At 44.4% G+C, this 71052-nt stretch overlaps 3 protein-coding genes across 3 annotated transcripts; 1 reads left to right on the forward strand and 2 right to left on the reverse strand.

The window, feature by feature from the left end:
- Positions 1-16242: 16242 nt before the first annotated feature.
- Positions 16243-18313, reverse strand: LOC128806693 (uncharacterized). Its single transcript, XM_053976457.1, has 2 exons — positions 18145-18313; positions 16243-17224 (listed from the first exon to the last, which is right to left on the reverse strand). The coding sequence occupies exons 1-2, from the start codon at positions 18214-18216 to the stop codon at positions 16469-16471; spliced, it is 828 nt and encodes a 275-aa protein (XP_053832432.1). The 5' UTR covers positions 18217-18313; the 3' UTR covers positions 16243-16468.
- Positions 18314-20770: 2457 nt separating this feature from the next.
- On the reverse strand, positions 20771-41919 carry CDS1 (CDP-diacylglycerol synthase 1). Its single transcript, XM_053976458.1, has 12 exons — positions 41804-41919; positions 38768-38864; positions 35523-35620; positions 35081-35220; positions 33480-33538; positions 31064-31146; positions 29516-29603; positions 28395-28463; positions 27308-27460; positions 26599-26718; positions 24693-24796; positions 20771-23533 (listed from the first exon to the last, which is right to left on the reverse strand). Exons 2-12 carry the CDS (start codon positions 38822-38824, stop codon positions 23404-23406), a joined length of 1101 nt encoding a protein of 366 aa, XP_053832433.1. The 5' UTR covers positions 38825-38864; positions 41804-41919; the 3' UTR covers positions 20771-23403.
- Positions 41920-65874: 23955 nt separating this feature from the next.
- Positions 65875-69061, forward strand: NKX6-1 (NK6 homeobox 1). The gene is made up of 3 exons (XM_053975913.1): positions 65875-66484; positions 67131-67303; positions 68277-69061. Exons 1-3 carry the CDS (start codon positions 65875-65877, stop codon positions 68526-68528), a joined length of 1035 nt encoding a protein of 344 aa, XP_053831888.1. The 3' UTR covers positions 68529-69061.
- Positions 69062-71052: the final 1991 nt, after the last annotated feature.

The raw sequence follows: 71052 nt of genomic DNA on the forward strand, positions 1-71052 counted from the left end.
TTTTCCCTCAGTAAGTCCTTTAACACTTACAGAAAATAACTTCCAGTCGACTATAAGTAATTCTATAATTAAACTGACAAACAGAAAGGCAACTTGTTTGGAAATTGAATGTTTGGACACAGTGGAGTGTAGTAATTTTTTTTTTTTTTTAATATATCCTCTAAATTTTTCCATTGATGGAAAGGACACTATGCAATAAATCTGGTCTACTGACAATAAACTCTTGTTCTGTATTCACTGGTGCGCCGCAGGTGGAACAAAATCTCATTTTTGCCTAGCAGGTTCCAGAATAATTTACAATTAACCTGAGGAGCACCCTGGACCTCCAGTGCTTGACAGGAATTTCACCATTGCCTGCAGTTTCATGGAGAGTCAGATGGTTTCTTCTGGGGGCAAATCATTCAGTAGGAGTGAAGGAAAGTTAAGTTTGAATAATATGTGTTTTGAGTCCGATCCAAAGCACACTGATTGTCAGAGGGAGCATTTGCCCACATATTCCTCTGCTAGCAAAGATAACTTTTATAAGAAGCAATCATTTTAATGACTCAGAGTATAAATGGATAGCATGAGGTCATAAAGGTATTTCCTTTCTCTCCCCTGCAGATCTATGGCTCTTGCATGGCACAGCAGTTCATATTGAGAGCCAGACAGACTGCTCACAGAGGTGCACTGCCATCCTCCATAACCTGCAGCGTCAGGATTCAGTTTTATGTGAGAAAAGGTCTATTTAAAATTAGTAGACGTGTAGTGAATCCAGCAGTAATCCTGAGGCCAGGAAACATCTCAGCAGTGACACAACTTCACAGGAGAGGTGATGGGTTTTCTGTCTTGTAGTGACATCACACCCAGGCTGGATTTCCCTCTGCACCCAGAGCGATGTAAATGTGCACTTAAATTACAGGCAAAGAAGTGTGGTATATGTAAAAAAACAACTTCTGATTTAAAGATATGATTTAGAATTTAGAAACATCTTGCTGAAAATAAACCCAGAGTTTCTGCTTTCTGTAAAATGATGTGTTCCAACACTGGTGGGATTAATTTTTTAAATTAAATTAAAGAACAAGTGGAATGTACTGAAAAAAAAAATTCTTCCTGACTCTGTTAGTGCCTGTGCTAGTAGAGGATAATAGAAGGAAAAGTTATGTAATTCCTTAGCACACGTAACGGAGCCTTTCCCAGCTCAGGGATACCTGGATGCTGTGGATCTCAGTTTCCTCAGGGCATGTCAGTGTCCCAACCAAATTCCATCGCCATGCAGTAATGAATGGACAGGTTTTCAGCCTGTAGTATGAGATCACAGGTTTCTTCTAACTTAAAAATTGCTATAAATTACCCATGAGCACCATGACTATTTTTTCAGCCGACATCTTCATCCCTCACTGAAGACCAAAGTATAACTCCAAACAAAGAAAGCCTACTTCTCCCAACTGAAAAACAAAATAAGCAAGGAAAAGTGCGTAACATCCTTGCCTACACAATACAGTGCCATCTTTACTTGTTAAAGACATCTTCAGGCATTCAAAATTCACTGTGGCCAGAAGCAACATCTAGCCCAGCTCAGGAGAACAGTCCAGGCTATAGTTTGGTTTGAAATGGAGCCAACTGTCCCTTTGCAATACCCGTATTTTTTTCTGTGCAGGACAATCAGTGGAGAACAGACACCAAGAGAGAAATCACGCACAGTATATCAGCCGTAGTCCTGTCACAGCAACTGTAATATGATCAGTGGCAGAAGCTCTTAAGACAGTTGGTATTCCTGTGTCTCTCAAAAAAAACTTAAATTTTATTCCATGTGTATCTTGTTTTGCCCCCCCTAATGAAATACTTACTTTTGCCTACTTTTTAGACATAGAGCATTGTAACAACTTCTTCCCAACCACTCTTTGCAGCCTCCCAGTCCCACATCACCTGCTAACACCTGAAATTGTCACTGTCTGCTACAGAAAAAAAGTATATTTGTCTATGGCTAAGGCCATATAGGAAATGTTACAAGGATTCAAAACATGAAACTATACATTTTCTTTCAGGGGATGCCTTTCTGAGGGCACTCACCATGTTTTGTATGGATCATATAGCAACGTATACACAGAAAGAAAAGTATGTGTGTTGGGTTGCTTGCTATCACATACCAGGCTGACATGATTTACCTACCCCTTGAGTGAAGGCTAAGCTCAGGAGTCAGTGGAAAATATATTTCTGCTACAAAACTGCCAAGGTCTCTATCTCAGTCCATTCAAAGCTAACATGCACTGAATTTTTACAGATGCATCCTCCAACCATGCCAATCTAGAAACAAAACCACAATGAACCCTGCTAGGCAGAATTTGGCCCCATTTGGTGCTTTTATTCTGAACTGCAGCAAAGGGAAGCACTGATTCCATCAGCTTGTTCCCACAATTATTTCACTTACAAGATGCAGGCTGTAAATGGTACATAGCAGCTACACTTCACAAAACAAACAATCTTCTCCCTGTAATTTACGTGTAGGAGGAGACCTGTATCTTTCTTAGGTAAAGGCTTATCAGGACCTATCTGAGAGAGCTCTAGTGAGTAAGAATCAAAGCTAACAGAGATGGTGCTGTTCCTAATTCATTATAAATAGCAGGAAATCAGCAAAATCCCCCAGGATGGCAGTGGGAGTTGCAGGGACAGCTGTAGGCTATGCCAGATACATATATTGCTGCATGCCAAGTTACACTGTTTTTTCTTCCTGCACAGCTAATGCTCATTGCATTCCTATTTATAGTTCCCATCTTTCGGTCAGTTGCCACAGTTCCAAAATAAATAAGGGCAAGCTGTAATGTTTCATACTGAGTGACACCAGACACTCTTTCTACCTTCTCAGCATCTCTCCTTTCACAAAGCTCATCACAGGTACCCGCTTGTCTTTCTCAGAGAAGGTGCGAAATAGTAATTACAGTGCTATAGTGAGACAAAAGAAAGTATTTACAGTTAATCTTTCTTCCACTTTGCAAAGCAACTGTGCACAAGGGATTGCATCAATCATTAAAAAACGTGGAGATATATTTAAATTTCTTTGCCTCCTTTTTTAGAGGGTAGGGTGAAACTAACACAATTGACTTCCAGCAGTGCAATGCCAGTCTGCTTTCAGGTGAGATGCTCATATACTTCCATTGCACTTATTTCACACATCTTGGGCATAAAGCTACATCTGTCCTCTTTGCATATACTAGCTTATGGCAAAGTACAGGCAAATCCAGAACTGGAAAGAAATTGCTACAAGAAAGTGAAATAAAATTGAATTAATTTTAGTCTTTTTTTAATTAGATTTTTTTTTTTAACAGAAGAAAATAGCACTGCTTCCCAAATTTACACAGCCTAATGTTTTAATCATACAGGATTCTTAATACTTCCTCTGAGAATTACTCTTCCCTCCCTCCTTCTTGCTTGTTTACAGATAGTTTTTGGTATTAAATAAGAGGAAGAGTGGGGCTGTCGAGGGTCTAGTGCCCCTGTCCTGTGATGCTCATGTTGAATTTGGCTGAAATTTGAAAAATAAAAAAAAAGTTAAGTCCCTTGTCACACATATTTTTCAGAAAAATAATGGCCTGCTTGCCAGAAGTTAATAAATTATACAATCCCCAAATAGTCTACTACTGAGCTCATAGCATTAGTAAAGCATTAACACAGTCATCACAGCAGAAACCCCAGCAACCTGATGGAGTAACAGTCGAAGAAACAGCAGCCAGGAGTGCTACTCCTTCACCCTTGGGGCCCAGCAATCCAGCCCCACTTTGGATAAAGAGCCTTTCTTGTGCTGTCAGTGTTAGTCACATCGTTCAAATAAATAAACATTTGCATCCCAGTGCTGCAGAATCCAAGTTTGAGGGTAGATGATTTAAGAATAGTTTGTTACAGCTGGACATAATGTGTAGGTTTTTTCTTCTAAGACAAAACCACTAACAAAGCAGCATTGAAAGCAAGAACATGAGGATGAAGGGAAGAAGCAGAACAGAGGATGGGGAGATAACAGAATTCCCAGCCCACAAAGTTTTAGGCCACGTCTATAACTGTAAAAAAATCCAGAGCTTTCAGTTTAGTTCTCAAAATCCCTGCTCTGCTTCAGATTATTTGTCCAGAACTGAGTTCTTGCAACAGAAGTTACAAGTCTAGTAGTGCATAACTTGTCATACATAACTTGTGTATAATGAAATATTATGCAAAGAATAAAGCATTGATAGAAAAGAACACGTGCCAAACTTGCTTGTAGACAAGTATTACATTGTGCATGTATGTATATGGAAAAGAGCATGTAGTTAACAAGAATATCAAGTAAACTTCATGATACTTAATATTTAGAGCACGTGGGAAATTTAGAGGTCAGAGCCGTATTCTGTGGGTCTAAATTTTTGCGTACCTGTATGCTAATGATTCTTTTTAGACTCTCAGACCTGCACAGGCAAAAGGCAACCACAACTTCAAGGGCCTGGATTGTGTTTAGGACACCTGAATGTGACTCTGCATGTTCAATAAAAGTAAGAAAAAGGAGCAGGTGGCAACAGAGAAGGTGCAGTTCAGCTGAGGTCATTGTGGCTTACGAAGCCTCAAAGCCTGATGATCCTAGGAGTGAATCTGAGAGGATGAGATCACACTCAGTGAGGGGAAAAATGCTGCCATCTGGTGCCTCTGGGAAAAAAAAAAAAAAAAAAAAAAAAAAAAAAAAAAAAAAAAAAAAAAAGAGGATTATGTTGATGGCATGCTTCATCTGCAGTGGTATCAGTGCTTCTGATTCAGTCCTGCAGACCTCCAGCTGTTTTTTTGTTGTTAGGAGGTGTTACCATTCTGCAAGTCTTACTTTAATCAAACAGGCTGAAAAAGTGCATTTTACAGTGGTTTGCCCACAAGAGGAATATCGTTAAGTATTAATATAGTCTTTAAGGCAATTTTAGGAAAGATGGTTTCACACAAAGTCACTTACATCTGAGAATAACATAGACCATATTCATTTTGATGAAGTTATGGATATTCACAGCAAGAGATTTCAAAATGCTCTTCTATCACAAATCATATATATATGTATATATTTTACTACTATGTAGCAGAAGAAACTTGCAGTCTGTTAAGTACATCTGAGGGAGAATGAAAATGCTGGATTTTGCTATCAAGTTGAGTGAAAAAGTTTAGCAGAATAGGAATTCAATGCATTTCTTTTGCAGAACTGACTTTGACCTTGAGCATCACTGCCCAGCCTCTAATGCCCACTATTTTATCTTATGAGCATTGTAGATTATACTGAGTGCATGTCAGAAGCCTCAGAGGATACAGGACCAGACACTAACCACCACTTACTTTTATAATTCTCCTTTTACATCAGTCTATTTCGGATTGTTGTTGATAGAGCCTCAGAGTATGTGCCAAATATGTACTGAGACACTCCACGGTGTTAGAATGAGGGAGTGTTATTTTTGTCTAAGATATTTTTATTTTTATAAGCTTTTGCAGAAAGCCATAATGGTAGCTTGGGGAGATTGAATTTACTGATTAAATTAAAACCCATACATTGCTCTATTTTAGATGTAATAAAGATAGCACTTTCTGGGAACTTAAATTTGTTTATCCCCTGACTAAGGGAAAATCTGAGGGCCACAGGTCATCTTCCAACTGGAAGTAAGCTGAGTAAAGTGGTTCATATACCATATTCATTTTTAGACACAGCATTTTTGTAACAAAGTGGTCACAAAACCTCAGGAATGAAATTCACTCTTGCAGATAAACTAACTCAGGCAGCTTCCTAGGAAGATACTCTAATCTAAGAACAGCTTCAAACTCATGAAGTAACCAAAGGACCAGAGAGTCTTGCAAAGGATTTATTGTACAACTCTGCTGAGCAAAGAAAAGGAACACTTTCCATTTAGTTCCTAGCCTTAATATATCTACAGCCACTTTATACATGTTTTTCCTAAAAAAATCCCTACATTTTCATCCAAATCAGAGCTAGATCCTTATATCACTAATGTTGCATTGGAAGAACTTGGAGTTTGTTCGTCTCCAACAACATTGGAATTACTTGTGGATACATGGAGGGAGTCTGGATTTTTTAGATGTGTACATAACTTATGGTAGAGGAGTAATGTCTTTGACCGTCCTTTGACCATGAACAAATCAGGCAACTTGAAGCCCTTCTAATATTCTTAGCCATATCATATAAAACTAGGTTTAAGAAACAACAAAGAAGTTTTGTCAGTGTCTGTGGCAGCCTTGTTAACAGCAACTTCAGTCGTCGGTCTCCCTTCAAGTTACAGTCTGGGAAGGGCATTTCATTTCACACATAAAAGTGATTTTGCACAAGTTCCACCTCCAAGTAGAGTAACAGAATCATGTCAGCAAGGTGATCCAAAGATATTTCTTAGTAGCCAAACTTTTGGCGATTCTCAAGGGATTTGATGAGAGTTTTCTGTAGTAGATTGATAGATGGCTAAGCAATCTTCTGAGCAAGCCATGGGAAACGTGCCTGGAAAGAGCCTGTGCCTTATCAGTGGGCTTATATTAACCCGGTCTACAGGGTCCACATCTCCACTGGATCACTCTTTAGGTTCCTGCCTTTTGAGAGGAGTGGGAAAACACCAGGCTAAAATAAGCAGGGCTCCAGATATCCTTGGCCCAGAGAAGTAGAATTATAGTAGAGATAAGCTACAGCCTTGGTGTATATGTAGCGTCTTGAGGATAACAAAACACAGCTCATGGTCTCTAAAATGACTTGCCTAATGCTTTCCAAATGACTAGATGTGTTAACCTTTGGACCTAGGTTGCCACGATACCATGAGATGTCCTTACAAACTCAATTAGTTTCTCAGAATACTTTAGCCATCAGTCCACAACCATTGCTCAGTGCACTCATGCATTTCAAAACCTCCGCTGCAGGGATACGAGAAAGATGTCGCATATCTTAGCTTTTCCTTAATTTATACATTGTCCATCTGTGCACTAGCATATGCTACTTTAAACATGCAAAAATGTCACTTTGCCTTCAGTCACAAGAGGAAAGCAGCGACTCCTGGCTTTTTTATGTCATCACTTTAGCCAACCAGCTTTTGCAAATAAGATTTTTTGATACTAAAAATGGATGCTTAAGCAGTTCTGGAAGAAGATATGTGCAAATATCCCGTAGTAAAACTACTAACAGCTCAATATGTGGGCATCAGCTTCCTTACGCTTTTTAAAGAATTTTTTATATATAAATACTACCTAAAAGAATGGCTTCTTCTTTCAACACCCAATTGCCACTGCCAGATGTAGACTGTTGGCTTCTGAAAATGAAGCAGATCCCCCAGCTACCCCCTGAAGCAGAAGAAGTGGTTGCAGCTTGATGTAATCTGCTGCTGAAGTTCAAGTCAGCCACATGGCCGATCACACAGGATGGGGTTTGAACACTGCTTTGCCAGATGCACATTCATCCCAATGTTTGTGGCTAGCACGTGCACTTATTTTATTGCAGATGGTTAGCATCTCTGAAAATAAGACTTGGGTCTGAAAGGCAGTAGTTTTCTGCATGATGTTAAGCTTGTTTTTTTTTCCCCTCCCCATTAAATCAACTGATCAAAAAGTACACAAACTAGCTTGCATGTTCATTTTAATCCTCTCATCTATTCTCCTCCACCATGTGATCCTTTCTTCCTCAAAACACCCAACAGTTTTGTACATTGTCAGCAGTAAGAAACCAAGTACAGGAACCTCAAGAATTTCATGGACCTTTGACAGAAGGCAGTCCTGAGTGTTATTGCACACTTGTTGTCTCTTCATGAGCCACCCTGCTTTCTCAAAACATCTAATGAAGACTTGGAAAACTCATAAACTCTTCCTGAGAGTATTTCTTCACTTGTAATACAAGTCTTTCCTGTCAACAAATTTGCTCACTCTCCTCATAATTTCCTCTTGTGCCCTCTGAAGAGATAAACTGCAAACCCTGCAACTGGCTTTTATTTCCTCATTCAGGCACTGACCAGAAAGGCACGGGGATATTCTCTTGTCGAGTCATCAGCATAAAATGCTGACTATCACGACCAAGTGAAAAGATGGCAGTTCCTGCAAAATCTCTGTTCTGGGAAGTGGCCAACAGAGCTTGAACAACCTCTCCTAGCTGGTTAGTGGGAGTATTCATTAGTACATCTGAAACATTACATTTTCCAGCAGAGGCTACAGGAGGGAAATCAAGGTTAAAAAGTGATATTTATGAGGAAAATAATGTATGTCAATTCAATTGCTTCTAATTATTACAGAGATGGTCCTGTGCAGAAAACACTTCAGCTGTTCCTTCTCCCTGTCACCTAAAAAGAAATGATGCAAGGAGATTTTTCTCTCCATTTTGAAGGAAAGCCACAAATCACATTTTTAGGAGGAGTGCCATGCTTATCTGCTCTTACTAAAGCCAAAGAGGTAGAAGGTAATGTTTGCAGAAACAATTTTTGCAGTAATTCCATTCTCCAGCCCCTTCAAGAGGTGCCAATCCTTTGGCCACCAAAACCTCAGTTATCCTCTTAAGGAAGTAGTTGATCTAGTTTATTCTGTGATTTGTGACACAATGTTGAATTATTATGAAAATGATTCACCTTTGGTCAGAGATAAGGACTGTAGGAGAAAAGCTGCTAGCCTTCAACCTCTGTGATATAGACTTACCAGATTCTTCTTGTTTCCCCTCACGGGGATTCACCCTCAGATACAGAGCCTTCTCATTCTCCTCACCTGGGAATCACAGCTGGTTCTTAAACCTACTTATTGCAAGTTTGCAGATAAGATTCCTATGGAAGTGGTCTTCATTACAGATTCTACTAGCACAGTGACTGAAGGGGAGAAATGAAGAAAATTTAAACAAATACTAGGACTAAAGTGGAGAACAACTTCCTGTGTTCACAGCAGAATTCATGCTAAGAACAGAATTTGTGGTAGACTCGCTCTATTGGATTAATTTAGGGGATTTTAACTTTTATATGCAATCTTAAACAAGAAATATTAATTGGGGGGAAAAAATCAATGTAATGTTTTGTTACATGATTTGTCTTTTCCTCCATGACTGTCTAAAGACTGGGTGAGGGCAAGAAAAACCAAAAAACTCAAATAATATTGTCTCACATGACTGACTCCTAACACTCAGAGAATCACATTTCTGTGACAATTTTCCAGCAGTAACAAAGCTTCAAAATTAAAAGTGAGATTGCTTAGTCATCAGGACTTGGTGGTGTAGTTGTACCTGTTGTAGGGGATTGTATTACATGAGCTATGATTACCATTCTATTCCTACTTCTCTGTTGCACAAACGGCCCAGCAGAATTCCTAAAATTGAAAGGTGACTCAATCTCCCTATCCAGAAATAACGTTGATATTTTTTGCATGAGTATAAGCTCTAGCTTGCAGTTTTGATGATAAAATCCTTCCTGAGACACCCAGGGAAGGTCTCTACCATGTAGGAGTTTCCATCACTGTTCCTAGAGGCTTACTGAGCAATTCACATGCTTCCCACGTACCACATTTCCACCATCTGCAGCTTCCACGTGGTTTCCAGATGTCCTATTGCCACCAGCAGCCGTTTGTGAAGCAGCCTCCAGAGCAATGCTTTCTCACCGTTTCCAGGGCAATGCAACATGGCCACACAGTAGCCCCAGCTCAGCAAATCACCATTTCCAGCTTACACAGCATCCTACTACCAGCCAGAAGGCTAAGCTCAGGCCAGACTCACCTTGTCTTAATTGCACAAAATGATTCAGAGCTAGAGGAATTGTGTCCAGCAGGCTGCAGAGAGGATTTTTTTGTAGGTGGATTGCAGGGGGTGAGAGCTGCTTGCAAGAGACAGGTGCCTGGAAGGGGACAGAACTTTTGGGGGATGGGAGTGTTTTCTAATGGAGATGTCATGAAGAATATGATTTGTGTGCTTGAGAAGGTCCAACCAGGCTGGCCAGCTTCAGTTAGGAAATGCTGTGTCTTCCTTCCTGATCATGGAAACAGATCTCAGAGTTGGCTATTTTGCACAACTGCTTTCATTTCAGGTCATCTCAGTCCATGCAGAAAAACTTTCATCTGCTTCCTCTATCATTCTCTTTCCAAAATACAGAAAAGCCTTCTTTTTTTTTTTTTTGGGGGGGGGGTGGGGTGGGGTGGGGTGGGGTTTTTTTGGGTTTTTTTTTGGTTGGTTGGTTTGGTTTAGTTTTTTTTGCTCAATGAGCAGGTGAGAAGTGTAAGTGACCAATTCAGAAGGACAGTCTGTCCCAAAATTGCAGGAGGTGTTTGCATGCCCTTGTGAAAAAGACATGGCACCTTAGTAGATTACTTGATTTTCAAGTTGTTGCACCTAGACAAAGTCATAAGGTAGAAACTCACTTGGTGTTCTAAATAGCTAGTTCTGGCAAAGTGTCATCTTTCCCTCGGGTTTGGGGAGTTTAGTCTGTGAATACAGCTAATTTAGGCATTATACTGCATTCTCTTGGCTGGGTGGGTGTTGGACCAGGTGCTTGTGGCTCTGTGGGACCACAAGGCAGGTGGACTCTGCAACACCATCCTCAGTGCCAAGGGCTGAAGGCTTGCCTTCAGAGTGCCTGGAACATGAGAATGGCACCTCTAGCACCTAACACCCAAAAAAAAAACCCCATTCTCAAGCCTCTGGCCCTGCTTTGAGGTTTTTTTTTACAATACCTTGCAGAGGAGATGCCTGGTACAATCTCTGTTTCACAGCTGAGCAGGTGGATGCTGCAGGAGAGCTGTAGGTTGCAGACAGTGCAAGAGGGGAGGGAATCAGTATCTTCTGTGGAATTTCAAGCAGCTTCTTCTGGGGGCAGGCACACAAACAAACTTCCTCCTCTCCTGTCTTACTGTACTTGTTGAATCAGACAGTGTTCAAAAATACTAGCCTGGTTTTGTAGAAAAAAGGGCTGTTCTCTAAAGACATTGGAAGCAGGCAAAGCATCTAGCTTGGTCCTTTTGTCTAAAGGAGACAAATTTCATTTGAACTACCAAAATATATTCCAGTATTTTAGTCCAGGACACAAGTACTGTTTTTCAAAATACTGCATTCAGCTGTCAGTCTCTTCTTACGTGAATGCACTTGATTTCCAGATTTCTCCTCAAAAGTCTTGCTGTAGAGATTTCTGCTTTAGGGTTTTACGTGTGTTTTTTAAAATAATAATTAACTCCCCCTAACAAATGTCCATCTTTACATCTAAAAAGACAAACATAAAATAACCTGTTTACTGATGGCTATATAGAGAACAAATCTGAATGGTGTAAAGGTTGATTTATAATGCATTTTCCCAAAAAACAGTTACTGAAAGAAGAATATGAGAACCAGGCTTAAGCAATGGAAAAGTTGTACGTAATTTAATAATAATAAAAAAAGTTGCTATATTGATCCTCAGTTAAACAATAGTTTAGTCCTTCTCCACTCTAGAAGTACACTAAACTACAGTCTGAGCAAATGTAATATTATTCATCCAACTGTGTTCTCACTTAGGTCAAGTTTAATTAAGACTTGCCTTAATTCAAACAGTAACATCACATCCCTGATAAAGAGCAAGTTAAACCTCCCCTTGCATTGAACACCATCACGTTCCCAAGAGTTTCAGTGTTAGCTCAAGTTAATTATGTTAAAATTATTTCCTTTACTGAGCTGATGTAAAGATCATCTGACCCCTTAGAACAGGAGCAGCAAATTAAAGCTTTCTGCCACTGCCAGCAAAGGCTGCCTTACCACTGCACCCTCGTGGTGGTTTGTCTGCCTTGAATTTTAACACTGAAGGGCTTCATCACCTAAAAATCATTGCTCAGTTACACTGCTTGGCTTCTTAACTCTTAAGATTCTTCCAGGGAGGTTTTCAAAGTTCTCATCTTCCAAATATCTTTGTCTGGCAGTGGCATGAAAACAAAAATCACTGAGCATAAATGCTCACCTGTCGAAGTTTTCAAGCATGGGAATGTGTAAATTGGAAGCTCTTTCTGTCTTACAGCACAGCTAAAGACAGATAACTTCCAGGTGAGACAGTTGAGAAAAACCCGGTGTTTCTTGGGCAGCATTCCTCTTTTGACTGTTTTTAAATGAGCCCTTCAAACAGACAAGGGACAGGAATGAAAGAAACTGGACGAAAATGCCTCAAATCTGTTTTACAAGTTTTCAAAATTTTTAGCCCAGGAACATTCAAATTATCAGACAATTGGAGCCCTTTCCACATATTGTGAGTATACAGAGACTCTGGTCACAAAACCAAACCAAACAGCAATGAACCAGAAGAATTTGTTTGTAGTTAGTGTTATCAGTGTAGTTAGTGTTATCCTTGTGCTGAAGACATGCCAAATTTCTGCACAAATTAAAAACCAACCATGAAGTACACAAAGGGACCTTTTCTGATTCTGGCAAATGCTTTCTTCTGACCTTTTGTGGTGAATTTCTACACTATAAATAAATAAAAAAAAATACTTAAGGCTTTCTTCTAGACACTTACACTTTGTGATCTGATGGATAGGGATGATGTCACCTGCATAAGACAGGCCATTCTTTTGTCCTGCTGTACAGGGGTTTTCACAGAAAAAAGCTTAAAAGCATCAGAAATCTACAAGTTGTTTTTTCTTATAGCCTCTGTTCAAAAAGGGTGGCATTACATTTGCTGCATACCAGATGAATAAACGTGATAACCTCAATGCTGACAAATTGTTTAAGAGAAGGCAGAAGGCAAATACTATGTTGTCTTCTAGCCAAAGCTTCAGAGGGCTTTGGTTTAAAAATTAGGTCAAATACAGTAATGCCTACAGACTGGCACTCTTTTCAATTCCACCCTAGCACAGGGCTCAAAGTCCCATCCAACCTGGTCTTGAATGCTTCCAGGCATGGGAATTTTAAAGCCATTCTTCCTTTCTCTATCACTACATGCCCTTATAAAAAGTCCCTCTTCATCTCTCTTGTAGCCCTTTTCAATACTGGAAGGCTGCTAGAAGGCCTCTTCAGGGTCTTCTCTTCTCCAGGCTGAACAACCCAAACTCTCTTAGCCTGTTTTCATAGGAGAGGTGCTCCAGCCCTCTGATGTTCTTTGTGATGTCCTCTAGACTCCCTCCAACAGTTCCATGTCCTTCTCATGTTGGGGACACAGTACTCAGGGTGGGGTATAGGAGAAATGAGTAGAGGGACAGAATCACCTCCCTTTACCTGCTTCTTGTGTCACTTTTCATGCAGCCCAGGACACATTTGGCTTTTGGGGCTGCAAGTGCACATTACTGGGTCATGTCAAGCTTCTCATACACCAACATCCCCAGTTCTTCTCAGGGCTGCTTTCAATCCCTTCACTGCCCAGCCTGTACTTGTACTTGGGATTGCCCTGGCCCAGGTGCAGGATCTTGCACCTTGTTGAACTTCATAAGGTTCACATGGGCCCACCTCTCAAATCTGTCAAGGTCCCTTTGGATGGCATCCATCCCTCCAGCATGTCCACCACACCACACAGCTTGATGTCATTGGCAAACTTGCTGTGGCTGCACTCAATCCCCCTGTCCATGTCACCCACTAAGATTTTAAACAACTTCTTTTCTAGCTAAGCCTTCTTTTTAGGAAGTGTTTGGAAACACGTATTTTTGCTATGTGAAATTAGTTGTGTAATGACTATAATTTGTCAGTTTACAACAGAGCAGGCTAAGGTCAAATTTACATGCTGCTTTTGAAAGTACATCTGGCATTAGAAGAGCCAAGGATGCTGCGAGCTGAAGAAACAAGCTTCCCCTCACGTCCATTCACTTTGCCAAGCAGCCTCCCTAGTTTTTGTTTGAAGCTGAAATTAGCTAGCTTGGGACTGGGTGGAAATTCATTTTTGCTGAAGAGAGGAGGGTCATTCAGGTGTGGGAAAAACTGTTTAGTAACAAGGTGTCAGATATCTTTGAGCCCAAGTTGAAAACCTAAATTTTTCCTTTCTAATTGCTAACTATGCTTAGCCTTGAAGTAGTACTGTTTGCATGGGGTAGGAACAATTTGGCCACTTTGCTTAAGTGCCTGGGTATAAAAGCCTCTAGAAGAAAATCCATCAAGATAAAAAAAATCTTTCAGATCAACATGATATGTTTCAATTAAGCCTGCTCCAGTTAATGCAAAATCTAGAGTTTCATTTAACCTTTGCTGCATGCTTGGGAAGCCATAATCTCAAATTACATTTCAAGTAACTTTTGCTCAGACAAACAGAAAGGTTAGAGAGTATTTTAATCTCCAAATCCAGATATCTGTTCTGCAGGATTCCTGCTAACTGATCCTGAAGGTTTTAACAACACAAAGGCCCACAAGCTTTCAAATTAAAGCTCCCCAGGTTCATCAACTTCTGCTTCTGGGACAACTCAAAACATGAGTCTCTTTCAGCCTGAGGAGTAGCCTGCATATCCTTACTTATCCTGAACACATCAAACCCAGATCACGGCTTGCCACATCCTCCCCTCTGAGGTGCTTGGCATGCAGTGTCTGCAAATGACAGCTTTTTCCAGAAGAGATCAGAAAAACATGATTGCTTCCCAAGACAGAGAGAGCACTGGGAATTGGGATGTGCAGCTTTGGAGGTAAATGCCTTGCCCTTTAGGATAACTAACCATGGAGTTTCCTTCTCAGACAACCTCCCCATCACAGAATTGTGCTACAAACAGCCACTGTGGGAAACAGGGTTTCATTCCTGACATAGTACAGAGGCGCTCTCTAGAGACAAGAAGGAGACTGGAACCTGAGCTGGCCACTGTTGTACACTGGCATAGACAAGGAGGGGTGATGGCTGCATTCCTGCCCTGCTGCTGGATGTGGAGGGAACGATGGTCCTTGCTTGGCTCTCAAGAGAGAAGAATTTCTTCTCTCTCTTCAGCAGCAGGAGGTACCTCACTATAAATCACAGTACCAAAAGACACTGTATTCTGACCAGAAAATTAAGGGGCTCTAGGATGTACAGGAAGTCTGCAGCTGCCACTGCCAGCTCCTCATTCTGAAACACCCAATTCTTATCAACATTTTTTAAAATGCCTGTTACCAAGATTATCCTGAAATCCCCAAACACATCAGGACGTGCAGATTTCTAGCCTCAAAACAGTGTATCCCTGGTGCAACTGGAAGTCTGCTGAGACACAGCTTTGCCCAGTAGAAGCTACCCTTTATTCCTGAGACCTCTACCACGGCTGGCTGTCCCTCGCTATTTTTTCTGTGAAGAAAGTTTTCTAATACCCAAACTGTGTCTCCCCTAGTGTAGCTCATCCTGTTGCTTGCTACTTGGGAGAAGAGACTCACCCCCACCTCACTACACCCTTTTCTCAGGTAGTCGTAGAGAGTGATAAGTTCTCCCTTGCCCCCTGCTCCCGCTGCTCGGCCGCCAGGCGCGTCCTTCCGCAGCGCCTCCCGCCGCGACGGGAGGGAGTGGGATGGGGCGGGATGAGGAGGAGTGCGGCGGGATGCGCGGACGGCGGGGACCCCTAGTGGCACCCAGGCCCAGGCCGGGAGAGGTTTTAGGTCCTGCTGCCTCACTCAGGTATCGGTGAAATGCTTGTGGAAAAAGTAAAGTCAAGTCAGTATTTTTGGACCACTCTGTTCAAAAGAGGGAAAAAGCATGTTCAGCGTGAGTAATTGTCACAAAACCGGCTCCACAAAGTGTGGCTGTTTGCAAGTGGCACACACTTATTATTTAGTCTAACACTCTTTAAGTCTTACAAACCGAGCTTAAGAAGGGAGATGAACTGTTAGAAAGGAGAAGGAGGGTCCATTCCAAAATGGGATGTACTCAATAATTTTTGACACCAAAAACATAAGGCCAGATCCTTCCTTAGGGAAACTCCAAATACTCTTCTGAATTCATAATTTTCAGTTCATGCTAGGCCACGTACTGCTGTTGTCCATTTAGGATGTCTCAGTGTAGTGCAGACGTGCCATATACTCATGGGGCTGCAGTGCTGTGGCATAGTGGCTAGCCCTGGGCAGAGGGAAGCCCACGCCATGCCATGCCATGCCATGCCATGCCATGCCATGCCATGCCATGCCATGCCATCCATGGCACTCACCTGTCTGGGTCTACCATGTCAGGGAGGCAAGAGCTGCTCCTTGCCCTCCTGCTGCAGGAGGTCTTTCTTAAGCAGATATAAGAACTATAAGACAGATGGTTCTGACGCCTGCAGGAGCCATCACCTGCTTAGAAGTAATGAAAGTACCCTCTGAAATTTAAAACTGTACTTTTTCTCAGCTTTTTGTGTTGAACCAATTTTTTGTACATACACAACTTAGTTAATTGGGCTAAACTGACAGTTTTATTGAAGAAAAATTATAACATATTATATACAAGTACATATAAAACACGGTCTTTTTGCAAAATGTGTGTGATAAAAATGAACTAGATCTAATCATAATGTCTCAAGGGGAATCACAGACTGGTCTCACGAAGACATGGCCAAGAACAATCTGGCAGCAGGATGGCCTGAAGACAGCCAGATGCCTGAGGCACTGGTCCTGCATCCATCCCTGCTGTGTTTCCTCGTGTCACTCTCTCAGAGGACACTGCTGAGGCTCAGAGCAGCCATCTCCAGGTACCTGCCTGGCACTGGGAGCAGGGCACTGCTGCTCCTGCTCCCGTGGGCGGTGGGTGCCAAGGAAAGCCCTGCACACAGCCCTGAGTGCCCTCCTGAACAGGGACTGTCGCTGCTGTTGCACCGTGGCGTGACTGGCTGTGAGGGAAGATCTGTCCCCAGGGGACTGTGAGGGCAACAGGCAAGCTCCTGCCTGCACTCCTGGCACTAAGGGCACTTTCCAGGAAGAAGCAGATGGTGCATGGCCAGTGCTTGTGGGTGTGGCACGACCGGCCTCCCCTTGCTGCTGTGATGCTCGAGTTGGGAACATGGAGGGCTCATCCTTGGTGTCCATGGAACCAGCCAGGGCAGGAGATGTGCTCTGCACTTTGCTGATAGCCTCTCCTTTTGCTGCTGTGCTCTCATCCTCTTCCCGTTGAAACAGCTCTTGGTCACTGTACACTTCTGACATGTCTCGGGACTCATGGCTATGGCTGCCGTCTTCCCACATGTCTGAGGGCACTGGAGATGTGATGTCCTCTTCCAATATCTCATGGGACTGCTCCTTGTCAATCTTGTTTTCACAGTCCTCATCTTCCTTGGCCAAGGTCTCTGGATCACTGGGAACATGGACTTCAAGCCACTGCAGCACCTTCTGCTTGCTCGAAATGGCTTCCAACCCCTCCAGGCCTGTTGGCAATGGCTGCCCAAGGCTGCGAATTGTGGTTCCCTGGAAGGTGAGAAAGGAGAGAGGGGTATTTCTTGAGGAGTTCTTCCCCAGCTTGAGTAAGAACTTCTTTACACTGAGGTGGCAGAGCCCTGGAATAGGCTATCCAGGGAGGTTTGTGGAGTCTCTCCCTCTGGAGATGTTCCAAAGTCACCACACTTTTATGTGTGTAACCTGCTCAAGGTGACCATGCCTTGGCAGGGTGTTGGACTGGACTGTTTCCTGAGATCCCTTCCAATCCTAATATTTGTGATTCTGTGTGATTCAGTGATTCTGTTATTTGTAAAGGTCACCTGGCTTCCCCCAGGAAGTACCTGCTGGAGACCTGGCAGCAGCAGCTGCTGGAACAGTGCTGTGGAAGATGATGGGGCTGCAGTGGTGCAGTGCAGCAGCTGGCCCTGGTCAGAGGTTCATCCCCCTGTCCCATCCTGTCCTGTCTGTGGCAGTCACCTGCCTGGGTCTGCCATGGAGCTACCAAGACCATGTCAGGGAGGCAAGCTGCACATTGCCTTCCTGCTTTGGGGGCTCTTTTTCCTCCAGGCTGTCCTGCTGCCGTGGCAGGATAGCATTCCCCTGTGGAGCCCTGCACCAGGGATGGGCCTGGCCAGTTTTCTCCAGCCCTTGCAAAGGCTTCCACTTGCTTTATGTGATGGCTGGGGAGCCCCCTCCATCCTGAGAGCTCTGTGGGCGGAGGAGCCTGTCCCCATGGAGGGACAAGGCCTGGGCCTGGCTCTCCGGAGGCGCTGCCTCTGGCTACTTGTGACGCACCCTTGGGAAGCAAGACCATGAGGAGGAGGAAGAGTGGGATGGAGGCAGCTGCCTTGGCACAGCATCCCTCACAGTGCCAGCAAACCCTGCCCCGAGCCCCCAGGCAGCTCCATGCAGCCCCACGACCGGCCTGTCCCTCCTGCCCCGTCCCTCACCTGGCGCATCCAGTCCAGGCTCAGCAGAGGCCTGTGCGTCTGGGAGCTGGCATTCTTTGCACGGCTCTCCATGTCTGTCTTTGACACTCTGCTGCAGAGCTGCCAGGGGCCCCAGGGGAGATGCAGCCTCCTGTGGGAAGTGCTCTCCTGAGAGCGGGCACCCCAGGGCTCTGCGCTCCTTCAATCCCCCCACAGCCGGAGCGGGGCCCTGCGGTGTTACAGTGGTCTCTGGGCACGCTGCAGCCCCTCATCACAAAGCCCTGGCACCTGATTCTATTCCCAGTGCAGGTGTTTAATGGAAGAGAAAAGAGACCATATAAAACCATTATTTTTGGTTTTGAATCAATATTTTTTATGCACATAACTCAGGTAATTGGGCTAAACTGACAGGTTTTTTTAAGAAATATTATAACGTATTATACCCAAATACATATAAAACACAGTCTATTTGCAAAATATGTGTTGTAAAACAGATAAAACAGATCTAATTATAGTGTGTCTGAAGAGGAATCACAAAGACGTGGCCAAGAACAGTCTGGCAGCAGGATGGCCTGGGGACAGCCAGATGCCTGAGGCACTGGCCCTGCATCCATCCCTGCTGTGTTTCCCCGTGTCACTCTCTCAGAGGACACTGCTGAGGCTCAGAGCAGCCATCTCCAGGCACCTGTCTGGCGCTGGGAGCAGGGCACTCACCGGAGGTTGCCAAAGAATGCTCTGCACACAGCCCTGAGTACTCTCCTGAACAGGGACTGTTGCCTCCATGCCAGGGACAGGGGAGATCTGTCACAAAGGGGCTGTGTGGACATCAGACAAGCTCCTGCCTGCACTCCAGGCACCGGGGACTCTTCCCAGGAAGGAGTGGGTGGTGCATGGCCAGTGCTTGTGGGTGTGGTGGCACTGAGCTAGCCTGGCCAGTACTGCTCTCTGTGATGGCTGGGACAGGCTTGCCCTCACTTGGACAACACTTGACTCAAGGATGTGGCTGGCTCATCCTTGGTGTCCATGGGACCAGCTGAACCAACAGACATGATCTTGTAAGTTTGCTTCCATCTGAAGTCAGAAACTTGTTTTGTGCAGCTGGACATGACACAACATGGAGTCTGGCAGAGCTTGCTCCATCCTGGAACAGCCTATGCTTGTATCAGTTTGTCACATCAGAAACAAGGTCAAAGTATGCAGAGCTATACACACCCTTCAAGTACATACAACCTCCAATGATAAGCCCCAGTTAGGTAATATAAGCCACTACTGGGCAATAAGAGCTCTCAATATGTTTTCTTTAGAGGTGTGCATGATATTTGCCAGATAGCAGATTTCACTTCCTGCAATCAAAGAGCAGGGTCCCAACAGTAGAAGTGAAAATCCAGCCTCTTGCTCTGAAAACTGCATGCGACTAGCTCAAAACTCAAGCTCCTGCTGAGCTGGGGACAACTGGCCCAGTCACTTCACATGGGAGCAGCACCCGCTTGAGGAAGCAAATTGCTTCTATTGCACCTTGACACAGACAAGTGCAAGTCACTTGGTGGCAATTAAAGAGGGCCAAACCTTGACTTCCCTGTGAAAATATGTTGCCTTTACACAATCACTTGCAAAGGGCATGTGTATGCTAACAAAATCCTTATCATACCAATCTTTGTCACCTGTTCCTTTAGGGATCAAAACGTGTCCCTTTAATTCACCAAGGAACAAACATGAGTGTTGAGAAGTCAGGGTGAAGTATGCATCCAATGAACAAATCCCAATGCCTGTAGTACTCAGCTGTACATTAATGGAGGACTTGGGGTGCTGGGCTAATGGCTAGGCTCGATCATGTTGAGGGTATTTTCCGACCTAAATTTGGTGTGTGTTTATGGGTGACACATTCCTACCTGTTTCTGGCATCCTGTCAGATACAGGACTCACGCTAAAGTTCATGCAATTTGAAATTGCTAAACAAGGAACTGAATATCCATTTTATAATTGGGAAACTACTTGCAAGATAAAGGGAAATTTCAACTTAGGTAGTAGTACCAGCTAGACAAAAGGATTCTGTGTGAGTAACAGCCCCAAACATTATCTATCTAGCAGGAGAAAACTCACCGCTAATTTTCCCCTTGCTTTCCTCAGAAGACCATTAGGAAGCAGACACAGACCACAGGAAAGCTCTATGCTTATTCATAAGTTTCCTAAAACCCAAGGAGGTGCCCAGCACACATCCAGTTGGCTGAGGGTGAGTGTTTAACAGATATTACATTCTGTGTAATTTAGAAATAAGATGCATTTTTTTACCTGGCTTGTTTGAGGCTAGAGGAGGTGAAGGGCCTCAAATCCAAGACTTAAAAGGGAAGGAACAGTAAAGCAGGGAGAGGTAGCTGCCAGCTGCCACCCCATCAGCACCACAAATAGTGAATAGTGATAGGTCTATATCAGTATAGTTGGAGTGAGCACCTTTAGGAAAAGATGACAAGCTTGCATATCTTTGGACATGAGGCACATTGTACAATTTTCAGCAACAGATACGGATGGTCTGAAGTCTGGAGGGACAAAAGGTTGGAAATTAATAGCAGACTTTCTATTAAGTACACAAATGTAAGGAATCAAAGGAATATAAATTCTTGTTAAGAAAAATTCCACCCATGATACATGCTTTAGGAAATAAAAGACAGGAGGACTTCTGTCCCAATTTTATTTTTTTTACAACACCTGCTTCAATGAAAGATTGAAACAGTCAGACTAAAACTGACATTAAATGCTCATACCATTTACAATATTTACAGAATATACATTTTTCTTTTTTGGTCAGCAGGTAATTATAGACACTTGGGACAAAAGTGCAAGTGAAAAGAATCACTGGTGTAAAAAGTTAACTTCCTTGTTGATCGTGCTGCAATGCTTGAACTAACAGAAGTAGCCAGTGTGGTAAATTCTCTTTATAGTAACCAAGCATGGATGTCACTTCACAGTAACAGATCCTGCTAAGTCATATTTACACCAAGCCTAAACCAGAAGGAAGCTATTACTCTACCTAGAAAATTGATGAGTGAGTTCACAGGTGATCCCATCTTCATGTTAACACTGAAAAGCAGAATTGCAGTGTTGAATTTTCTATTGTGCACACAGACAGCAATTAATTTCAAATGCTCTGTTGTATTAAATACTAAAATATATTTTAACTTCCTTATTGTACATGCTATAAAATTACACTAAAAATTTCAAGTTTCTGAAGTAACAATTATCCTTTTACATATATAATCTCTATATAATTTTTAAATATTTAGATTTTTTTTTTAATACCCAGGATAAAGATATACTAGCTCCAGTATGGCTGCATTTTATCATAACATATATCAGAGTCCCATACATAACCAAAGCCTCATCTAGAAGCTAGTTTTGAAGATACTCTACTTTAGTTTCCTTCACATTTTCTCTTCCCTTCTTTTTAAATCACCTTTCCAAAGGTAGCTGTGATACCTTTTAACTTCAGGTTATGCTCTATCCGGAGTGAGGGCTGAACTTCAGTCCCCTCCAACTAATAAGCCAAGTTTGCAGAGCTGATGGACAAGCAGCTGGTGATGTTTTTCACCTCTTGGAGTGTTCCTTCAGTACAGTACTGCAATCTCCAAGTCAGACATAATTTAAATCCTGTCAATATTTGACATCAACAGGAATTACTTTAGAACTGGATTTTGTTGAATGTACAAGGGGCTGCCTTTCCATACACAAGCTGTACAAGTCCAGGTGCAAAACAGAACACACAGTGGTCTCAGCTACGTGCTGTTCAATATAAAGCAGTTTGAATTCTACTTATACATCTTATCATTCACCCAAGTGATTTTCTCCATGGTTGTATCCTCAAGTAGCACCAACCATTTAAATTTTAATCTTTAATATATATACATACATCTTCTAATAATTTATATACACACACATAGATACAGCATCTGTATGTGGAGAAACTTATTTACAGTTAGTTGGAAAAATGAAATTGTATCAATTTACAGTATATGAAAACAAAATTGGCATTTGTGCTTTCTGTTTGTACAGCAGTAATTTTTGTCATTTCAAAAAAAGGTCATATTTTTATTTGCATCAAGACATGTTACATGATGAAAAAAGTTGTAAAACAACTAGGATTGAGAATAATAGAGCATTAATTCTCCTCATATATCCCACTAAGTCTAGAGAATAGCTGCTTTCTATAAAAATTCTCCATTCAAACCCCTCTGTGGTTACCCAAGCTTGCTTGAGGATCTTCTTAATAAATAACACACAGCAGAAGAACCACGCATCCTATCTTGCACTGTGCACATTCATGAGATAAAAGTTTCTGCCTTCACTGAGTAACACACTTAAACCTCACTTTTTACTCAGGACCTCAAAGTGCTTTTAAAAGGAAAGAAATATCCCAATTCTACAAAGCAGTTAGGAGGCACAGGGAATAAGGCTTGAATTACTGTCTTCAGACAATGACCTGGCCATGGAAACTAGGGACTTAAGCTTTAGATTCTCCCTGATCTGTTTATTGGGCTGAATAATTCTGTTTGCTCAGGTAATCTCTACTCCTGGAGGTACACACTTGTGTATGATGTGTAATGTTAACAACAACAAAAAAAAGCAGCTCCACAGTCCAAACTATCCAACTGTATTTCAATGCCCAGCTGTATTTCCATGAATGTCCTTTTCTCTTGAAAGCATGAAATGGTTTAATAGGAAAGCTGTTAAATTAAAAACAGAGCTAGGTTTAATCTTCATAACAACTAAGTAAATACAGGTAGTATGATACAGCAGGCTTGAACTACTTCTTTGACCAGGCTAACAAGTGTTTTCTGGCCAATAATAATTTCAGCAACAGCCTATACAGAAGTTACTGCCTCCCTGATGTGTTTACACTTCATTAACCATTGGAGACCAAAAAGGTATTGCTAAGATATACAGCTTTAAATAATTCATTAGAAACTTAGAGTGAATTTCATAATTTTTTTTCTTAAATACAAAGACTGTTAGGCTGAGTGCTGAAGAACAACTGCTCCCATCCATCTCAGGAACTAAAATACACAGCATGTGTACCATTATTTTCTAAGCATTTGAATTATTTTAGGAGTAAGAAATCTTTAGTGTGCTAGTAGGAAGTCATAGCATACACATTCATTTCAGGAAATATTCACTTCTTCCAGACTAGAAACTACTCTTCCTTTAGCCATTATTGATGTGCATTTTTGCAATGTTTTTCCACAGGCTTCTGGTATATGGAGTTTTCTTCTAGTCCTCTGTTTTGACAAGCTACCCTCTTAGAGATGGCTGCAAAATCCCTTTTTCAACGAGGTGAGATTTCAGGGTTTTATACACACTTAATTGTTGTTCAGGCTGAAGTATCAACAGCTGTTTCAGTAATTTGCTGGGATTTGGACCCCTGTCAATGAAAAAAAGAATAAAATAATTTTTTTTTGTGACCTCAGCTCTAATGAGTCTTTTAGATTTTTTCTTGCTACCCAAGCAATGCCTTCCCTTTCTTGAGGACACCAATTACAGATTTCTCCCAGTCTGTCTCCTCAGGATGCACAGGCCAGCATACTCTTAGCTAAATATAAACAGAAACTAAAAAGCATTTCTATTTGCAGTCAAATGGGGATATTAAGAAGGCTTATGACAAGTAAGATTCCTTGATTCATCTTTTAACATTGTCATCAATTTTTTTATTAGCAGATCTTTATTTAGTATCTGTTGCCTGCCAGATAAGCTATGTACTACTGAACTAAATGGGAAATTGGCCAAATCAGTAAAGAAAACTGCAAATTAAACCAAGGTTTTCTAAATATCAGACTCGTTTTTAGCTAGCCACTTAAAATCTACTTCTAAGATGAACCAAATATAAGGCAAAGAATCTGTTGCTGATAAGGTATCTAATAATTATTTAACCATATGCATTTACGAAACTAAGGGCATGTCTTGATTTAGCCCCTTGAACCACCCCTGCCTCAGCAACTAAAATGTCTGTTTATAAGAGAATTGTGATTCCCATTATTTCATCTTGAAAGTGATGGTGTGGTTCAGGGAAGATGAGCAATATTTTAGGAAGTTGTCTCCTTTCTTGAACTATAGCATTTTCATATTTAACAGAAAATCCCAAGCCAAGAAACTGAGAAATATTGAAACTCATGGGAACAACTGTGGTCTCTCAAACCTACTTCCTTCTTTAGGAACCACACAGGGAAAGCTGCTCTGTGCAGTAGAGATGCTGCACAACCCTCCTGCCTGAAACCCCATCCTACACCTCTCTGTAATCAGTAAATTCTAGTAAAACTTCTGATAGGCTGCTACACAAAACTTTCTTGTATTTCAGGTACACAGGTTACCTTCAACAGCAGTCACAGAAACATTCAGGCATAGTTTGAACCTGACACAAATCCTAGGCAGGGACATTGTTTTCTTAATAGTCCTGTATTTGAAGTGACTGGATAAATCCTATTTAGCAACCTGCAATCTCTGCTATTCTAACATAACTCCTATGCATTCATTATGACACAGCTCCTGTGCATGCTTCTGTAGTTAATATTGTAACAAGTCCATACCTTATGAAACTGGTGATATAGACATGAACAAAAGTGGCCATCAAGTACTGGCAATCAAAGCGATCCATTATCCCACCATGCCCGGGGATTGTGTCTGCAAAATCCTTTTGGGTGTGAAGGACAAGAAGGGGAAAGAAGAAAAGAAAAGATGGTCAGTGGTTCCCATAAAACAGACATATGATGTTATCACTTGGCAGCAGCACGTTAGGGCTGCAAGTAAGCCATGGTTTCACTGCCTGGAGCCAAAAGTTAGCAAGAGGCTCCTTTGCTAAAAGAGTTTTTAACTGCAAAGGCAAGCCAAGGGGTGAGAAGAAAAAGAAGAGAAGCAGCAATTTGTCCACAGTTTGGCATAAGAGGACAGTAGTAGGTCAGGTGCAGGTATGCCAGTACTGAGAACACTTGTGTGCCTACACACACGTCATTTTGTAGCAAACCTCTTAAGCTGCTGGCTGTTGTTTCTTGCTTCTGCAGAATATCATTCTCCTCTTTAAGACCTTTTTTGCTTTATCCTCTACCATAGTTAAAAAACATAATATGTGCAAGCAATATAAATTTATCTAACAGAATAAAAAAAACATACTGTGAAAAAATGATCACTACTTAAATGATCACTTACTTAAAAAAAAAAACTATTTCTGATGCAAACAAAGCTTGATGCACTACCTTTGTGTTACCTAGCTTGACTATAGAACAGCTTTATCAATCAAAATCCCTTCAGACATCCTTTCTGTCAGCCACACTCACTCATGTCCTCTCTGAGTGAAAACCCTGACCTTAGTCATGTGGGGTTACTGCCAGCAGGTTTAACTAGTCCTGCCCGGTGTGGGGCAGGCATGGAGTGCACTGCCTTCAGCAGCAATTCCACAATATCCCTGACTTCTGACAGTCCTTAAGTCATCACTTTGGGGCCCAGAAGTTTTAAAATGAATCTACTTTTTAATGTTCTACTTTAAGCATAGAGTGCTGCTTTTCAGCAGCATTTTTTTCATCCCAAATTCCTTCTTCACACAAACAGTCTTTTGCTGTGTGACTGTACAAGAGTGCTGTGGCCAGCAAAGTGCTGGGCAAGCTGCTGGGATCAGCATGAGAAAGAGGGCTAAGTACAAGCACATGTACAGGAGTTCAGCACAAGCAGAGAGGTTTACACACTTCTGTGCAAAGCACATGCCAGCTTGGTGGACATACAGAACAACAACATGAACAACAACAAGCAAGAGGGTAAGAATTACAGCAGTCCTACCAAGACATAAAGAAGGTCGGGAGAAATTTGGGGCTGCCCTCTTGCCATACTCCTGCTGCCATTTAATACCAGCCAAGGACAGCATTGCCACAAGCGACAGCGCACACCTTGCAATAAACAGAGGGTAGCAGGTCATATAATTTGCCAGTACACACTCCTGTTACCAGGCAGATGTTTGGCAAAGGTAGCCAAACATCTCATGCTTTGGTGAGCCTGACACACCAGCATCTGCCTGTGACACCAACGCCACTGGTAAAAATCAGCCAGCCAAAATCTGAAGGGTAAACCACTGTCAGCACTTCTGAGGTGTCTACAGATTGCCCTTCATGTCAAGTATAATATCTCACATCTTGCTTGTCTAAACCACTTCTGCAGCATGATTTGGAAGAGCAATTATCATCCAAACTATGTAACCAAATTATCCTTAGATTTCCAGCATTGAAGTCACATGCTGACTAGGCAAAGTTTGAAGAATATCACGCACACACACACATCTGATAAAACTAAGTCCTGCTTCTGATACTAAAAACCAGCCAAAACATTGTTGCAACTTAGTAGAAACATAACTACAATGAAGGATTTAAAAAACTTTTAACTCCTAACCCACCAATTTATCTAATCCAAAAACAAAAGAAAGCTTAGAGACTTGCAGGATTCATTACCTACCTTGATTTTGAATGCTCTTTTAAATCCACTAGCAAAGAATCCTCCAAATGGCCCAATTAATGAGGCAAATGTTGACAGTGCAAAGCTGTGCATCTGAAAGGGGTACATATTCACCGTTTCCTACAAGAAAAATAATTAACACTGTGTTTCAATACATTTGATTGTAGGCATTTTTAGCTTACATATTTAAAGAGTTTGGAGAGTACATTACACGTAACTATTGCTGGTAGTACTTTTTCACACAGCCTGGAAGTAATGGCACTAGCACACAGGATTCTGTGTAGTGAAAAGAGTAAAATGCCAATCCTAACAGCAGTTACACACTAGCTGAAAAGAGAATGAAGTTCTACAGGCTTACTTCAGCTTGCAAATAATTCAGGCCATAACAAACCTTTGTCCACTTCCCACAAAAAATTCAAAGGCTGCTCTTCAAAAATAAGTTTGCAAAATGCTTAAGTGGCATCCACATGCAGCACGAAGAGAACACAGCCCTCAAGAACACAGGCAGGTTCCCTCAGGTGACTCCAGAGGTGATTCTGATTGGGTGACCACATCCCCTATATGAGCTATGGAGGGCTCATAGTATTGATTCAGTTCTTAAGGTTAAGCTTTACCAGCATTCAGATACCCTTCTAAAATGATTTGGAAACCCATTTAAGCTGGGAAGCATTATTTGATTTTTAACCAAAGCCTGTTTTTTTTCTCTTACCCATCCCAACACAGCCTGAAACAATGGTGGCACAGAGTACTTCTTCATTTGGAAGAGCTCTGAAGGTTCACACTCTGTCACAAATCTGTTGGTTTCACTGTTGTATTCCACAGGGCAGACAAAGTATTGATGTTGAGCCAAAAAATAGGAAAACTGAAAAGCAAAACAAGAACTCCTAAAATTAGGCATTTGTTATTGCACTCAAAAAACATAGTAAATGGCTTTATCAGCACAACCTCAGGGTAATAAAAATCTTTCCAATAAACACAGAATGGAGAAAAATCAGCCTGCTTAAACTAGAGAATGCCTCAATAAAGGCAGATGTTCCATGAGCTTAGTGATGATTTCCCAAATTATTTTCCTTTTTCTATCTCTCAGATTTCTATGTAGTTATCTTCTGCATTATAAAATCAGAGAATGTCATCCACTCATAATTTTTTTGCAGTCCACTTATCCATTAAAACTTGAATATCTCCTCTACTATGTTTGGCTGTTATGAGTTCTGCTGAACTTAGTGACAAATTACTTATCACAACAATTATGCTGGTATTATCATCTGTGCATATCATTTGAGTAAATTGTTTTCCAGGAGAAATATCATTATAAAGCATGTAAGAGAGAAAGACTACTTCACAGGCATAAATAATGCTATTGATAAACTTCAATTTCAAAATAGGGATGCAACTAATAGATAAAATTATTCCAGACACTGTAACAGAAATGGCAGAAAATGGTCAATATCATCTCTTCAGTAGAAGTTAAAACCTTGCCTACCCTTTCCAGCTAGTTATGAATTGGCAGAATTCTCTAGGCAAAAAAAACACCCTAACCCTGAGGCTTTCAGGAGTTTGAGATAAAATTAGTGATAAATTTGGTTATTTCAAGTAAAAATATGAAGACTGATTCTATACAAGGAAATTCCCATGTGCCTGGAAGTGTTCAAAGACCAGGTTAGATGGGCTCTGAGCAATCTAGGGTAGTGGAAGGTATTTCTGTCCATGGAAGGGGAATTGTAATGAGATGATCTTAAAGGTCCCTTCCAAACACGACCATTCATTGGTTCTATAAGTGTCCTGTGCTTACTTACAATAAATCCAAATACAACAGTGGAAAAGAAGCCTCCAATGAACCCTTCCCAGGTCTTCTTGGGAGACAGCTAGGCACAAAAGAGATAGTGTTAGTCCATCAGTTAAACCATTGCACCCTTTTTTACTGTATTTCTTGATCTTGTTTGTGAAATTAACCTCTTACTTTGCTTTTCAAAGGTTTGTGTGAAATACTGAATATCAGCAGCTGCAGCCACTGAATGTGATAAATAGAAGAGTATGGCCACAACCTGTTCCAGGCAAGGTGGGGAAAAGCCACACTTTGGTGGGTGCCAGTGGCCAGTTTGAGGGAAGGGAGAGTTCCCATCCCATCTGCTGTTGCTGTCTGGAGGTTGCTGCTGGCCTCTGGCTGCATCTGACCCAGATTAAGCAGCTGAACTCCCGTCAAGCAAAAGACTGGGAGACCTGCATGATCACACCTCAGCTCTGTTGGAGAGCTCTGCAAGCAAGTGCCCATTTAGACAGTGCCAGAAACCTGTGTGTGACACAACCACTGCTGGGGATGCCCCTCAGGAGGGACCAGCTTTCTGTAGACAGACTGGATAACTAATACAGCAAATAACTAGAGAGACCAGTGTGCCAAGCTGTCACCAAATCCTATCACATTTTCAATTTAAGAGCATTTAAGTATCAGAACCAACTAAATCCTCGAAAGTTAACATGGCGACATCATGAAAATAATTCATGGCTTTCTGTGGGGTCTTGCATATTCTACCAGAATAGGAAGATTCATGCTTGAGCCCTTCTCAGTCAACAAGAAGAGCAGGTATATATGACCTAGTGGCTTATTTCAAAAAAGTTTCTGTTCAGTAAGTATGCAGCCAAACCTGCATCTGAAATTCAAAAATAATGCAATTATAAATGATGATGCAATAGGCTCAATCTGTATTATCCTGTAATGCCAATATCACATTCACATTAATCCCAGTTTCCCATATACAAATTTTCAAGAACAGGATAGTCAGTTTGGGCTTTTTTAGCAAAGATGTGAATCATGCAGTACAGTGTAAAGTATTTTTTTCCATTAACATGTTTTTGAACAAGTAACAAAATGGATATAAATTATAAAAGCTTGTTAGCAAGGAAGTGGCTAAGCACCTACCTTAATTAATGGAGTTCTGCCAAAGAAGAATCCAAAAATATAAGCGGTAATGTCATTGCATATAACACTTGAAATTGGAACTAGAAACCTAGAGAAAGACATTAAAAGTTTCACAGAGAAAAACTGCCTGAACCTAAACACCAGACAAAAACTGAAAGAGCCAGATTTCTTTCTGGGAAATTTTTCTGCAGTATTTGGAAGGAATTATGTCTCAATGTGTTCGCGTTGTTCCCCCATGAAAACCACACTTAGCTATACTGGTTTTAGTCTTCAGGCAAACTAGATCATAACAGATTCATGTTAGTTCAAGTTAAAGTGTTATTTTGGTGCATGAGCTTAAAACATGAACAGGCTGGCTTTTTCCTATGAGGCTTAAAGACTGGTACCACAGGTAAGAGGAAATCAAAAGTTATAAACATGTTAATGTTTTTGGTAATATCAAAACAAGCAAATTACTCAAAAAGTTTAAATGACAGCTAAATTTTTAAAAAATAGCTTTCCTTATTTTTTCCCCCCTCTCGTCAATTTGGACCAGCTTTTTAAGTACTCTTTGCATGCAGACTGCATCTGAAGTTGTTATGCAAGTCTATTAAGCTCTGTTTTTTTTCCCCTCCTTTTCAAAGCAGCGATGTATTAATAAGCTAAAAGTCATACTTTTTGATCTCCTGCTGAATTGTCTAGCAAGAGTGGCAATAAGAAATAGTAGGCTAGCAAAGCAACTAGGTTCAGTTTTTGACACATGAACATAATCACTATGAAAAGTATTTGTATATAGAAACTTTGTCAAAGGCTTTGGGCTTTCTTTCTGACTGTAAGTGTGCCTTGTCTGCAATAATCTCTACAGATGTACATATATCAGGAAGAGGAGAACATACAGCATTATGTCCTTGGAAGAACACAAACCATCTTCCACATGCTTCTTCCTTCTTTCTCAACTTGAAATTTACCTTGTCCCTGAAGAAGGGGTAGGAAAACACACCCGCTTTCTGAGGAGTGGCTTTACATAATCAAGTTTAACTGCATTGCCAAAATTTAATGTATTACTGAAAATGGGGCACAAATGTTGCCCAACCATAACCAAGATTAAAACTCTTAAAATATTTTAAGTACTCTGAATTTATTTGTACAGGACAGGCTACAGGGAACATGGCCAGATTGGGGACTTCAAATTAAATGTTCCAACTTCAGTAGCTCTGAGCAACTCGAAGCTCCCAAGTAATTGCAAAAGAATTGCTGGATATTCATTGTTTCTGTGGAAACTATTTGACCTAGCATGCAATCAATCCTATTCCCCGCAAGTAAATGAAGTGATTGTTCAAAACTATCAGACTCGTTTCTGTCAATCTTGAGAAAGAGGTTTCTGCTTCCTCTCCTGTATGCTTTACCTCCACTCCCAACTCCTCTGATTTCCCTTCCAATTAGACATTAATACTCCTATAATTTGTCCTGCTTAACTGTTCCCACAATTATTCCCTAACCAGATCTATGCAAAAGAACCAACCTTTCAATACAATAGAGGTACAAATCAGTTTGTTACTGTCCCCTTACCAGATCATGCCTTCAAAGAGATTTTGGATGACAAGATGAGATTGAGTTACAGTGATCAGCAAAGTGACATGAGTCCATGCGAACTGTTAACAATGCAACAACACAACAGTTAGTGAAAACACCGACCCATAGACCTCCATAAATCCTGGCACATCAGCTACAGGAGCTACTGAGGAGCTCCCTGGGAAGACCAGTTCTAGTGATAATGCAAGAGATGTGTGCATACAGTATATCACAAGTGAGCTGGCTTTCTGAAGCAAGTTCTGAAACTTCAGCAGGTCTCTTCATCACTTACCTCCACCCAGAATTTTTTAACATGCAGTTTTAACACCTGATTTAATAAGACATACACCTCTGGCATGAAAGCAGCAAAGAAGTTTGAGCAATGTGATATCCTGTATATACATATAACAGACATGTTAGAACTGTAACAATAAAATGGCAAGGAACTACTCATGAAAGAGTACTGTTACACATATGTGGATCTCACTCATAACAGAATACACTTATGAAACATGAAAATTCCCAGGATTGGCAAAAAATGAAGTGTTTGTTTTTAAGGGCATGGTCATTTAAACAATCATTTAGTTCAGTACAACTGTATGTACTTGGTGTTTAATCTGTAGAGCCAGTGTACAATAAAGTGGTTTCCTAACAGGTTACCAGTAAAGATTCTGCAATAAATTTTCTTTTCCAAACACTTTTAAATCAAGAACTGGTAGTTTTCTCATGATATACCAAACTTAAGCACTCTAAATGTCTGAGCCATTTACACTCAAAATATCCTACTTCTTTAATTCTCTTATCACATGTGTTTACATATGGCAGCCAGACTCTACTTCCAGACAGGACAACTTGAGAAGCCTTAAAAAGTGTGTGGGGAGGGGTAGGTAGGGTGGGGGTGGGGGGGAGGCTACAAGAAATTACAGAAGGTTACTGGAAAGATTACCTGCTGGTTAATTAACGCAGCTCTGCAGCAAAGTTTTTAGTGTTCCTACAGTGACATTGGAACACCACCTAAACCCAAATGCCTACGCTACTAGAATAATGGAGCTGTTTGGTTGGAAAGGACCTTAAAGATCACATAGTTCCAATCTCCTCACCACAGGCAGGGACACCTTCCACTACATCGGGTTGCTCAGGGCCCCATCCAGCTTGGCTTTGGACACTTCCAGGGATGGGATAGACTCTCCTTTTCCTCCTAAACACTGTGTTGCCACACAGTAGATATATAGCTTCATTCCTTTTTGTTACAATTCCTGGGTAGCCACATTTTCATGTTTTCTGGGAAGACGCCAAGTCATGTAACTGACACTACACATTTTCACCTTCTTTCCAGAAGACGAAAAAGGAAAAAAATCATGGCAAGTTAATATATTTAGGTTGTGCCAATCTGAAGATGAGGAAGGTTTTTTTTTTTTTCAGATTAGAAGAGAAAGGCTAAAAAAACTGCATCTCACTGTCAGGTAAACTCTCCTACAAACAGGGTATATTATTTTGAGTAAAAAATTATTTTACATGTTATTATAAGGCTCAGTTAAGTCCTGGTCTAGAACTGGGGGTCCTCAATGGTAAAATGCTACCTAAAGCAGTGCAGAAACAGAAGGGTTAACTGCATTACCAGAGCTTTAGGAAATCTTTAAATTGTGCAATGCCCTGATTGCTCAAGTTCTTTCAAGACAGGATTTGTACTGCACTGCTGTTTCCCTGTGATTTCTAATCATTCCTACATAGATGTGGGAGGTGGGGCGTTGTCAGTGGGGTGTTTGCTTTGGTTTTAACCTGTAATGTTACAGAATTAGTTTTCAATGTATAAGATACACATAAGAAAAAGGTTCATGCTGTTGCTTAGCTACTATGTTGACAATTAGGTGGACAAATATGAGAGATGAGAATGCTGGTTTCTTTTAATACATCAATGATCTATTGAGACACTGCAGAGCAAAAGACCAGAACAGCTGTGAAATGTCACAGAATAAATATTTCACATAGGGGTTAAGATCAAGACCCTTCATGGTACTTCAGTGGGGCCTCTAGAAAGCAACATTTGACTCACAAGAACCATTTTCCACACAATGCTGTACTGTTTGGCTTCAGACCCGTCAGGGAGATGCATCCCCCTTCTCCAACAACCTCTTTCATATCAGCCTGTCACTAAGGGAAACATATCATGTTGGACATGCACAAGGCCTCACCAAGGACAGCTTGTACTGACCGAGTGGCCACATCCTGGGATATAACAATCATCGTCTGGAAGGTGAACAGATACAGTCCAGCATGACTTGATTTCATGCTACTCTCAATTTAAGTACACTTTCCACACCGCTCTTCTGAACTATTTTATGAGCATGTGGACATGACTGTTTCTAGTGGCATTCGTAACGTGAATGAGCACAGCAAAGTGGGTAATACACACCATGTAAAACTGCAGACGATAATGTTTCTTCACTAAACTCAAAACAAACATGCAGAATCCTGTAAAACAAAGCAAGTGCAGTTTGTACCATCTTATATTTAATGACACTGAACCGTGATATACCAGTTTGAAGCAGTTTTTAATCCCTCTGCTGCTAGAAGTGTTGGCTTATATTCAAAGAACATATAGAGTTATTCTCATACAAGACTATCATTCAGTTAACATAGTAAAGAACTATGCTTTAGCTAGCATCAGTAAAGAACATCCATAGTAAACCATCAGTAAAGAACAACCCTCTAGGCACACACAAGGTCACATTGTGGACATCAAGTTTTAGCCAACATTAGAGTGATGATCTCTTTTAAAAACCACTTGAAAGCCAGATCAACAAACTAGTTTTGAATAATTAACAGAAATAAATGAAAGGAAAAGACCAACTTGCCCCTTTCCCCCAGACAGGCATATGACTGCAGGCGATGCAAGTGTGAAGCACAGATGTTTGAGAATTCAGTTGACCAAAAAGAATGGTGGCTGAGTGCTCCATCTCTCCTATGGCAACTTCCTGCACCAACAGGGTGCCAGAGGCCCTCAAAAGACCCTGAATCCTGGGGATAGCCCCTAAGTGACCTCACAATGCCAACGCCAGGGGGCTCTGCTATGCTCTGCCTCCTCCTTTTGCTCATGCTTGGCTTGTCTCATGTCTCCCCTCACCGACTCACAAGGCATTATTTAAGCTAGTTTCCCCAAGCCAAAGCCAGTTGAAAAAGGTCAAGTTCTGCAAAGCTGGTTTCAAGTTTGTGATCTAAGCACTGAGCAGAATTTCTATTTGGTTTAAGAAAAAAAAAAAAAAAAACAACAACAAAAGAAAAACTGACAGATCATCACAAAGATCAGATTTCTCAGTATACTTTAGAAATATTTGTAGCATAGCAGGCCCCTGTCCCTTAGACCAATCTGAGTCTTCGGCTAATTTAATGCTACACTGCATTGCTGAAAAAACATATTTTCACATTCACAAAGCAATACCCCAAAAAAGTACCAACTTGTGTCTCATGTTCCTAGAAAAAAAGCCTTTTTAAAAGTTTTTATTTGGACAGGGAGGAAATTTTTCCATGAGGAAAGTATCTGAATATCTTGCAGACAAAATTAAGACTCAGGCATTTTGACTAATCAGTTAGAAAATATATTAGTAAATCCTATTACTGGAGACCTAGGAGAACACTTACACAGTAAAGAATCAACCCAGTACAGCAATTACACACAGAAGTAATCTCTACAGCCTGCCAAAATAGCACCAGTTCTTCAGCAATCAAAATTAATGCTTGCCAACCTATTTTGAGCACTATTATCTCAACTGTCTCAAGATCATCCCCTTGTTTAGGCTGCTTTCTTCTTCTCAGTGAATGCAAAATTTGTACTCATCTTTTCACAGGAAAAGCGTTCAATTTCCTCAAGTATTAAGAGGAAAAAGAAACTGGAAGTGCATAATGTTGGGGAACAACTAATATTTTAAATTATTATGGGGAAAAATTAATATTTTTGAAATTAAATGAGTAAATGCAGCACTAAGTTCTTTCATTTTTGTGATTTCCTGCACTTACCTGTTAAATAGAGTGCAAAAGATATAAATCTGTGGTAACGAATGAGGAATTGCAGCTGTTCTCTTCTTTGCACAAATGTAGCAAAGTAATCAGCTACAGTCTCTCCATAGAAGAAGTAGTTCACACACAGCAAAAAGTACCTGCAATATGCAACATCTAACAGTTATTTTAATAAGACAGTATCTGTTAAATGCGATTCTTAAAAACAAAACAAACAAACAAGGATTTATTTATAACAAGTTAAAAAAATAAGTATTAAAATGCCAACTGATTTGTCCAAGTTCACAGGGGGAATACAACTGCAAAATTCTGTATTAGAGACATAAGTCAAGTTTTATGTCTGCATATGACCCACAAAGCTGTCATTCCACCAAAACAGGTGAGGAAGGAGATGATTTAAGTATCACATCCTGGCTTATTGATGTTCTGGGTTGCTACTCACCAGCTGAGGGATCTAAACCATGGTAAATCATATGAGTGGTAGACTCTGTAACCAATAGTAATGATTTCATGGTAACACTTCACTTGGATGCTTAAGACCTAAAATAAAAGAAATAAAAAACTTTGTAGATATGCTGCAGTTGTTTCTTACAGGCAGTAAGGAGCACTGCCGCCTGCATTAAGGGAAAACATTCTGAAGTCAAATTACACTCAGAAAACAGCTTCAAATCAAATCCAAGGAAAAACTAAGCTCCATTTAAAACTTTAAAAAATCTCCAAAGCACTGTACATGAAGGAAAAAAAACCTACATTGGGCTAGCTTCAAGAATATACTTGTGAAACAAGAGAAGGCTCCTGATCTTTCTGCATTAAAACAGCTTGATAGCAGCAGGTCAGAAGTATCTCCTGTAAAGAAAACTCTCTTATTTCTTTTGGCTAAGTTTTACCTTTACATTTAATTCTAGAAATATTTTCTGGGCCCAATGGAAAAAAACTAGCTGTGCAACACAGGACACCTAGGTATTTCACTTGCAAGCATCTCATTAAGGGCAATTAGCCTTTATGATTAGACACAAAGCTCATCTAACTCGGGTCTGAATGTCACACCCTCCCACGCCTTCATTTTGTTTTGCTGACCTCACTGCTTCCCTGTGTTGCCGGCCTCACAGGGCCTCTGGGTTTCAAAGGACTCTGCCACGTCTGTCCAATCCGCAGCATCTCAGCGGATCACCCTATCCAGACACATGGAATTGCCAAATTCAATCCACAGGTAATGCCGTGCAGGGGCCGGAGCACGAACCTGCCCGCGCAGCTGGCACGTGTCAGCACGCAGGGCTTCGCAGCACCCCTTTACCGCCTGTGCGCATCAGTGCATTTCATCTTGCTCAACCCATGAATGCAGATTCAAAGTCTACACCACCTCAGTGAATTCATTTTGAAGTTCCCCTATCTTGTGCTCTTTCTTCTGCTTGGCCAGCCTTACAAAACTTAAATGCTACTACAGGCAAGAGCAGCATTACAGGACTGCACTTTACAGCGGAACAGGGCACCATGGGTCCAAGCCTGTTACCCAAGTAGCCAGTAAATGCAGAACATACATCCCAGCTCTTTAGAGCAGTCTCGGATCTTGTCCTTCAAAGCTCACTGGATTACTCTTCCTACAAGTCTCTGAGCATTTTCAGTCCCAGTATTGAGATTTGGTTTTAACATGACAACTGTTATATAAATACAAGCTATTTTATTCCAGTCAAATTAAATAATTCATGAGCAAGACTGTTTTTTCCCTCCATTCTCCTTTTATGTAGTCTCAAATATCAACTTAATTACCAGCTCATTATAATAGAAGACAGACTTTTTGCTTCATGGCACAAAAGAGAAACTCAATTACAATTCTCTACTAACTTTGATTAATTTTTGGTTCATGTCTTAACAGCTTGCCCATGAATACACAAAATCACCCTGCAAATTAATTTGTTCCTTTTCGTTCATAATCATAATTCTCAAATGTAACTGACAACTAAAGGAAGGATGGAAGGGAAAAAATAAATCTTTTTACAACAACCTGCTCTTTAAAAGGGCTTTTTTTTTGTTGTTTTTTTTACACACAGAAAAGAAAATCCTCCATGAACAAGACAATGAATTAGTAGTTTGTTATGTCATTCATCTGAAAACAGGAAATATTAACAGACTAATTCAGGTGTAGAAACTGTAATGCAGACCATAATGATGGTGAAATAGCATTCCAGTCTCTCAAGACACTAGATTTTATGACCTTTGGAAGAAGGAGCAGGTGACTCAGAATGACTACAATGATGTTGTGAGGTTATGCAGGAAGAAAAGTAGAAGGGCCAAAGCCCAATGAGAACTTAATCTGGCTATTGCCATAAAAGACAATAAAAAACACCTCTATAAAGACATCAGAAGCAAAAGTAGGGCTAAGGAGAAGCTCCATCCTTTGTTGGATGCAGGAGAAAACACATGACAAAGAATGAGGAACAAGCTGAGGTCATTAATGCTTTCTTTGCCTCTTTAATGGTAAGACCAGTTGTTGAGCTTGTTACCCTGTCCCCTGCGCTAGGAGACAGGGGTTGATCTCTTCTCCTAGGCAACAAATTAAAAAATTACCTCAGTTTAGATGGAAGCAGAGGTTTAGATTGGATATTAACAAAAATTTCTTCACCAAAAGGGCTGTCAAGCATTGCAAGATGCTGTCCAGGGCAGTGGTTGAATCACAATCCCTGCAGATATTTAAAGGATGTGTAGATGAGGCACTTGGGGACATGGTTTAGTGGTAGACTTGGCAATGCTGGGTTAACAGTTCAACTCAATTATTTTAAAGGTATTTTCCAACCTAAATGTTTTTAGAAATACAATCCTAAAATTGCCTCATAGGAGACCAAGAAAAAGGTTTTAAAATTTTGATACCTGAACAAACTTTAGAGTCAAAAATACAAGCAGTTACCTAGAAGAACCAATTTCAGCAGATTAAAAGCTAAATTCCTGTCTGTTCCTTGCTAAGACTGGGAAAGATAGTTAAACCATCATTCCATAAAAATACCAGCAATTAAAATGGTGCAAAGAAGCAGTAAAGATTGACCTGCTATATAGCATGTATGAAGATTATTTTAACTTTTTTATTGTTATCCTCACCAGTATTTCACTTCATGACCTAAAAATGGACTTTGTCTGTACCTCAGAAAGGGCTCTAGCTCTAACTTAGAGATAAATGCAAGGCCAAAATGAAGCCTCATAGAGAAATATAGAATTAAAGGAGCATGTCTGAGGAAAGCCTTTCAGCACCAGTTGCAGACAGGAGGCCAGGGCTGCCTGCTTTCCTTAGCCTCAAAATTGCACCTGTCTTAATTTTTTGTTTTTAGATTTTTTCTGTTATTAGTGGGTCTGGAGTTTTTCTTGAATTGTTTTTGGTCTGATCTTTGTTTGTTGGCTTTCAAAAACAAACCTCAACATGCAACAGTAGGTGATACAAACTAGCAAGGCAACAGCAATTGAACTTCCTGGAGCTACTTTAATTCCTTAAAAAAAAAAAAAAACAAACCAGTATATAAGAAATCCTTAATCTGTAAGGTTCAGTTTTGAATCCCTCAAGTGTTTTTCAGAAGTATTTGCATTTACAGAAATAAAAGACAAAAGCTCTGAATTTTCCATGCAGTTTCCTTTCAGCTTAGGCATGATGAATGAAGAGATCAAATAACTCTTGCACAGAAGAATGCATTTAAATACACTTACCAGGAGCATCAGCATAAATGATCCCAGATATATAATCAGAAAAAAACCAGAAATCATAGCTAGAGAAAGAATTCCACGAATCCACCAATTTTTCCACCTATTAAAAAAAAAAAAAGCAAGCAGTTATAAATGAAAATGAATTCTATTTCCTCTGCTAACTAGAGATTAAACTATACTAGAAACAGTGAGAAAAGCAAAAGTTTTTGTGTTTAATCAATGCATAGCAAGAAACACAGAATGAAGCAACTATCCAACTGCACAGTAAAAGAAATTAAAGTTGGACACCTTTCTTCTTCCTGTGTGCTGCCTCAACCCTGCCAAATGTAATTTGCAATGAATTGGTACAATCCCATATTGAAGCTGCTGTGAAAATACATCAGGACCCTCATAAAGCATCACGTCAGCTGCAAGACTGATGGGGGCCCAGACATGCAAAGGCTGGCATATGCAAGAAAGGGTGCAAGGTAAAAAGCAAGTGATTGCTTGAGGAGTAACAGACACACAACAAAACCTCCGAACAAGTGACCACCAACTTTCTACAGCAAAGTAGCTCTTTTGCCAAGTAGAAAGCTATCTATTGGAACCAGTCCAATGCTTTTGTGAGCACTAGAACTAGGACAGGAGAATATGTGACAGTTGGGGTTGATGGGTCAAACTAGCTGTACTCTTTTGTCCTTGTAGACCTTGACAGCTACTAGTGGCTACCTAAGGAAAACAGAATAAAAATTTCTGTTACTACAGAGTCATAGAATCATTTGAGCCGGAAAAACATTTAAGATAGTTGAGTACAACTGTTAGCCTAGCACTGCCAAGTCCATCACTAAATCACGTCCCTGACTGCCACATCACCATCCAGGGATGGTGATTGCACCAGTTCCCCAGGCAGCTTGTTCCAATGTTTGACCTTTTTCCTAAATTAAACCTCTTCCAAACCTCTTTCCTAAATTAAATTTTTGTAACATCCAACCTAAACGTCCTTTGGCACAATTTGAGGCCATTTCCTCTAAACTTCTGCTGAAGCCATTAATCACAAGCTACTGCTAAACACAAAGCCCCCTACTATAGCCTGAAGACCTTCTTCCTAATGTTTTGTTTTGCATCAGTCTTGTGTCTCACTGCTTCATAAGGAGAAACACCTGGTTCAGTGTTAGTTTCGAATCAGACTCCAGTTCCAATGTAAACTTCAATAATTTGATTTTCTAGAATATGACTCATTAACAGGTTAATGGCAGCTACAGCCACTAATTGGATTTGCCTTAAGTATCAGAATAGAGGCAGAAGAGGCTTTATCACAACATGTTTCATGCTGCTCTATGATATGGGATACACAGTAGCAACTTGGCCCTGGTGGCATATCCATAGTGAGCAAACCTCCTCCAGAAGAATTCAGCTTCCTTTATGAGTAATGTTAAAATACCACACGTTATCTTGGGGATGTTGGCAAGCACAGCACTGGAAAGACAACTTCAGTAAGACAAGAAGCTCCAGAATTTAGGAAGCCACTTGGCAAGTTTATTGTATGCTAACTCTCTGCTAGAAAGTTATAGATACTATTTCTTTCAAAGGTCAAATACAAGGAGTTTCCATATTTCTGAAAGTTACAGTGCAACCCACTCATGTTTCACATGATGAACAATGACTCTGCTGGGATTGCTGGCTACTGAACTGGCAAGTAATTTCAACTCCAGCATTCATAAAGCACCAAGAACGTAATTTTTCATTCAAAGCATCCTTTGTGCAAACACTCCAATAAAGAATTTCAAGCCCGTGAAACAGGAAAGGTTTTAGCTGCATCTCTTAGTTGTAGGCTTTAAGGTATCACCATGCCCTTTGGAACAAGTCTGGAGACCTAAGATTTACACATTTAACACAATGACAGAACTCTGAAACAGACACTCCTTGCAGTGTGATGGCAATAGAGAATATCACATTCTGCTCACAGCTGGTGCAGTTTAGAAACACGCTTTTTAAAACCTGAAACATGACATCTGCTTATAGCTCATGGACATAACATAAACGGACAACAGATCAGAAAATGAACAAGGCAAAAAACTCATTTCACAGTGCTATTGGAAATATCTGCTGGAGAGCAATTTTTTACAAGGATTTGGAAGGTTTTTAATTATAGTCTGGATTAGAGATCCTTCTTTTGACTGTTGCAAGACCTAAGTTGCTTCTAAAATATACACTGCATATTGCTTGACTTGTTATATTGAGCATAACATATACATGACACCCATATTCATTTTAGTAGGTAGTTTTTTGGTATCTATCATCTAAATACTCTTACATTGCATCAGTGAAAAAAAACTTGCTTGCCCCAAAAACATTTGACTGATCAGGTATTGTAAAGGGACTGCATAAAAATTATACAAGGAACTTTATCTGACAGCCTTCATGAATATGCAGGTCCACACAACTATCTGTCTATCTGTACACATACACATCCCCTCACATTTGTTGGCCATCAAGATCCTGGGAAGATGGAGGTAGAAACTTAAGTTTGAAAAGAAACAGCAGGGGGAAAAAAAGCATTACTTTAAAAAGTATGGACATATCAGCTATGATGTATTTAACTGTACAGCAAATTATTTAGAAGTGGAAATGTCACAAAAATACAGCAAACTTTATCTCTAGAATTTACACATCTTTTCATTCATAAGCCAATCCCCCTCTCAATCTTGGAGGTAGGATATCAATTTATTACAACCTCCAGAAATAATCATTCTGTAATTCAAACTCTTTAGGCCATGTTATTGCAATGCTCTGACTCAGAAGATATTTATGTAAACTGTGTTCACTTAGAAAAGCATGCAATGGGTAAACACAGGTGTATGCAAAAAATATTCCACTGAAGGGACTATCAAAGCATAAATAAATCAGTAATATCCAGCAACAATTTATCCTTGAAATTTTCACATTTACCATATGAAACTTAAAACTGCAGTACAATTTGTAAGAATAAAAACTGCAACATAATTTATATGAATTTTAGCCACCAGCTGTTAAATTTGAGATCTCTTTCTTTCACTCTACCTGGCAGATAAGCCTGACAAAGCCCTCTTGAGGATTTCTGGAGTGCTGTCGGTTGGTGGAGGAACATCAGGAATATCCAAATCACTCCTAAGGTCCACCTCATGAAGTCTTTCTTCCAAATCCACTTCCTATCACAAAAAGAAAAATAAAACTATCAGAAAACTCAATACAGAATGAAAGATTATCAGATATTTTGCCAGAAAACAGTATTCTGAGTTAAACATTCATTTAAGAACCAATAATATCTGCATTACCTTCTAAAAGACAGCAATGGTGTACTAGTGAAACTGTAGATGTTGGAGGAGACAAATGCATGCCAGTAAATCTTTATAGGAAGGCCTGTACTTGGATATTGTCACATTACCTGCTGTAGTCAAGAAACTTCCCATTCTAGGCATCACTTTTTCATGGATATATGTTTCCAGAAATACTGCAGCTGACATAGAACACTGGAGTTTGCCCAAAATCCCCAAGCCTCTAACACATCTACATCTCAAACTACCCTTCCACGGAATAAGGGGAAGGTTAAATGTCACATTAAGAAGAAAGAATAGAAAACGTCATGCATGAAAAAACAGTCCCTTTATATAATGAAAAGAGGTTGCTGGCAGTTTTATACATGGTACATTGAAACCTCAGGCTTGGAAAGAACAATCCAAAACCAAACTGTGAAGTGACCACGTGTACCATGGACACAGTATTACTCAAAATAATTCTGTGTATGACTGCAAAGCTATAATTCTTCTTTCAGTGTTTGCTGAGTGTGTCTAACCCGAATGCAAAACGGGCACCACATATTTTGGTGACAACGTACAAATTGTCACCAACTCTCAGAGCACACTGTCAGGACTATTTTTCCCTCAGTTAAAGCCAATATGAAGGGTGACTTCAGTCATTCTAAAGTTGCAAACACCACAGCTCCAGGGAGCTGGAAATCTGCACTCAGCCCTGGCACAGCAGTAATGCAGAGAGCAATCTCTAGCTCAGTGTCTGGCTCTCTTCCTCCTGACCTCCCTGACTTGCCTCACCTTCTTACAATCTCAAACAGCTTCCAGCCTGCCCTGGTGCCTCCAGTTCATCAGCTCTTAACAGTTCTGGGGACTGCTAAGTAACTGTGCTATAAAACTTTTTTCTCCACTGCTATATGCTATTTCTCCATCTCCCTCTCTTTCCAACTTCCTCATCTCAGTTCTTTCTCCTTTATTTCCATTCTCCTCTATTTTCATTAATTAGAAACTTCAGCTTTTCTTTCCTACTCTTCCATAACAATATTATTTTCTTCCTTTGTTCTGAGTATTTTTGTCACTTTTTCTAAGCCAGCAGAGGTATATCCTCTCTTTCGCCCCCCACTATGAGACACCACAGAATTTAGATGCTTATACCCCCAGTCATCACACCCAAGCCCAGCGTGGTAACTCTGTTTATAATCCATGGCCTTTTCCCTGCAGCTGCACTTCAGTGTAACCTCTGTCCCAGTGCCTGGCCTCTGCAAACAACACGAGGCAGAAAATAAAGTTTTACAAAGCTGGTCGCTCAAAGCCAAGGGCCCAGCCCACACCTCGGGGCTGGGCAGAGACAGCTGTGGAGGGGTCAGGGGTCAGGAGCTGACCAGGGTGCTGCAGGCAGGCTCCAACCTCAGACCCTCCCCAGGCTCTCCAGGGAAGTGATCAGAGGGAAAACACCATCCTTTCCATTAAGACAGTGCTTTTAACCTTTCAGAACCCGAGACAGCGAGCTGGTGTTACACACATGAACAAGACAACTGGTTAGGTACAGCCTCTCTTTTTTTAAGTTAGGCCTGGGTTTTTCTCATTCACTTGATGTACCATATACATGCTCAAGATGAAATCCTCAATTTTACACCATTTACTTCCTTCAAAAAGGCGATCAATACTTCCCCAGACCGTGAAACCCCACAGCTAAATAATTAGGCAGACTCCGTCTATAATTAATACAAGCAACAAGAGCAAATAAGCCATGGTCCAGACTTCAGAAAGTCTGTAGAACGCCTGAAAAAGCACATAAATAAAGAAAAAATTACCACACTCACAACCCTGCTATTCAGAGATGTTTCTCACAGTGTTGTATCATAGCCTAGGAAATCAACTATAGATGAAATTGAGGGGATCACTGCTCTCTCCCAAAGCCATGTTTCAACTCCTGTGACCTGCTCTGGAGTGCAGCAAGCTGTCTGTACAGTCCTAGAAGACACTACTCACTGCGCAGATGACGGGCAGTAATCCTGGCCCTAAGACCATGACTTAGCGTCTTTAATATTAATCCCTGCTTGCAGATGGCAGAGATGTTCTCTCTTTTAAGCGCTCAGAACTAAGAATATCCCCAAACTTTTTTATTCCACTTTGGTGTTGCAGGAAACAATTGTGTTTAAACAATTTAAAAAAAAAAATCATACTTAGTTTTGTCCCTCTGATCTTTAACACACAACTATCACCTATAAGCACCTCATTATCAGCAATACTTTAAATTTTCTACTTCTAACATCTGAATTCACAAGTGCACAGCCTTCTTCAGAGTACCTAACCAGCCTGAAGAAGGGGTCTGTGTTTATCTGTTTATCTGATGTAATTTTCAGCAGCACATGGAAGTTTAGCTGGTGCAACCTGAAAGTCGCTTAGAACTTGGTGCATTTTTTTTTTTTTGCCTTACATTACTAAAATAACCAGGGGGAAATCAACACCTCAACTATCTTCAACTTCCCTGTGCAACATACCTCAAAAATTACTATGAATGCTTTATTTTCCAGTTAACTGCTATCACAGCCACAACAATTTCCTGAATGAGGCATTTAATTTGTAAAATCAATAGCCAAAGAGGACATTGCTCACTAAAAGCTAGTTAATTGTCTTCTGCATCATTAAGTGCTTAGAGCCCCACCACTGGGGGACAAGATTTTCTTGCTAATAATCTTATAAATTATTTTATGTGATTGATTACAAACATTCCAGTTTATAGCCACAAATAACAACAATCATTATGGAAGGAAACACTAGGTTAGTCGCTATAAAAGTACTAAAAAAAAAAAAATAAAAATCAAGAGCCTTGCTACTGTAACTTGACCTTGTAGAAGCAGTTCTGGAGTTCAGCACAAACCAAAGCAGCCCTTCCTTCTCCTGCTCTTCAGATTTGAAATGTGGCCAACCTTAGTACACAGTAACATAAGGACCTGTGAAGGTCCATGGGAAATGCCATGGGTTTCACACTGTGAGCAGGTATTTAGGAGGTTTACAAAGATTAATTGAGACCAGCACAGGTTGTACTGTCCTAAGTGCCTAGGAAACCTTTCAACCCCAACTCCAAATTAAGAGTTTTATCAGAGGTATTTGGATTTTTTCCTAGAGTTTTCAAACTGCTGGTGACAGAACTGTTTATTTATATACAGAGCGTGTGCCACTCCTGCCTGCTTGATTCACACACAAAGTGTCTGTAAGGGGTAGATGGTTTAAGTTTAGCATTCTCAGAAGACAAGACTTTCATCCTTGTGCTAAATCTTCTCTACAAGAACACAAGCACTTGGCCATACAAAGGGGAAAATTCAGCCAGTCAAGAGCTTGAGCCTCCATACAGGAATTCAGAACATGTGACATCTTGCCATGAATTAGGCTTCCATGTGGATTTCTGCTTGCTGGCTATTTTGCAACAGCTCATGAAATACAGCCATGTGTCATGGAGAGAAAAATAGACCTCTCCATCTTTCATCATCTAAAAGGCCACACATCTGAACTGTTGTTTTGTACCACATGCCCTCCACTACAATTAATACATGCCAAGCAAACCACGCACCAGAATTATTCTCGTTACAAAGGCACTTGCAATGTTCCTCTTGTATGGCATTTTTCCAGAACACCATCCATAAGGAACTCCTAAATAGAGAGCAAATATGTTCTTCTTTGAGAATGTAACATCCCCATGAAGAGCAACTGAAAAAAATGAAGCCACTGTCCAACAATTTATGAGAAAAAGTTAATGAGCAAAAGAATTTAGTTATTGTCATTTTATAAGTCTAAGTGTTACTCAAAGTATGTTTTCTTCTCCATCTTTGATCTTTCTGCAGTCTCTCTCACAAGTTCCATAGTAAAGTCAATAGTTCACTTAGAACACATTGTAGAGTATTTAATTAGTTGTACCTTGATACCTTCCTCTGAAGCCAAGATATCAAAGTATCAGAAGGTGAATAATGAAACCTTTTTTTCCAAACCATTAAAGCCTGAGATATGCAGAAACACATGTGAGAGACCTGCCCATACTGAATCAATGTCTGGAAACTACAGACCCTTCGCTCTCTGCATTAGTACTAAGTCACCGCCATTTCCAAGAAAACAAAGGCTTGGAAATAGTCTGCCCTGATTATTATTACCATGCTTGTAGCAGAAAGCATAGAGGTTAGACTTCTCTGTGAAAATTAAACTGATCCATTTTTGGGAAACTCCAAGAGAAGTAATCCCAATTAAGTAACTAAGTGATCCATGGCAGACAGACAGATCCACAATAGGCTATACTGCAATTAGGAATTTCATTTATGTCCCAGCAGGTTTGTGAGGTTTTGGACATCAAAGATCCAAGTGCCAAACTGAACTTCACAGGTCTGAGAAACTTATCTGGCAATTGATTCCCTGGAAGGGCTGTCCCATGGAACAGAAACAGTTTTTTCAATATCACAAGAGAAACAGCATTCAGTGATTCCAAGCTTCTTGTAGTTATAAATGATTAACAGCCAGCAATGCAATACAATCACACTTCCCCCTCCCTGTCCAAAGAAGCATAACTGTATGATTTCTTCCAGGATATGCTAATTTTTTGGGAAGCATTTGAAAGCACTGTCCCTTGCTTTTTAGCAAAGAAAGCAAACAATTGAAATTTTAAAAGAATCATGAACACATGAAGATCGACATCTGAATGCCAAGTCATTCCTCTTTCTCCCAATGTTCACAGAGTATTTACGAAGGCACTTTGACCAGACATTCTTAGGAAAAGAGCAGTCAGGGCAAGCAGTGGGAAGTAAGAAAGTGACAACCAGAAAATCACTCCTGTATGCCACAAGACAATTCAAATAAAACAACAAACTTGTGAAATTGCAAGCAAAAGCATGTTCACAGCCATTTTGCAAAATGTCACCAGCTCAACAAGCTAGTGAGCAACTGGAGATACTAAGACTTGCAGAGCTTGGGAACTTCAAGAAGCTTTCACAAAGGTTATATCATATTCCTTCATATAAAACCAAGGAATTTAACTTTCCTTTGAAACTACATCAATATAGGTGTAGTTTCCAGTCGTTTCCAATTAGTGACAAAAAGGCACACAAATGAGGAAGAAAGTCCCCAACAGCTTCACTTAAATTCAGTAGGAAATGAGCATCTGTGGACATAGTAAGTGTAACATGAAAAGTACCAGATAGCACACTGAAAACAGGGCTCAAAGCAGAATACAGACAAACCTTCAACATATTCCATGTTTCTGGAGTTCTTCAATAAACACAGAGGGCTTCTCTACTTGGGCAAATGTTGCCTTTATATATATGGAAGGCTTGGTTTGGGCCAACAAAAACAGAAGCAGAATGAAACACATACGACCCAAAGAAACAAGTTTTCTCCTTCATTACAAGTGATGAAGAGGGTGATGTTTCTGAGCTGCATTCTAAAAAGCAATTTAAACCCACTGCATCATGGCTATCCTGAGTAGTTATCAGCCAAAGAACCAGTTTTGAGTCCAAATACAGGATCACCACACCGAAAAGGTCATCTCAAAATAGCCAGAGGGTAATAAAATTACCCACTTGTTGTAAAGTCCATACAAGAGATAGAGCAGAGTGATAACCATCTAGGAAGCTGTATAATGTGACACCTGTGAATCCTGATGACCAGATGCTACTCATCAAATCACCTACAGCAGACATTATGTACGCACTCATATTCAAAACAGAGTCCCAAACTGTGACCCACTGATTGAAACCTCAGTACAAAATACTGCTTTATCTCTACAGTTACCAACGGCACTAAAACCAGCTTAATATGCAAAATCAATCTTTACTGTCACTTGTGAGCCACGACAAGGGTCACCAGTGCTGAGCACATTGCAGACAGGTTAAACAACTCCAGTGAGAACCCAGAGGGTCCCACAAATGACCCATGAGAAAGTCTCTTGTGCAGTGGAAAAGACTTTCCATATCTGTTGTTCAAGTGAGCACAAATGTATGCACATTGAAATCCATCTCCTGTAATCAACATCCTGGCTGCATACACAGCACCAGCCTCCTGTCTGCTCAACACCATCCGAAATGGGATAAAACACTACGCTATTGAGTAGCTGGAGTAAAACCACAGTAGGCCTGTAAGTAAGAACAGCATTTTCTTCTCTGAAAATCACACAGGTAAACCAAGATTAGAGGCACCCTTTGGAGGTCTGGGTAGCAGAGGCTTTGAAGAGCAAGAATTCTTTGAAGGCAACTCACTGGACACATCAGAAATAATCTTACTCTGCAAAATAAAGCAAACCAGAGTATCTCCACAGAAAAACAGCTTTTGGAGCACACTGTGATGAGAAATTATGTTTAAAAGTCAATTCTCATCTACAGAGAAATACTGTGCACAGCTATAGTCTAAACAGTACCTTATGTGATCACACCTCTCAAGGCAGCATAGCACTACAAATTTGCAAGTTCATTGGCTTTGAATTAAAGCAACCAAAGCATGGAATAAAAAGTCTTGAGTTTCACTTTCCAGTTCCTTGCCACAACGCCTAAGGCAGACTACACTCTCTGCAACATCGACATCCATGCAAGTTTAAGCAGTTACAGATTCAAGTAAAAACACACATATTGCTACCTCAATTTACAATCAGAAATCTTTTTTTTTAAACTTTAATTCCAGTTACCCAAATGAGACCTTCTCTTTCATTTTATTCAGACAGTTAGCAACTGTGATGTGGTGATGTGCTTAGCTTTTGTAGAGATAAGCCTTAACTCCACAATAAACAAAAGAACAGCACTGTGGCTGTTTTGCCACTATAATGACCCTGATGCATAGACTTAGTATTTCAAAAACCTCTTGCCTTAGCAGAAATGTCATACTGTAAGTCCTTTCCAGGTCAGAGGTGAATGCCTATCACTTAACAGGGCATGAAGCAGAAAGAGCTGCTGAGCAAATGCTGACATAGCCTTCAAATGGAGCAGATCACTGTTCTGAGTTAGTTCCAGTGCTACTGGACTGGCCCGACCACACTGAGGCATGCTCTTTGCTTGGGCCGCTGTCCCGGTTTCATCTGGGATAGAGTTAATTTTCTTCCTAGTAGCTGCTTCAGTGCTGTGTTTTGGATTTAGCAGGAGAATAATGCTGATAACACACTGATGTGTTGGCTTCACTGAGCACTGCTTAGCCCAAGTCAAGGACTCTTCTGTTTCCCGTGCTCTGCCAGTGAGGAGGTGCACAAGAAGCCAGAACACTTGATCTGACCTGGCCAAAGGGTCACCTGGGGGGTATTGGCTGAGAAAGGATGATTGCTGCTCGTTGTTGGGCAGGTGGTGAAGCAATTGTATTCTGCACCACTTGCACTTCCTTGGGTTAAATGTGCCTTTTTGTCATCTCCCTTTTCAATAATATTACTATTTAATTTCAATTATTAAACTGTTCTTATCTCAACCAACTGGCTTTACCTTTTTTACCGACCCTCCTCCCCATCCCACCGGGAGCGGGGGGAATGAGGGGTGTGAGGGAGCAGCCCGGTGGTGCTCAGCAGCGGCTGGGGTTACACCACGCCATCAGCTCCCTAGTCAAGAGGTGAGATACAACACGCAGCTACGGCGCTGAGCTTTCGCTGCGGGCCCGGAGAGAGCCTGGCCGCTCCCATTTCGGTCTCGCCACGGGGGAATGGCAATGGGGTAAAACACGCGTAAGCACACAACCCCTAACTTGGCACCTGGCCCTCTCTCTACTCCCGCCACCCGAGAGCGCGGTCGCGTTACATCCCGGGAGGGTCCCTGATATCCGGGCCAGCAGCGCAGCGCGGAGCCCCACGGGCGGCGCGGTCCGGGCCTGTGGGGGGAGGCAGAGCTGTCCCCTTGCCCCAAAAGCCGCCGCCACCCCCGCGCGTCCTTACCTTGTCGCTACCCGCCTCCGCCGCCTCCTCCTCCTCCTCCTCCTCCTCTTCCTCCTCCTGCTCTGTAGCCGCCCTCCGCCGTCGCCGCGCCGACATCGCGCCGCGGGAGCGCAGCGCCCACCCGGCGGGGAGCGGGCGCAGGCGGGGCCGCGATCGGGACGGGGAGGGAGCGGAGGCCGCGCCGCGGAGCCCGCCCGCCGGCTCTCCTTCCTCCTCCTCCTGTTCGGAGCCCGGTGCTGTCCCCACCACCGGGGAGGCGGCGCTCCAGCTGCGGACGCCGCCGCAGCTCGGGGGCGCGGCCGGACCCGGCGCCCCGGGAGCGGAGAAGCGCCCGCGTCCCCGCGGCCGCGGCTGGGGCGGAGTGGGCGGGCGATGTCGCTCAGGTGCGCTCGGCGCTCCGCCCCCGCCGCCGGCACCGCCCCCGGGGGGCGGGGAGTGACCGGTCCGGACCGCGGGGCTCCCGGCCCGGTGCACCCCGTCCGCCCGAGGCCGGACGGCCGCGGCGTTGAGCGCCCGCAAAGCGCCATAACCCGGGCGTGGAGCTCCAGGTTGTTCTCTCCTGGATGCCAGAATGGCCGCGGGACGCTGCGTGCCTGCAGCCCGCCGGTGGAATACCCCGGGAGCCTGGGACGGGCATCTCCAGGCAGACCCGGTGTTAGCTTCGTATCAGCGCCCGCGGGCGCCCGTGCTGCAGCCCGCGCGGGTATCTGTAGAGTGCTTTGTTTCCTTCTGGGATGCTCATGCCCACCTGCTCTATGTCCATTTATGGAGGCAGGTGCGGTGCTTGGCTCGTCCCATGCCATGTGCACTGCCGGGCGTGGTGCCACCAGACTGCACAGAAACGAAACACATCTGGCTAGGAGCTCACAGTCGAGAAAAGCACTCAGAAAAGCCAGCTACAGGTGCTGAATTCCTGCAGCGCCCTGTATCGGTGCTTGTGCCACTCCACCGTTTTTGTATGGCTACGCTCGGCCTGGCCATGGCAACAGCTAGCTGCCTAGGAGCATTCCCATATAGACATTCAGTCTAGATATCACTTCAAAGTCTACACACCAGCTTACCGTGCCTGCAAACACAGGGCCAGCACCTTTTGCAAGGAAGTGTCAAGCCACTCCTGCTGTCATTTACATTATCCGTATGGTGACTGGCTTCACCAGCCTTGATTGGTTTTGTTTCAGTTTTTTTTAGTTTTATTACATAAACAAGATTATTATTATGTCCCTCCAAAAGTATGCTTGGTATGTTTTTAATGTAAACACCATGGTTCAGGACTGATGCTGTGGGTGGACATGGATTATGACATTAGTAAAACAATTCCAGTCTTTCTGCCAGAAAGTGGGGACACCCCAGTATTTTGGAAAAACAGCCATTTATGTGAAAGGTTTTACCTGTGCACTGCTTACACAGTCAGGGGGTCTGCAGCGTCCCCAAAAAAACTGCAAAAATGTGGTGTGCTAAGAGAAGGGCTGGTCCAGCACAAGGCAAAGCAGAGACCCAAAGCCAGGCCAGACAGGCCACAGAAGCACAGTTTCTGGCATTGTGTCCCTTGGTGACATAATGTGAAAGGTGAAAGGAGCAGCCCACTGCAGGTCAGTAATATGGCCATATGGCCAGGCCTCTCCAACACTTTGCTCTTGTTAAGTATAATTTTGATGTATTTCTCCATAAATGAAATATTATGGGGTAAACTGAATTGGAAAAATTCAGCTCTCCTTGCTCAGAATATGAGAGAGTGGGAAACATATCCAGCAGGTCAGAAACCGAAACCATACAGGGTGAGCAGAGGGGACCTCGATGAATGAGGCGTCCTTTCCACTCTCTCTCCTCTTTCAATATGTTTCTCCTATTGAGTTTTCCCTTGTGAGTGTTCCTCCATCAAAGGTCTCAGAAGAAACCAGTTTCCCTTACTTCAAGTGCAAGATATGCCTGTTGGCCCTGCAAATGGGAGGAGCTGTCTGGGGGGAAATCATAAATGTTTATTTTCTCTGTGCAGAGAGAATAAGAAGTGGTTTGTCTGGTCTCCACACCTTTACTGCCCATGGTTGCTGCAATGTATCCTGCTGTTTCCCTCAGCATCCAGATCCCACATGTTCATCTGTAGCCTGGATTGGGGTGGACACCAACTGCCCTATTTGCACTGTGGAGCAGCTGGATCCAGCTGAAGAAGTACATGCCTTGTTACAGCCCTTTCTGGTAAACCAGGAGTGAAAAATATAGGGCTAGAATGACTAGATTTCTTTCACCACAGAAAAAAACCTTTCTGTGGTCAATGAGACAGAGAGCATGCTTCAATACCTGCATAAAAATCATTAGGCAGACTTTTACATCCCATCTAGGAGAAGAGTAAGAACCTCCATTTCTTCTACATCTGTGCTCCATCCTTAACCTAAACAGTGAAGGGGAAGAGAATTTGTTTAGAAAAGCTGGGAGGAAAAAAAATTTTAGCAAATGGTGTGTTGGAAAAAAGTAGCAATAATGTCAAAGAAGGAAAAGGTGAAGTACTCAATGCATATTAATGTGCAGAAGCAAGGCAAATTCAAGAAGATGAGTCAGTGTACAGCAAGCAATGAACAACTGGTGACAGTGGGGTGAGGGGTAAACAGTCTTCTGGGCAGGGCCACTGGGAGAGAGAAAATTAAAAACAAGGACTAGGCTCCGGTGGGATCAGGCAGGAATCCAGCCCTAGCTTCACTCCTCTCTCCCAGCCGGGTGTTTCTGCTTCTGTCATGCACCTTTTCACCCACGGAGTGCTCAGAAATGCAAGAAGGGACAGCAAAAACAGTTGTATCACAGCAAAGCATTTCAAGCCTCTCCAGCTCAGAGGAAAGAGGCAAGGGGCTCCCAGAAGAGTTGTGGAGCAGGGGGCTTAGGGATGAAGCAGATCCGTGGGAGCGTGGTTGTCCCGCTTCTCAGCTGCAGCACCTTGCAGCCATGGGAGCCTAGTACCTGGTTAGACTGGTTGGATGGGAATTTTCCAAGTCAACACCCTGTTACTCAGCTTCCTTTGGGGCAAGTAACTACACTGGATGGAATGTAACATCACTTCTCCCAATGTTGTGACTGAGCATGGTTTCACAATGTGTGGCAGAAACTTCCATGTGATCCCAGGACAAAAGGATTATCATGTCAGCTGACAACTTTCCTGATATTCAAATATTATCACTTCTGGATGGATTTCAGTGTCTTGATGTGTGAGACCTCAAAGGTTTCTGCTGCTCTCTGTTGCCTTGTATTCCCACATCAATTTAGTGGCTCAAAGCTGCCAGTAAACAGCCCGAACCTCACCTACCGACTCAACGTTATTTGCAGCACAGGGAAGCCTCTAACAAGCAAATCCCTGCACTTCCCCCAGCTGCCCCGAGTTAGGACACATCACCTGCCCCGGCTATGCTGCCCCCTGCCCTGCACTCCGGTTATCCACAGCAGGCAGATCTGCCTCGCCTACTGCCGGCTGAGCCCGGAGCTGCCTCTGCTCTGTGCCTCGACCTACGTACAAAAGGAGGAGTTTTCTGCAGGCAGACGCAAAACGGGAGCCCTGACATTAAAAGAGTTATATAAGCCCTTACACAAGCTGCATCAAGCCTCCGAGAAAGGCAGCCGGCATGGAGCTGCTGCTGTCTCCACTGAGCAGCAGTAAGCCCTTTGCACGGCGAAGAGGCAGAGTGGAGCTGCTTCATGGCTGTGGCAGCAGAAGGAAATGGAAGGAACTGGCTCCCTGTCTGCTCAGAACCTGGGGAACAGAAAGTATCTGTCTCAAAACATGTGTTGGAAAGAACGGCACGTCTGCAGTTGTAACACTGAGGATCCTTATTGCCAGCAGTTTCAGAAACAGAAGTGGTTTGCAGGGTTTGGGGTTTCCTTTTAATGGATTCCTACTAATGCACAGAAGTGAGACAAGTGGAAAATATTTATACCTACTGGTCAGCACAGATAGCAATGTCAGGCCTTGTCAACAACAGTTCCGTATCCTCTTAAATAATATCAATTATGAACAATATTGTAATGTGCCACATTCAATCAATTTATAATTTTTTTTCATCCCTAACTCATTTCAAAAAGGATAACCCCAAGTCAGAAAGAAGCAGAGGAAACAGTGATACAACAGCCTCAATCAGGCTGTATGATTGCTCTCCAAAGCACAAGCCTAGCTATTAATACCCTGTGCTCCCCTGACAAAACCAAGAGCTGCAAAACGCTGCCTGGTGCTGCCTTGAGACAGTGCATGGGAGCTCAGGTGTTCAGGATATGCTTAAAGCTGAAATTCCAGGTCAGAAGCTCATTATTACACAGCCTGCGCACTCTGGGATGAATCCTTCTCCAGCTCTAGGCGCTAGCCTTAGATGCTAGAAAAAGGGAACGCTGCACTGAAATATGGGCTTATATGAGTCAATAAAGAAGCTGCTTTCCCCCCCTTTAAATGAATACAGCATGAATTCTAATACTGTCTTACTGGGTTTAACAGGGGTCAAAAGCCAGTGATACTTTGCCAAGGCATCCTGAAGAGAGCATACATATCTATATTTTAGTAATTTAAATCCACTGACAGCACTGAATTGTTCTTTTGTGTTTAGTTAATATGTCATGTAATCTGTTTTCATTTGCTAGTCTGGCATAAAAACCTTGTAGTCTGTGGCATTTGTGGTTGACTATTTGCTTATTAGTTGTACATTTGAACTTTATAAAATAGGCCACTTGTATGCCAGAAAAAACAAAGCAACAAAACAAACTGACCTCATTATTTCCAAGTTATGCACCAAAGTCTGAGGAACATACTCTAGTGACCGCTGTGAAAGCTCTGGCAGCAGAAACCTTTGCCCTAGGCAGCTGTCACCTTCTGTTTGGTCCAAGTGACTGAGTATTGCACAGCTACTGAGTTATTCTTTTTCCTTTATTCCTATCATGATCCCAGGGATGTTCATACTTTAAAAAAAAAAAAAGAAGAACCCAAAACAGGGTTCATTTGTGGTGGGTGCTTGGCAAGCTGCTGCTGTTTTTGCATTAGACGTGAAATTAATTCTTGAGCTTGTTGAGGCTGTCCGAACACGCCATGAAATTGCAACACACCCTCCTTGTGCAATCGCACGTGCACTATGTGTTATATTATCCATGTAGATTCTTTCTTGTCATACAAACCTCCTTTCGGAATACCGTAACTTGCAACTCTTCTTCTTGCAAGGAGCTGTGGGCTCGGATAAAGGATCAGGAGACAAGCTTGATGAGGAAACAGACTTGGCAGGGGTAAGGACTATACTTTTACAATTCCAACTGGGAAAGGCTAAAGGGGTAACCACTGGATTGTTTAAAGGGCCAAATGGCACCACTCTGTTAAACACAGGTGGCTGCCAGAGAAAATAGAGAAGCTGGCTCCATTCTAGTCAAGTCCCACAAAATGTAGCACTGGCAGAATCAGCTGTCCCCCAACAAATTCACTCTAAAGTATTTGGAGAAACAAGCTTACCCTCTGCATGCTTTGAGCAGAAGAGCAAACCATTCTTCAAAAAGTTGCGTAAGATGCTTTTAAAAAGGCCTCAGTAGATGCACAACAGCTCCTTCAAGTGACCCCACACATAGTAGCACCCCAGCACGTTCAGAGTGGTACCAGCCTGGTGGAGACTCAGGGGTGCTGGGACACCTGATCCCTCACAGGACAAGGTCAGGAGCCCTAACTCACAGCCTGCAGCAGGAAGGGCAGGAGGAAGGAAGAAGAGAGTGATTGCCTCCTACATAGTTCCCATCACTTTGTCTGGCAACACCTCCTTGTCAGGAGAAACTTTGCCAAGCAAAATGATTGTGCCCAGTGCCACTTCCCAGTGGTTTCCCTGGAGATGGAGACCATTTATGTTAAGACATATATGGTTGGCACCAGCCTTAACACCACAACTGCCTGCAACTTACAGCCAGATGCAAGAGATAATCCCTTCTGTATGACGTCAAGGCAGCCGTGTTTGTGCCCAAACTTCACTGCCCTCTTCAATCCCAGGTCGCTCTGGTTCTTCCTATGTAACTGAGCAGACCACAATGCTCTCTGATGGACAGACTCTCAGGGAATGGGCTTTCCTACCACACTATGAGCAATCCCCATTTTATCATCTGGCAACACTCACATGCTCCCCCACAGGCCAGATATGAAGCTGAGCCCCGGTCCCATCTGTGGGAATTTTGCCATCTCAGGCCAAGGCAAAACCTCTTTGACAGTTTCAACAATATCTCCCAATCTCAGTTCAGAGTAACTTCCACAGGAAGTATTTACTGTTTACTGGATTTGTGGCACACAGAGCACAGCTTGCACTTGTCTCTGCTCTCTGTCACTGGATTTGCTCCCCTCCTCTTTGTGTTGCTTTCAAAAAGTTTTATATAATTTCATTTAATTGAACTTCAGTATTACCCACTCTATTACATTTCAGTTCATGAGAAAAGTTCATCTAAGGTATGATCAGGCATATCACCATTGATTTTTAGCAGTTTATGAAATATCACTCTGTTTTGCCAGCAATACCATCTACCTATCTTATCTCAAGGGACAGGAGGAGCATTATGGCCCACTCAGAGTGTATTTTATAAGTGGTGAGCAGCCGACAGGATGCAATTAAGCCAAGTATTACAGTCACAATCTGCAAAGGTTGCCCTGTAAAGTCTTGGTCTGCTGCCACTTTGCTGTGGTAGTCTTCAGACTGAAGTACATCTTGTACTTTACAAAGGTGTTCCTACATATTCACTTAGGCACATTCTCTGAAATTTACCTTATGGTGGTAAAAATACCCTAGAAATTACCAGCTGGTTACACATCTTTTCCATCTTTCTCCAAACCCTGTGGACTGGAACTGTGTTACATGAGATCCTGAGGTTTTTATTGGGGGGAACACATGTTGAGAGAAGCATCTTCCCCATGCTTGAAAAGTCAAGACAAAGTGAGCTTCAAAAGACAGAGACTCATGGCCTATTCTCTTTTTTTCCTCTGTGTTTCCAGGTTTGTGGTTGAAAGCTTCTCAATAAATCTTGACCAGTGATTTTGAATATATGCCACAGTACTCCCATTCCTGATCTCACTTTTCTTCCTCCGAAGTCACCAGCACATGCAGAAGCAGCTCCCAGGAAGTTCTTCTTATTCCTCTTTTTCTTACCCAAAAATGCCAGATTTATTGGGAAAGCACTTGATCCTGGAAAGCTTCTTCGAGAGACTTGCTCTGTGAGCTAAATGGGCAAAGGCATTCTGGGCTCCATCTGTGTTGCCTGTCCCCCAAGTCCCCCAGGTGGCTGCCTGCCTTGATCACAATGAAGGAGGGGTCTGTAACACCAGGAGGAATGGGTACTAGTTGCTCAAAAGAGGAATCAGTTACCCCTTTGAGCATTTTTAGGTCTTTTGGGGGCTTTGACCAAACTGGCTGGTCCTCAGTCAGCTACTGCCAGAAGAGCAGGACCCAAAATGGGAATGGAAAGTAACCATAGCAAGTGGCTTTCTATTGCTTCTATTGTTGTGCCAGACAAATGTCTGCTTACCTAAAGCCTGCAGTGTAAAGCCAAAACAAGAGAAAGACATCTAGAACCATATCTTCAGGCTCACTCACTCTTTGATCCAGGTAATTTTTTTTTCATGTAATTGTAAACTAAAGAAATTCCCTGTTTGCCAGCACAAGAAGACTCAGTTTTAGCCAGCTGCTGTACCAGCACGGTGCTTTCTGAACAGCATCCTTCATGCCCTCATGACACCTAGCCAAAGACAGTACTGGAAGAAATTACCTATGTATCTTATAACAGCCAAGAATTCCCTGCTGTCCTGTCCCCAGTGCCACTAGAGGTTCATGCAAGCTGCACAACATGACATGACATCACTGGTTGTGAGAGATGAAAAGGAAAGTGTGAATGTAATCAGAGCAGGAGCTGATAGAGAGGACTGAGAAACATGTAGGAAAATGAGTTTCCTCTGTTGGGCAAGAAACAGCAGTATGCTTTATCCCAGGAATTCTTGGCATTGCCACTGCAAACTGAGGCAAGAACTGGGATTCAAATTCTCACAGTGGGAAATTGCCCCTTCTGGATGCAGGCCTTTTAGTGGTCTACATTTCTGATCCTTCACTAGAGAGGGAAGAGCAAGGGGGAAAACCCCCCCTAAAACACTGAACAGTTCCCCTAAGGATTCAGCTTCTTACAGAAAAATCTGACCAGCGGTTTTCCTGCTTCCTCAGCAGCTCCCTCACACCTCTGGAGAGCAGGTCCAGCCGTCTTGTGCTTCCCTGCCCAGGGTCATCTCCAGCTGTGAGCCTGCTGCCCCTGTCGTGTGTAGCACTTCATCTTCTCTGCCAGAGAATGGGGTTGAGCCTGGCAGAAGCCACCACATCCCCTCAGCCTATGGCATAGAACTCACAATTCCCTTTAACAAACCCCCATGCTGTTTTTGGGGCCAGTAAGCTGGAGTTTGCAGGGCTGGATGGCACTGCACCTTGGAGGGAGGGAGGGAGGGAGGGAGGGATGTAACTCTTTCCTGCTGCTCAGTGTACTGCCAGGCTGTTCTGCTCCAGGAAGTCCCAAAGGCAGGAATTGTGCACACCAAAAGCAACAGTGGAAGCTCCAACCCTGACCCATCCAGGGAGATGCTCTTGCCCCTTCCATTACTGCACAACAAGCCTCCACTGGCATGGGGCAGGCAGACGCACACTCTCCTTAGTGACTGCACAAATAGATTTGTACCTTCCTGTGGTTTCCAGCGGCCGGCGAGCGCTCCTCGCTAGGTGGAGCTGCCGGCGCGAGCACAGCAGCGCCGGGAACCAGCCCCGGGATCGCCGGGCGCTCCCCGAGCCGCCCCGCGTCCCAGCCCTGCTCCCCGAGCTCCCGGTGCTCCTGACACCGCCGATATGCCTCGGCTCGTTTCGGTTACGCTGAAACTGAAACGGAGAAAGCAAGATCTTTTCTTAAACAAAGTCGTAGTACTAAGTATACCACTATCAGTGGTTTTCTCCATAATTTGGACTGAATCTGCTAATCAATGCTGCCCTGTCAGCCTTTGATGTGATGGAAAATGCTGAAATATTATTTTCTAAAAATCATAAAATTATGCACATAATGATAGCCACCACCACTGGTTTCCCCCTCCTAACCCCATTTAGATCATCAGTTTAACGATTTTCAGTTCCCTGACTGGACCACCCTGTGCCAACAATTCCTAAGCAAAGCTCTCACTGCTGATTTTCATGGTGGGTCTGTTTAAAGATCAATAGCAGCGACGGCCTAGTGTGCATATATTTGTCTCACAGAGTGAAAGAAACTGCATAAAAGCTCCAGCTTTGCCAATTAGATTTCCATACATTTTTGCTGCTAATGTGGAAGCAAAGAAAAGCCATACATTAGTTTTAGCCATAGAGTAGATGTGGTTATCCACATCAAGAAATCCCTCACATGGATGCCAGGGCAGTGCCTGGATCCATATTCAGCAGTTGTAGGGGCACTCACTGCCTTGCAGGTGCTTGGGAGGTTCAGCTGGTCAGCCAGGGCTGGGGGACGACGGGTGAACTTCTGTTGGATTTATACTGATGTCTTTATCCACATCTCATATGCACACACACACTCTGCAGAGTGGGAAGTTTCTGTGCAGCAATGTTCAGTGGAAGGGAAAAGGAAGGTAACTTTGAAAGAGTGGCACCTTCACAGCCCTTAGGCAAAGATGAATGAAGGAGATGGAGCACCAGTGTTTCTTGTCCCTGCTTTTGCACACCTGGCCTACAGCAGGTACGCTTTGGCGTCGCTGTTAACAGCAGGTTTCCAAAATAGTTTCCTTGCCTGGGACTGATCAGCTACATGCATCCAGTCCCCACAGAAATGAAGGAGGCCTCTCACCAGCCGTCACACCACAGACTGAGGCGTGCAGAGGCACCAGCAGTCCCATTGCTGCTGCTCCCAGATGGAAAGAAGGGCCATCCCTACCACAAGGACTTCAGTCCTTAGCAGGTTAGAATGAAATACCTTGTCTGAGTGCCAGGTCACATCACGGGCACATCTGTGCTGGCTGCAGTATTTAGTAGCACCACACGGGAATACACAAATATGGGAATGTTGAGAAATCTGTTGTGCACTAATTAGGATAGACGGAGGGCTGGTAATCAGTAATGCCACAGGGCTGTTGCTAGCAGGGCTTTGGGGCTAGGATGCCAGCAGAGGGGTGGGTGCACCTGCAGCAGACCCCTGTGACCATATTAAATCGGTATGTGATGTTTCTACAATGCACTGTAACAGTGGAGGTGGTGACAGGTTCTGGAGGTGGACAAACTTCAGGTAAGGTTTGTACTGCCCAGAGGGGAGCGTGCAGTGTGGGCAGAGCCTGAGCAGGGCATGGGCCTCGGGTGGGAATGGGGCTCGGAGCAGGACTGCGCCAGGAATGGTCTCCGGTGAACCTGTGGATTCTGGATAGACACACTGCACTTGTAATTCTCTCCTCCTGGCTTCCCCCAGCAGGGGTCAGGCTGAACCAACGTGCACAAATCAAAAGTAAAAGTAACTACTCCGCTTCAGCAGCAAATATTCTCAATGTTCCAGAAACGAGAAAAATATTTTGCCTTCCTGAGGATACGGAAAATGCTTGAGCATTTCACTTAAGAAAAGCAAAAGAAATATTGAAGAGGTGAGTGCAGGCTGCAGCCTGCAACACCCTCCTCTTTGCAGCTGTTTTAAAAAGGCAATGACCGTGTCCTGTTCCCACTCAGCCTCCGCTCCCAGTTACTCTGGATACGCTTCAGTGTAAATGCAAAGAGAAAATCGGGCAGAATGCACGGACCACAGCGTTAGCGCGGCAAAGTGACGGGAGCGTGTCCTCAGAAGTGACTGGAAGCCTCCGGGGAAGGCAGAGCTCGCAGCATCCGCCGCGGGCTGGAGAGGGAAAGCTGCTCCCCGCACAAACCATTCCTGCGCGGTCACAACAAGTAAGTAACGCAGAGCGGTGCCAGTCCTAGGGCGACTCCAGCACACACCCAGAGAGAGATGGCAGCGTTTCATGGTCCTTGGCACTCTGAAGAGCAACCCAGGGAGTCCGCAGAGGGATCACCCGCGAAGTGACGCCTCTGACCTAAGCTGTCACCAGAGGTCTGCGGGCAGACACTCTGGAACAAGAATGCTAAAAAGCAGGTGGGATGTACCCAAAGGCCCATCTCCTGAAAATTTTTCTGGCCAGCTTTGTCTCAGTTTATCGCCTAGCAAGAGGACACAGGATGGGATTCTATGCGTGGAATTTTAATGATAAATTTATTATATTTTAGTGTATTATTGGCGTCCGATTTTGTAGTCTTACAAGAAATTTCCGTTTCCACATCTCCATTAAATGTCTGATTCATTTTCTTGGCTCAAGATAATGCCTCAGGCTACATCACTAAAGAACCAGTGCTCTGCATTAGATAAATATAAGACCAAGTCTGATTAACCTATTAACTATTTTTAATTAACTTTTACTGTTCTTCAAATATTCTGCATTTTTGAGGAAGCAGAAAGAGGATGAGAGCAGGCTGGTGCTGTAGAGATGTACAGAGCTAGCATATGGACCAGGATTATTCATCATCATTGGCAGCAGCTCTGCTATAGGGAATCTTGCAACAACATCACAATTTTCCTGCTAGAGTGAATGTCATAATGGACACATTTGTGGGGTGAGTTATGGCCAAGATAGAAAAAAATTTCAATCTTTATAGCGTTTTTATGCTCTGTCTTCCTTTTTGGTAATCAGATCTTGATTAAGAGTTCGAATTAGCACCCAGAAGAACATTATGCTTTCCGGGCTCAGCTCCTTCCCACGATGTAGGGCAGGCAACAAATGATTCAGTGGCTTTACAGTTCTGCTACAACAAAAAGGTGTCTATATACCTATCCACCACTTTAGGAAAGTGACCGACTGCTTGCTTGCAATGAGGAAGCAAGGTAGTGGCAAAATATTTTATTTGCTAAATAAAGTGACTGCTTCATTTAGTTCAGACAGGCTCCTCTCACAGCCACAATGACATATTAGGGAAAAAGCTGGGCAAGGTGGGGTTCACTGTCTCTGCTGCTGGGGGCTGGAAGAGCTCTGTGGCCAGCCCTTCCCTCGGGGGCAGCACCCGGCGCGCAGCTGGACCCCGCGGGCGGCACGATGCTGCAGTGCGGGTTCTGTCTCGTCAACCTGAAGAACATCTGACCCTGCAATGCCAAAGCACGTTCGACCTTTTAATTTTAGGTGTCTGTATGGTTTGGTTGCTTTTTTTTTTTTTTTTTTTTTCCCGTTCACATACGTTGGGACCATTCCGGTCGAAGTGAATTTTGGAGGCATAGCTGCTCCAGCACTCGTACTTCCTATGCCTCGAACAAGCAAAACAGTTTTTTGGGTTTTTTGGGGTTTTTTTTTGGTTTTTTCTTTTTTTTTTTTTTTTTTTTTTTTTTTTTTCTCCTGACAACGCTTCTTCTGTGTACCTGTGAATTCATTCACACGTCTTCTTTACTTCCTCCCGGGGAGGCCGGGCTCCCCGTCTCACCTCAGCTCCTCCCTGCCCCCAGCCCCCGCCCCTCGCAGCCCGGGACCCCACTGTCCCTGCTACCTTGCCGTCCCCGGGGCTCTGCGGGCTACTTCCTCGAGGCCCCGAGAGGATTCTGAGGGAGCTGCCCTACTCTCGCGGCTTTGCATCCTCCGGCTTGCCGCCGGCCCCTGCTCTACGCTGCCCCGGCCGCGGGCCGGCCGCTCTCTCCTTCTCTCCGCCCGCACCCCGCGCTCGCCCTGGCGGCTGTTCTCTAGTTCATTATTGGACTTGGTCGTTGCTCTATCTGAAGCGCTTACGATGAGACCCCGTGAAACTGGTGAAATGCAGGCGGCTATTGGTGAGCAGCCCCGGCTGCAGCGGGTCCGGTCAGTAACTCCATCTGCTCAAGGAGTACTTCGGCTGCGGCGTTTCCTGGCTGCGGTTTGCTCACCCTATTAGTGAAGTTTGTTGTTGGGGTGGGTTTCACCCCCACCGCTGCCTGGAGTGCTCACGGGGTCCCCCACCCACTGCTCAGCTGCTGAGCGGCGCAGCCCAGCCCTGGCTGCCTCCTGAGTTGCTTTGCCTCACTACTTTAGCTTAGGGACTGACTGCCCTAGTTTAGGGAAAACAGAAGCTGAGTGCGGAAAAATAACCAAATATTAATATTTTCGAATATTTCGGCTGTTAAAGACAGAGAGGAGATAATTCTGGCGTCTGCTTTTGAATCCGTTTCTCATGCAGAGGCAGCCCTATGGACGCCATCCCACCTACGATGCTATCTTTAGTGAAGAAGTTGCACGAGGAGACCCCCCCCAAATAAACACTCGTTTTTTTCAATATGACATCAATTTCTTACAGTAGAAAAGGAGGACAAGCGCTTGTGCTGGAGGGATTGTTTTGCTTTGCTTCCGCTAGAAAACAAGCCTAGTTGTGCCGGGCGGCGAACTCCCGGCCGGGCCGGGAAAGAGGCGCGGAGCGAGGGGAAAGGGCCGGTACCGTCGGGCCGAGCGCGGGGCTGGCAGCACCCGCTGCCCGCACAGTCCCGGGCGGTACCGCAGCTTGGGTCGGCCCGGCAGGACCGCGCTGCGGGCTCAGGGCCCCCTTCCCCCCGCGCCAGCGCAGACCTGCGGCCGAAGTTGCCGCCGCTGCCGGTGCCCGGCCCTGGCAGAGTTCCCTCGGGGCGCTGCGAGAAGGGAGGCAGCGAATCTGGGCCGGGGGAGAGCCCCTGCCCCCGCACCGTCTCCTCTGCAGGAGGGAGGAAAAGAGGCTCCCTTGGGTGCTGGACACACAGCGGGGCCGCTCCGCGCCTGCCTCAGCACTTACAAAAGCGGTTTAGCATTTCTCTCCCCCTAATTCAAATGCAAATCGGTCTCTTTGAGAGGCGGTTCCCCCCTCTCCATGACCGCTGCCGGAGCTGAGCCTGGGCGCGGCCGGGGCTGCGGGGCCAGCCATGCGGGGCTGCCGCGGCCGAGCGCTCGTTGGCTCCTCTGCAACCAGCAGGAACGCACTTCTTTTGGTTTTTCTTTTAGAATATTTGCGAAGTGACAAGAGGACAAAAAAAAAAAAAAAAGAAAAAAAAAATTCAGACTCGAAGATTTAACTCGAGCTTCCCGGAGGGGCCCTTCATGTGGCTGTGCCGAAGTTAAGGCGAGGCAAGATCCTACGCACCATTTCTCCAAGTGTATTCTGCAGATTTATAATTTAAACTAAAACAATTCAGAGCAACAAGGGATTATTTAGAAATAGAAGGAAACATCGTTGCAAGTAGAGGACCAACGTGCTTCTGCTTTAGCCAAGATTCGTAATTAAAATAAAATTAGTTTTCACATCATCCCGTTTTTCCACTCTCGAGGAAAATAGAGTTCCCCACAGGTACAACACATGAGCACAGACAGCACAGGGTAAAAATTGTTCAGAGTGATTTTGCATCACTCTTCCGTGGACTGCTCTTTAGGGGACAAATAAGTTTTGTTTTTTTTTTTTTTTTTCCTTGCAGCCTTAGGCTACGGGAATTGCTGTGAGCAGCCGGGGGCGCTGGGCACAAGTGTCCAGGGGGCTCGCTGTTACCGAGCGCCTCGGGTGTACAGCACCGGGCAGTGCTCGGGCCGGAGGGGCCGGGCCCGGCGGCACCAACACCCGGTTCCAGAAGGGACAGAGAGCATCCACACGGTCCAGAGGCGTGCGGGAAGGGCCGAGTCAGTTCACAACACCCGCATCCCAAGGAAACGCTCTGCTCTCTGGAGTCGCTCCCAGGGCACTGAGACAGAAGGACAGAGAGAGAGAGAGAGAGAGAGAAAGAGAGAAAGGGAGAAAGGGAGAAAGAGAGGGAGAAAGAAAGGGAGAATGAGAAGGAGAAAGAAAGAGAGAAAGAGAGGGAAAAAAGGAGAAAGAGGGAAGGAGAAAGGAAAGGAAAGGAAAGGAAAGGAAAGGAAAGGAAAGGAAAGGAAAGGAAAGGAAAGGAAAGGAAAGGAAAGGAAAGGAAAGGAAAGGAAAGGAAAGGAAAGGAAAGGAAAGGAAAGGAAAGGAAAGGAAAGGAAAGGAAAGGAAAATGTAGAAAAATAAATTACAATTAAAGAAACAAAACGTAAAAGAGAAAGGAAAAAACAAAGGAAAAAGGAAAGCAAGAAAGAAAAGGAAAAAAGAAGAGAAAAATGAGAGGAAAAAAAGGAAAGCAAAAGGGAGAAAAAGAGGGAGAAGAAAGAGGAGAGGAAAACGGGTAAACAAAAGGGAAAAGTAAAAGGATAGCAAAAGGGAAAGGAAAGAGAGGAAAAGGAGAGAAAAAGGGAAAAGATATAGAAGAGGAAAGAGGGAAAAGAAAAATGGAAATGAAAAAGAGGAAAAAGGAGAGGGGAAAAGGAGAAGGGGGAGAAATGAAAGAAAAGCCGAGAGAAGAGAGGAGAGAGGAGCCAGGCGAGCCCGAAGTTGGCGGCAGGGCGGGCACGACGCGGGTGGGCAGGGCCGGCTGCCGCCCCGCCCCCGCCCCGCCGCCGCCGCCGCCGCCGCGCCCGCTGCCGGCCGTGCCCCCGCTAAAGGAGGCAGGGAGCGGGGCGGCGCGGCAGTGCGCCCCGAGCCGCGCCCGCAGCCCCGACAGCAGCCGGCAGGAACCGCGCCGGGAGGGATGCGGGGCGCCGGGAAGGAGGCGAACGAAGGGACGGCGAACGCGGCCCCCGCGCCGCTGTGAGCCCCCGGCCGCTGGCGGGCAGCGGGAGCGGCGGTATATCCGTGTAGGCGCACGGCCGCTGCGCAGACACACGCATACAGCCGCCGTCCGACAGCACCGCCGCTTTCCGCCCCGGGAGCGTCCGCCGAGGCGCAGCCCCGATGCCCGGCGGGACGGCGGGGCCGCCGCTCGGGCGTGTAGCTCCCCTCTAGAGGCGGCGGCCCCCGCGGGCTGGATGCGCGTAGCCGGTGCGGGCGGCACCCCCGGGCCGACCGCCGGGGCCCCGCGGCGCTAGGGGCCGTCCGGGCCCCCCGCCCCGGGCCGGCGGCGGCGGCACGGGGATGCTGGCGCTGGGGCAGATGGACGGCGCGCCCCGGCAGGGCGCCTTCCTGCTGGGCAGCCCGCCGCTGGCCGCCCTGCACAGCATGGCCGAGATGAAGGCGCCGCTGTACCCCGCGTACCCCCTGCCCGCCGGGCCCGCCTCCTCCTCCTCCGCCTCCGCCTCGCCCGCCTCCGCCTCGCCCTCGCCGCCGCTCGGCTCCCCCGGCCTCAAGGCGCCCGCCGCCTCCGCCGCAGCCGCGGGCGGGCTCTCGGCGCTGGGCACGGCCCCGCCGCAGCTCTCGGCCGCCACCCCGCACGGCATCAACGACATCCTCAGCCGGCCCTCCATGCCCCTGCCGGGCGCCGCGCTCGCCTCCGCCTCGCCCTCCGCTTCCTCGGCGGCGCCCGCCGGGCTGCTGGCTGGGCTGCCCCGCTTCGGCAGCCTCAGCCCCCCGCCGCCGCCGCCGCCCGCCCTCTACTTCAGCCCTGGGGCCGCCGCTGCCGCCGCCGCCGTGGCCGCCGGGCGCTACCCCAAGCCGCTGGCCGAGCTGCCCGGCCGGACGCCTATCTTCTGGCCGGGGGTGATGCAGAGCCCGCCGTGGAGGGACGCCCGCCTCGCCTGCGCCCCCCGTGAGTACCCAGCGTCGCGGGGCAGCAGGGGGGAGAGGGCGCGGGCAGCCCCGGTGGGAGTCCGCTCCCGGTGCTAGGGAGTCCCCGCGCCCCGGCATCGCTGTGAGACCCTCCTGCCCCTCCACCCAGGGCCCGGCCGTAGCCGAGGGGGCTGGCTTTGCCTCGATATCTTCTGTTTTCGTTTCTTAAGTTCGTTTTGCTTTCTCCGTCCCGTCGGTCAGCACAAAACTCTGTAATATGTCGCCGATTATCGCCGGCGAAAAGCGGAGCCCTCCGAGGGGAAATTGCCCGCGCTGCCGCCGTCGGTGCTGGGGACTCTCCGGGCCGGGGTTGGCTTTAGGGGCGCGCACAAACTTTGCGCGAGCAGGACTTTCTGCTACCACCCGCTCGCACCGGCCGCGGCTTTTTTTAGAAAAAAAAAAATCATTTGCCCGCTCAGATTTTTGATCCTTAAAGGAAAAATAATCAGGGAGAGCCGAAAGGCCAGAGTGGTCGCCTGGCTTAGACAGTTTTCTTACACACGCACCCCCCCGCGTAGAGACCCCCTCCGTCCCCTGGGGCCGCTTGAGAGTGAAGCGCTTTCCCAAATCCGTAGATTAACTTGTCTGTCCCTGCCTTCCCTTTCTCTCCCCCCTCCCTTCGCCAGATCAAGGCTCAATTTTGCTGGATAAGGACGGAAAGAGAAAACATACAAGACCCACTTTTTCTGGCCAGCAGATTTTCGCTCTGGAAAAGACTTTTGAACAGACGAAATACCTGGCGGGCCCGGAGCGAGCCCGACTGGCCTATTCCCTGGGGATGACGGAGAGCCAAGTAAAGGTGAGAGCAACGGCTCACGCACCCAGTGGTGCGGGGCTGGAGGAGCGGGGAACAAAAGGGCCCCACTGCGGAAACGGGGTCCATCTGAACCAGCCGGAGATGCTGCGGGCTAGCGTGGCCGAGCCCGCGGGCACACGGCGAGGGCTTCCCCGGCAACTACCGGCATTTCTCCCCTTATTGCCTTACTGCGGGGTCGAGAAGGTTGTTTTAAAGCATTTTAAAAACCAATCAAATTGAACCAAACAAACCCAAGCAAGACTGAGAAGCCCTGAACACCACGGGGGTGGCCAGTGTTCTGGGAAAGCCGGGGAAAGGGTGATGTTAGGGTGTCGCACTGCCGCGCCCGCACTCTTAGGTTTTGGTTAAAACTCTGTGCTTTGGGCAAAGCGGAGGTGTGAGGGGTTGGGAGAGCGGGCTGAGCTCCCCGAGAACATGCAGGGGCGTTTGCTTGGCGGACTGGGCCAGAGGGGCCCCTCGGCGGTGCTCACGCTTTCAGTCTGATCTGCAGAGCCTCCTTTGTCACGGGCAAATACGTCCCGATGGCTGCGAATAAATTATTGCAGCTTCTACAATGAAAATGCCCCCCTCCTGTGGCAGCGCCCTGCCGGAGAGTAAATACATCTGGCGGGGCAGGGGGGCTGGGAAAGGAATCAGCCCCAAATGTGTGTTTCCCAGCCCCAGGCAGGATGGCAGGGAGCGGCCCGGGCCCGACGCGAGCCTCGGGGGAGCTGGGGACGGCTGTTGGCCCACGCTGGGTGGGCCCCGCGCCGGGCCGGGTGTCGGCGGTTGCCGGGAGCGCGGTGCCGCGGGGATCAGCCCCTTTCGTTGTGGGGAAATTGCCCAAAGGGCGGCGAAGCGGAAATCGCTGCCGCACGCCGGGAATGGGGACTGGCGGGGCAGCAGGGTGGGAGCGGCCCGGTCCAGCCGCCGCAGGTGGCCGTGCCGGTGATGGTGACGGTGGCGGCGGGGGCAGGTCTGGTTCCAGAACCGGCGGACCAAGTGGCGGAAGAAGCACGCGGCGGAGATGGCGACGGCAAAGAAGAAGCAGGACTCGGAGACGGAGCGGCTGAAAGGCGCCTCGGAGAACGAGGAGGAGGACGATGACTACAACAAACCCCTGGATCCCAATTCGGACGATGAGAAGATAACGCAGCTCCTGAAGAAACACAAGCCGGGGGGCGGCGGGCTGTTGCTGCATCCCCCGGAGGGGGAGGCCTCCGTCTAGCCTGCTTCGCCCGCCGCCGTTTTAGGAGATGTACAGATCTATTTTTCTAGACTCTACGCGCCCGGGAGGAGGAGGAGACGCCGGAGGGGGAGCAGAGAGGACTGCGGGCAGCGGGCCCCGGCGGGCGCGCCCGGTCCCCGGCGCCGCGTGTAGGGTGGCGGGCGGAGGGAAGCGGCGGGGGCTGGCCCGGCCCCCGGCCTCGCTCCCGGCCGTGCGGCGGCCGAGTCTTTGCCGGCTCTTTGTAAATAAACCGTGAGTCACCGCGACTATAGGCGTTCCTTACTGTGAATATTTAAAATGTAATATACATTCTTTTTTTTTCGTACAGCGGGGGCCGGGGGTGCAGCCGTCCCGCCCGCCCCGCGCTCTCCGGCAGCACCGGGGGCACCGCAGGAACCCCCGAGACGGCGGCAGCGGGGCCGCTGAGGAAAAAGCCGCCGTGGCCGTCACCGGTTCCTCCCTCGGGCCGAAACTGCAGCGGCCCCGCGTGCTATTTATTAGTATTTTTGAAACACTTTCTGTTGCGGTCGTCGTGCAAGGGACGGGGGGGCGGGGAGGGGGGGGGGGGGGAGGGCGGAGGGACAGAGTTTGCTTTCATTTACACCGTTTCCAATCAACCGCGCGTTGAAAAAGTAGCTGGTGGGAATTGTCACAACCACTGTCAGTCAAAGTATAAAACTCATTTAGTTGCTGTATTTGAATTTAAAGTGTGTTTTCTTTTGTATTATATGGAATACTAGAGAATGTAAATTGTTTTTTCTCTTTTTTTTTTAAAGCTAATAACGATGATATATCGTGATATAGCATCTTAACATTTATTAATTTATATTAAAAATAATTCGGTTTGTAAAGAGAAGACAAACCCTTTGCAAGACCAGTTAAATGTAATGCACTTTCTGTTAAAAACAAACAAACAAACAAAACAACAAAACGATAAATCAATTAAACCAGTTTAAAGACGTCTGCTGCCTTCACTAAAGGGTACAGATAATCTCATTTTATCAGAGATGAAATAATGAAACCACGGTACAGGGGGAGGAAAAAAGAGATAATTTTCATGGTCTTTTGTTGATACTTAGTAGTAGGGTTTTTGGTGTTGTTTGGTTTGTTTGAAGACTTTTGCTGTTTTGTTTTGGCGCCTTTTTTTTTTTTTTTTTTTTTTTTTTTTTTTTTTTTTTTTTAATATTCAGGTTGACCGTTTTGCTGTGGGAGTTCAAGAAGGATACAAATAAAATAAGCCGCTGGTTGTTTGGGGACGTGAGCAGGCAGGTATTTTCCACCCGACCACTGGAGAGGTTCGGCTCAGCCTAAATTAGGCTGTTTCAACTTTCTCAGAGGCGGGTGACGCAGGACTTTATTAACGGCAGAGTGTTACCATTATTGTGGGAAACAAACCGTTTTCCAAGAAGAAAACAGTGGATAAAATAAGATCCCGGGTAAGCGTCTAGAACAAATAGACCCAATACCAGAACAACTGGTTTAAATTGAAACTCATTATCTGACGCGATCATTTCCATATCTAAACAGTCCAGAAACAATTGCTTTTTTTTTTTTTTTTCCCCCTTTTCTTCCCAAGGACCAGCATAGCAAACAGAATCGCTGATATGAGTGAGAAAAGGGGCCAGCTATTCTGGAGGAAAAAAAAAAAAACCAAAACAAAAAACCAAACAAATTATTCTATTTGTGAATAATTTTCTAAACAGAAAAAAAAAAAAAAAAAAAAAAAAAAAAAAGAAAAGAAATAGAAGAAGAGGTAGAGCGGCTTTTTATTCCTCTTTCGGCTTATACAATGCCGGTGCCGGGAGGAGGGAATGAGCCCGGCGCTCTGCGGCTGCCTCAGCGCGGCTGCTCCGGCTCTCCCTGGCCGGGGTACCGGGGGCTGCCCATCGTCCACCGACACTCCCACCCCCACCCCCATCTTTCCCGACTAGTTTTAAAGGCAGGAAGGGAAAGGCCGTTCGTTTCCAAGAGAGCTGACTCGGCCCTGCCGGCTCACACCGTTACGATATTCCCGCGGGTTTTGGGGGGCGGCGGGAGAGAAATCAAAATACCGCGGGGTCCGGATCACCGGGGTGGGAACCCGCCGGAGCCCGGTTGGGGTTCTCCGCCCGCACACCCTCAGCCCCTTTCCCCGGCAGCCACTCCGCCGGCCCCGCTCCCCAGCAGCCCGGCCCCGGCCCTTGTCCGAGCCCTCCCGAGTGCCCCCGGGTTGCCGCGAGTGCTCCGGCGGTCTCCGGCCCCTTTTCCAGTTCATCACAGCACCGAAGGAGGTTTTCCAGTTAATTTACTTCTGCACAGAGACCCAGCTGGCCACCAGTTGCAGTTGGCACCGTCAAAGTGGAATCGCAGGGAAAAGAGCCCAACGCTGTCCGCTTGGTTAGGCTGGTTTTGTCTCGGGCGCTGGAAGAAAGAGCAGGGGATTCACACGAGCTCACGGCCCCCCTTTACGGGACATGTTTTGGAAGCCAAAGCCGGCTGGGCTTCTTCTCCTCCAGGAAAGGACTTTTTAGGAAGAGATTCAATA

Source organism: Vidua macroura, chromosome 4 (genome assembly GCF_024509145.1).
Source record: "Vidua macroura isolate BioBank_ID:100142 chromosome 4, ASM2450914v1, whole genome shotgun sequence".
Classification (NCBI taxonomy): Eukaryota; Metazoa; Chordata; class Aves; order Passeriformes; family Viduidae; genus Vidua; species Vidua macroura.

Excerpts from the sequence above, each read along its gene's own strand:
- CDS1 (XM_053976458.1), bottom strand. The coding sequence starts at position 38,824 with ATGATTTCTGGTTTTTTTCTGATTATATATCTGGGATCATTTATGCTG. Across the intron at positions 28,464-29,515 it reads GCAGAACTCCATTAATTAAG|CTGTCTCCCAAGAAGACCTG; the intron begins GTAGGTGCTTAG and ends TTTTGTGCCTAG. Across the intron at positions 27,461-28,394 it reads CTGTTGTATTTGGATTTATT|TTTTCCTATTTTTTGGCTCA; the intron begins GTAAGTAAGCAC and ends TTTGCTTTTCAG.
- NKX6-1 (XM_053975913.1), top strand. The coding sequence starts at position 65,875 with ATGCTGGCGCTGGGGCAGATGGACGGCGCGCCCCGGCAGGGCGCCTTC. Across the intron at positions 66,485-67,130 it reads CCGCCTCGCCTGCGCCCCCC|ATCAAGGCTCAATTTTGCTG; the intron begins GTGAGTACCCAG and ends TCCCTTCGCCAG. Across the intron at positions 67,304-68,276 it reads TGACGGAGAGCCAAGTAAAG|GTCTGGTTCCAGAACCGGCG; the intron begins GTGAGAGCAACG and ends CGGCGGGGGCAG.
- LOC128806693 (XM_053976457.1), bottom strand. The coding sequence starts at position 18,216 with ATGGAGAGCCGTGCAAAGAATGCCAGCTCCCAGACGCACAGGCCTCTG. Across the intron at positions 17,225-18,144 it reads GCCTGGACTGGATGCGCCAG|GGAACCACAATTCGCAGCCT; the intron begins GTGAGGGACGGG and ends CTCACCTTCCAG.